This window comes from Nelumbo lutea, chromosome 1, assembly GCF_056320005.1.
Source record: "Nelumbo lutea isolate HS-2025 chromosome 1, American lotus-T2T, whole genome shotgun sequence".
Taxonomy (NCBI): Eukaryota; Viridiplantae; Streptophyta; class Magnoliopsida; order Proteales; family Nelumbonaceae; genus Nelumbo; species Nelumbo lutea.
Window position 1 is genome coordinate 168,869,934 of NC_142684.1, and position 66,349 is coordinate 168,936,282.

General features: G+C 39.8%; 3 protein-coding genes across 11 annotated transcripts in view; 2 read left to right on the forward strand and 1 right to left on the reverse strand.

Annotated features, from left to right (window-relative positions):
• The first annotated feature begins 7,724 nt into the window (after positions 1-7,724).
• On the forward strand, positions 7,725-13,037 carry LOC148879069 (uncharacterized). 7 transcript variants are annotated; one of them, XM_088960461.1, is made up of 3 exons: positions 7,725-8,269; positions 8,500-8,722; positions 12,485-13,037. In XM_088960461.1, exons 2-3 carry the CDS (start codon positions 8,531-8,533, stop codon positions 12,842-12,844), a joined length of 552 nt encoding a protein of 183 aa, XP_088816587.1. In that variant the 5' UTR covers positions 7,725-8,269; positions 8,500-8,530; the 3' UTR covers positions 12,845-13,037. The 7 variants fall into 7 exon arrangements, with proteins under 7 accessions (XP_088816587.1, XP_088816590.1, XP_088816584.1 ...); XM_088960464.1 differs by having other exon boundaries at positions 7,958-8,269; positions 12,418-13,037; XM_088960458.1 differs by having other exon boundaries at positions 7,991-8,269; positions 12,374-13,037.
• On the reverse strand, positions 12,980-19,790 carry LOC148879070 (guanine nucleotide-binding protein subunit gamma 1-like). The gene is made up of 4 exons (XM_088960465.1): positions 19,115-19,790; positions 14,078-14,130; positions 13,361-13,405; positions 12,980-13,250 (listed from the first exon to the last, which is right to left on the reverse strand). The coding sequence occupies exons 1-4, from the start codon at positions 19,247-19,249 to the stop codon at positions 13,166-13,168; spliced, it is 318 nt and encodes a 105-aa protein (XP_088816591.1). The 5' UTR covers positions 19,250-19,790; the 3' UTR covers positions 12,980-13,165.
• A 39,441-nt stretch (positions 19,791-59,231) lies between these two features.
• LOC148879071 (protein LIKE EARLY STARVATION, chloroplastic-like) overlaps positions 59,232-66,349 on the forward strand; it is a 7,485-nt gene continuing 367 nt past the window's right edge. The window contains exons 1-5 of one of the 3 annotated variants that reach the window (XM_088960468.1): positions 59,375-61,039; positions 63,625-64,277; positions 64,628-64,824; positions 65,721-65,763; positions 66,156-66,285. In XM_088960468.1, the coding sequence (XP_088816594.1) occupies positions 60,502-61,039; positions 63,625-64,277; positions 64,628-64,824; positions 65,721-65,748 (1,416 nt within the window). In that variant the 5' untranslated portion in view covers positions 59,375-60,501 and the 3' untranslated portion in view covers positions 65,749-65,763; positions 66,156-66,285. Of the gene's footprint in view, positions 61,040-63,624; positions 64,278-64,627; positions 64,825-65,720; positions 65,764-66,155 lie in introns of all 3 variants that reach the window. The other 2 variants (XM_088960467.1, XM_088960466.1) reach the window with 2 other exon arrangements.

The window sequence follows — 66,349 nt, forward strand, 5'->3', positions numbered from 1 at the left end:
GGGGTGACCCGCGAGCTGTGAGGCGGGGGTGATCTTTCTTTGCTTTCAGCCCAGGGATGAGGCCTGACTATTAGGCGAGTTCTGTGGTCGGGAAGCTTCTCCCTGGTGAGGTCGTCCACCTTGAGGGGAGGCCTTGACCGGCTTTGAAACAGGGTGTCGGGGGGGGAGCAGTGGCTGGTTCAAGGGTAACTGAGGGAACTGTTGCTGATAATGGTGTTGGGAGAGGTGGTGCAACACCTGGTGTTGCTGGAGTTGGTGCTGCTGGAATTGCTGCATTTGGTCCTGCATTGCCCACATGCATTGCATTAGATCATCTAGCCGGTTTTGGTGGGCTGCTAGTGGGACAGCAGTTGGTTCCGCGAAGTTCGTTTCAATGGGGAGTGGAAGAGGAATGTTCAACGAAGGAGTGTGCAGAGGTGCCACCGCCTGTGGCACATTCAAACTTGGGATCCCATCCACTGAAAGGGGGATGGTGAACTGCCCAATGCACACTGCTGGAACATGGAGTTGCTCCCCGGTAGTGGTTGTTTCTATTCCACGTCCGACACTGTTGAAGGAGGCCATTTTGGTGTTGGAGTGGGTGTTGGAGTTTTTGATAGAAGGGTAGGTAAGAGAGATTTAGAGGGAGGCTTTTAGAAGCATTCCCACAGACGGCGCCAATTGATGGAGTGCAATCCGGCCGATCTTAGCTGTCAACGAATTTGCCTCTGAGCTGGAGCGACGGGGAGCCTGAAACGGAAAAGATGAGGGAACTCCAGGGGGAACCCGGCGAGATAATTCCGAAGCTCAAGTTAGTAATCTCTCAAAGGCAAAGTATAAACCAGATGGCGCAAAGTTCACATACCTTGTTGGTTGGGGGTAGGGGGCCTTTTATAATCACTTTGCACACTCGTTCCGAGGCCCTCGACAGGTCGGGTATGATTACCCTTGCATCTGTCAATTCGGGCGTCGTCCTTTCTGCTGGGACAGAACCGTGATTGCCTTTTGTCGGAACCGTCTCTCTAACTGGAGATGGTAGTATCAGGAGGCGGTGGCAGGTGGCCGTTTGGAGTGCGGCCGTCAAATGTCAAATCCCAAATCAGTCAGGTGCGCCGCCCTTGGATACGGACTTCCTTGGTGTCAGGCATAGTACGGTTTATTTGGTTTTGGTGCCCTGAGGGCAATGTGGTGGAGTGGTGAGCGAGGCGAAGTCTTGAGTTCGCAGGTATGTATAGGGCAGGTCAGTTCAGTGAGGTGTATCCCGAACTGTTGCACGGCAGGCCAATTCGATGAGGTGTATCCCGAGCTGTTACAAGGCAGGCCAGTTCGGCGAGGTGTATCCCGAGCTGTTACAAGGCAGGCCAGTTTGGCGAAGTATGTCCCAAACTGTTACAAGGCAGGCCAGTTCGACGAAGTATGTCCCGAACTATTACAAGGCAGGCCAGTTCGGCTAAGTATGTCCCGAATTGTTGCATGTAGGCCAGTTCGGAATACTTTCTGGTTTGGGGCCAAGGGTGAGTTCGGGCCCCTAGTAGGGAGTTCTGACCGTTGGTTTTTCCCCTTGGTGCTCGCGCCTTAGGCTTGCTTTTGTGCCAAGCTGTTGTCTTTACCACGTGTCGCCTAACTGTGAGGTCGGGCCAAATCTTCCTTCATCAGATTTCATTTTAAATTGATTTTTATCAAATGGTTTTGCTATATTAAACAGGTATGAAAATGCTAAATCAATAAAACAATTCAGCCATTCAGGTACCAAAAGAATGATGCAATTAAGTAGGAATATGATTTTTTTTTTTTTTTTTTAAATTGGTTTATGCTGGTGGTAAGCCCGCGGTTTGGACTGCCACCTAAGAACCCCAAAGAGCTTGATAGAAAACTATAACGGCGGTCTTTTGGTATCTAAGCTGGCGGTCAAAACCGCAGCCTAATTAATGCTAAGTCGACGGCTTTGTGTGATTGCCGGTTTAGAATAATTAAAATCGCCTTCAACCGGCCCTCTAAGGCGGAGGTCCTAATCTAGGGTGACAGTTAATAAGGGGGCGGACGATTGAAGACTTGGACCGTTTTTCTTATAAAAAACCTCTGCTTTAATTTCATTTTAATAAAAACCTCCCTTAAACTTTTAGAAAATTCAACAAAAAAATCCCTTCTGACATTGATTAGATGGAAAACGTATAAAATTACAAAACTTTCCTTAATTAATTGTCAGGACATCCTACGTAACGTACGAAAAGAATTCAAGAAAAGGGAAAGGTGTTCTTTTGTCGATGATACACTTTAAACTCAGAAAGAAGAAAGAAGAACAAGAGCCAAAAAATATCAACAACCATAGACCATCAAACAAGGAAAAAAGTGGGAAATTAAAGAAAACTGATGCAATATATGCCAGTACTAAACTGATGGAATCAAACTTCATCCAATCTTTGTCTTCAAAAGAGAAATTGTAATTAATAATCCAAAGCTTGAAGTAGATGGCGATCCCCGGCCAGAAAAGCAACACCAAGCCAACAAAGATCGGGCCTTTCACATACACAGTCATTGGTTCTTTGTCTGCTTGTCTATCTGTTGTCTCTCGTTTGATCGCTAGAGGGTAACTCAGAAAGAACCGCATGGGAGTCCACCTTAGGCTTCACCCAGCCCGAAGTGAATGGGAAACTATAGATTACAGACTAGTGGTGCAATTAAAGAGACAGAGAGAGGAGCAGGAGCTTCTATTGAGGAAATGGCATGCAAACTGTAATGGGCAAGCCCTGAATTGAGAAAGAATTTTGGCCTAGTGGATACTCGATACGTGTTTTTAAAAAAGCACCTTTGTTACTTTCAAGAAGACGGACAAATGGTAATAAGGGGCATTTTTTCAACTTATCATCCAAAATGCAGTGCTGGTCGGATTCTTCCTCTTGGGCTTTTCAAGACCTCCCAACGTAAAGTCTATGAGAATAGAGAACAGATGATATATAGCAGGTAGACGTGGGGATTTTAGATAGGCTTTTTATCCTTGTATTGAAATGAAAGAGCTTCAGAGACACTGAGTGCTTCTATTTTACAGAACCAAATTCTACCAGCAGTCGAGCGATGGAGGGAGATAAAGAGAGCGGGGGAGATGATCGATACTCATTCACATCTGCCATAACCATAGTCGCAGTGATTCATTTACATGGTCTTGGTCTTGTTTGCTTTATATTGAAACACCTAACGATCTGTTTCTTCTTAATCATTTGCGTGTATGTTTTAAATTTTAGCAATTCCTAGTATTCCGAGCAATGGCACCGCTGCAAGTGTTAGTGGTGTTAAGTTGCATTATTTTCTTTTTGCTCTGAAAAAGAACGGTAACCAATTGTGGAAGTGTTGTCGCTCAAATGAGGGCAATCTGGAATTTTAAAAATTTTAAATGACGCTGTGCAGATTAGTCAGGGGCAAGGGTAATTTCATAAGTTTATACATTTCTGGTCTGTGTCAATGACGGAAGGGAGGTTTTATTCGGAGGAATTTGGATATGCTCCTCACAGAGTGCGTCTTACACCGATCTCATAGCATGTATCAACCATGCACCTGGTACTTATAAATTTTTAATTCATGAGAGATATTCCATATGCACGGCTGAAAAGTGTTTTGAGGTCGGTGTAAGGTGTGCTTTGTGAGGAGCAGATCCGGACAGTTGGACCGGAAAATATTGGCCTATCACAATTTTGTTTGACATTAACCATGGTTTTTAAAATCGGACGGTTGGACCGGAAAATCGGAAATCGGTCATTTTTCTCCAAACCCACTTTTTCCCCTAAAATCGTTGATTTTGGTCAATAAATCGCTAAACTGGCTGATTAACCGTTCAAATAATTCGAACAGTTTTGACCGTTTTTCAAAATTTTTATTTTTTTTATCAGAATGGACCAACTGTTCGAATCGAATGACCGAACCATTTGAACCGGTAACCGAACCCCTGACCAGTTCGATTTAAAAAACGATGACATTAACCATTGAATTCTTACATTTTAAAGATCAAATTTTAGAGTTTATATTTTCCAAATACCACCTACACGTTCAATCTCATACTCCATGTCATTGTCTACTCTTTCCGAATTGAGCCCAATGATTAATTCCATTTTCCTCTACCCCGCATTGGAAATTCTATTACAATTACAAAGATATCATCCCAGCTTTCAAAACTGAGCCTAAGATTATTCTTGTATTGATGAAATCCTCTCCTATCGTACGAGGGGTACTTTTCACTACTTCAACTCTCAGGTTGATAATCCTGGTGATTAGCCTTTGGAGATATCACGTGGACCATAATGAATCCTTAATTAGCGACCTTACCAACCAACCAGCTGGTTGGCACATTGGAGTCTAGGAGAAGTTTTGAGATGCGCTTACCCTTTGTTACGAATTCAGTGGAGACCATGACCATACAACCACAGCCACAGACACTCCTTGGCGGATCCTAAATTATTACATTAACGGCTAATTGCAGGGTATTAATGAACTGATCATCCCTCAACGCTCAGTTCATTACTAGGAATGGCAATGGGGCCTGATGGGGCGGGGCTCTAAAGTGACACTTACCCGGTAAGTAATTTATTTGGGTAAATACATTTACCTGCTTAACTATTTTCAATGTGACACTTATCGCTGTAAGTGCATTTATCTATATTATATTCTTTTATGTTTTCATAAATTTTTGTTACCATTTTTAGCCTTATAGAATCCCATTTAATGGGCAATTTTATTTTATCAACAAATAAAATAAGAGTTTAGATATGCTGACAACAAAACATTGAACACTGACATGAGGCACTACATTCACACATTGGGAACATCTCATGAATGACAGTATGAATTGCAAGAGATGTTTACTATGAGTGTCCTTAGGTCTAATGGCCGGCCAGCGTCACTTATTCAGCTGATCTTGACTTATCAAATAGTAAGGATGGCAATTTTCCCATTTCCCATAGGGACGGGGATGGGGATGGAGAAATTTTCATCCCTGTTGATGGGGACGAAGCAGGGACAGAGAGAATACTCCCCACCCTGTGGGGACCCTGATCCTTGTCCCATGGAGATCCCTACTAATATATATGTATATATGTATGCATATATCTATGTATGTATGTATATTAACATTTATAAAAATATGATTAAATATGTTTGAATATATTTAAATCATTTTTAATAATTATTTTGTTTTTAATTTTTAAATAAAATAAAAAACAAAATCAAAATAATTAACATTATAAAAAATCAAAATAATTAACCTTTACCCCCATGGCAGAGATAGAAGTGGCTCCCTATCCCCACCCCCCACCCCCCACCCCCCCCCCCCCCCCTTGCCATTCTTATCAAATAGGGGCCTATCGGATTAGACACATGTTCAATGAATAGAAAAAGGAATTTAGAGGATACTTTTGAATTTCAATAGTTTGCCACCACTCCTAAGATTCAGGTGTTTCAACAACTGGTTGGTTTTGTTTTTGATAATTTCTTTTAGAGGAGATGAAAGAACTAAAAGAAAGCAAATGAAATTTATTCTATTGTTTTAAGCTGCTGTTGTGGCTCTCAATTATTGAAATGGCCACTTATTTTTGGTTATATGTCTAAATCCTCTATAAGTGCCGTTTGAATAGAGTTGAACAAAACACATTGCTTGCTGGCCATATTCACCCAGATACACATTATATTTTATTTCACCGTATTCCCAATTGGATGAATGTGACAAAAAATGTGTTAGGATCAGCGGATCCGGACTCAATTGAAGCACAGTACCAACCCCTCATGCAGCATCACACACACAGGTTGAGGGGTGGGTCAGTTGTGTGTATGTTAGCTGGCTTTTTCCAGCAAACACCCATTGGTGTTGTTTCAGGTCGTTTAAAAACTAAAGGCCATGGAGCGGTTGCATTTGGAGCTGGTTTGCGTTGATCTGGATCCGAATCAATCAAATCTGAATCTTGATCCAACTCAGAAGAATTTTAAGATAATCCAATGAATCCAACCCGCCTATGATGAAGTATCAGCTAGAATTTGACAAATGCAGGTTGATCCGTCCTGTTCCTTATGGTATGCCATATTAGACTCAATGCACAACATCAAGTTCCCCTGGTTTAATCACAACCAGCTATAACCAAACTCGACCCACATCTAAATTAACCCTCGTGCAATTGGTTAGATTTGTTCCTGGCGTATCTTTTTCGTAGGTCCCACCATGTCTATAGGAGACGGGATGGAGGATGGACTTCCCACACAGCGCCTCTACATCGAATCCGGTTCTGATCTCCTCCTTACAGATCGCATCTTACATCGATCTCACAGCATGTCCTAGTCGTACGTTCAAACATCCGAGATGTTTTCTATAGGGTGGGATGTGGCTGTAAGGCCGGTGTGAGGTACGCTCCGTAAAGAGCAGTTCCCAATTCCCCCACATCCCATATTTTCTGTTATACCTAACAAAAAGTTGACTCAATCCATAAATTTGATCCAATCCAACACGAAAAAAGATTAGGGTCTCATGTTTAGCTACACAGTTTTGAGAATGACCTGACCCGATCCAACTCAGAAAACCCTGGGTTGGGTTGGGTTGGGTCATGGCTCAATCCACTGACTCGATTGTTAGGTCTAATTGAGATTATTTATGTATTCTTAGAAGCTTTCTCTCTTTCATGTTTGGAATTTTAAGGTTAACTCTTTTAATTTTTACACTTTTCATGTATTTTTTCTTTATTTTATACAATTTCTATTATTTTTAGGAATGACCTGAATTGACCCATGGTTCAACTGTAACCCAAATATTTACGGTTAGGGTCTAGGGTCTAGCATTTGCTGACCCAACCCAAACTCGACCCACCCAACCCAATTGCCAGGTCTACCTTCTATGAGTTGGGAATACATCTCCCTATGACAAGCATGGAAGATGTACGAGAAAGAGATGGGTTGTGGGGCGTAGGGATGTAAACGGATCAGATCATATTCAAATAATGGTATATCCGAATCCGATTCAACATTGTTCATGTCGAATCCGATTTAGGTGTAGGGATGCAAATGGAGCGGATTAGATTCAAATAACAGTATATCCGAATCCAATTCAACATTGTTCATGTTGGATCCGATAAGATCGGATCTAATAGGCCTCAATTTGAATTCGAATTCTATCAGTAAGTTAGATCTTTGGATATGATCCAGTCCGACTTGTTTTCTTTAAAAATTAATAATTTATTAAAAGAAAAATAAAATATACTAATTTAAATTAAAAAACAAAAATACAATTATTTTTTATTTATTTTCATCATATATATATATATATATATATATAAATAATAATATAATAAATTTATAAAAATATAATATAAATAATATATTTATAAATAAATAAATAACATATGTATATATATGTATTATATATATTTATATTTATAAGTATATAAGATATATTGGATCAGATAAGGGGTGATTAGAATCCAATATGAAGAGGGGTAATTCGAATTTGACCAAATAGGATCGAATGATCCAATCCATTAACACCCCTAGTGAGGTGCTTTGTGGGAGTCCGAATCTGCTCCTCACAGAATGCACCACCTCACATGGGTCTCACAGCCTTATCTCACCTTGTATTGGCAACATCTTCCATCTTTTGTTCTGTTATTCATGGGAGCTATTTTCAATACACGGTGGGATGATGCTGTAAAGTCCGAATGAGGTGCGTTCAGTGAGGTTAGAAGAAAAATTACATTATAGGGGAGATGTTTCAATGCACGGTGAAATGTGTCTGTGAGATCGGTGTGAGGCGCCATGAGAGTGGAACAGATCCGCTCTCCGGTGTAAGCCGTATGTTCCGTTCCCGAGTCCCATGAAGCGGTGCACGTCAGCACTCCGCAATGGCGGGAACTGTCGAGTCCAGATCTTCTATCCACAACATTACTTTACATTACACTAGTGCAACCGTACATCGAGAACATCTCATTTATCATTCATGATCTGGTATCTTTCATGCGGAGATGATCCTGACGTGTGGCTGTAGTATCTTGTGGTTACGCGTGGGGCACCAGATCCGAGCTCGGAGCTGACAGCAGACTCTGTTTTGCCATTTCTCCTTCCGTTACGGTTCTTTCACGGAGTAGGGTTTCTCCACTACCATTTTCCATCTCTTTGAAGTTTGAACCAGAGGATCAGGAAACCATCCGACTCTCTCTCTCTCTCTCTCTCTCTCTCTCTCTCTCTCTCTCTCTCTCTCTCTCTCTCTCTCTCTCCTTTCCAAATTAGACAACCAGAATCAGCTCACCCGTTATCCTGTCTCTTAACCTAGGTAAATGTTTGTTTTCCTTTTTTATTTTTGCTAAAATTGTTTTGAAGTTTTTTCCTGCAGAACTGATTCGCGTTGATGCAAAAGTTTTTAGGCAATCTGATCTTCATTTGTTGTAATTCTGGATTTTCTCCAGTTACATTTGTGTTTCATGTCGTTCGGTCGTTTTCTTTCTGCTAGTTTCTTTCGTTATATATTGATTGATCAATTTTGGTGGTTTCTTTTGTCTGTAGATCAAAGGGTTTTGCTCAATTTGAATAGAAGATGGGAGCCTTTATATCAAGATTATGGTTCATGTTGTTTCCAGCGAAGGAATATAAGATAGTGGTCGTTGGATTGGACAATGCCGGAAAGACAACCACGCTTTATAAGTTACACTTGGGAGAGGTTGTCACTACACATCCCACCGTTGGGAGCAATGTCGAAGAAATTGTATACAAGAACATTCGGTTTGAGGTAAGTTTGCCTTGATAATCTTTTTCCTTTTGCTCTCTAACGCTGTTTGGTAATGAATTCTTATCTCTTGCATTTCTTGTAACTAAGTTCCATGTCTGACGACGAATGGATTTTGTGGCTAATTTCCTCTTGCTGCAAGTGATATAAGCAAATTCCTCTTACAGGAAAAATAGATTTATCAGTATCTCGAATATTAATAAGCTACTCTGCCTCCCTAAATTGTTTGAAGAAGATAAACTTGTTTGAACACTAGATACCAGAAACTGTTGTAAAGAGGAAAAAGGTGAAAGCATTTGCAGAAATGGGGTGATCTAGGTGCAACATGGGACTACGATTTAGAATATCTTCAGGCTTGTACTTATCTACACTATAAATACAGAGGATTAAATCCGTTGATCAGGTGATTAATTAGGATAAATCTTATTGTTAATGTGCATTTGTGTGTGTGTCATGTAAAATGCTTGTGATCCAATTTCTCAATCCCTTTCAATTTCAATGCTACCTTCCATATTTTATCTTACTCAACTAACCCAATTAGCCTCAAAAGGGAAAGAAAGGGAAGATAAAAAAGAGTTACCCCTATTCACACCCCGCCTTTCCTATTTGGTCTCCTATACGAAGCTTAAACCTTTGTGGTCATGTAAAGTATTGTACGTACTCCTCCCTGGTCAATCTTTATTGGGAATGGTTTTTCTACTGGGGTTGTTTAGAAAAGAATGTGTACACATACAAGGTCTCTACCTTGCTTGCCATGTTGAGGGTCCCACAGAGAACCTCTATGTTCCCCTGTGTACGCTATATTTACTGGGTAAGTTCCAGCAGAGAGCCTCAGCCATGTGTCACAAGAAGCCAATTGAAACTCTGTTTGGTTAATATCACTTCGGGAAAGTTCTAGTACATTGTCTGGTATAGAGTAGCTTATTATTCCTTTTTATTTCCACCTTTTCTTTTAAACAAAACTATCCAGTACTAAAGATCTAAGTTTTTCCTTCTTCTACCTCCAGGTTTCTATCATGGAGGTAAAAGAAAAATATCTTTTTTACAGATATTTTCCTCTTTTATGCCCTTCCCAATAATTTTCGAGCAGTAAAATCCGAAACTTTTGGGAATGTCCAGACAACAGGGATCTAATTTATGTTCTTTGTATATTTTAGGTAACCTCTTCCCAGTTAGTTGTTTTCAATGATAGTTACACACTTAAACCGAAAATATAACTTGATCTTTTGATCACTCTCAAAACGAGACTCTCATGTCATGTAAATGTAATTATACTACCATATACTCCCTTAACAATGTAGGAAGTGGAAAAAATAAAGAATCAAAAGCTGTGTGGTCTTTCTTAGAAAAATATCCTTCTTTCTCTAAGACATGCAGACAACCAAGAAATCTATGCTCTTTTCATCCTTTTTTGATTTAGAAGAATACTGGATTAGATGGAATTAAATTCTAATTAGAAGTGGTGAAACTACCTTCTCTCAGCAGAATATTTGGTTTTCAAAATCCCAAATCCTTAAATCCTTTCAAATATTGTAAAAAGAATCCAAGTAAAACTTCAGTGAAGAAAGGGTGTTCCAAAACAAAAAGGAAAGGTGAATCATTTTCAGAGAGGTCTGGAAATAGTCCTAATCAATTGAATTCAAATTTTGACTAAGTAATATCTGAAAAATATTCCCTAGATGATTTAATAATATTATCCAATAGTGTCCATATACAAATTCCTTAAATCATTTGTGTATTGAATAGCAACTTATAAGATTTTTGACTGCATTATTTTGAGGGTGGACAAGGCATTAAACTTTAAGGTCTTTCTCCTTTCCACTCAAACTTATTGCTTTTGGACATGGTTTTCGAACCACCGTTGACGCGGACGGTTAGACCATTCGGCCTAGGAACCATCTAGGCAACCGGTTCCATTTTACCCCAAAGCTGGTCCCTGGCCAAAAAAGTTCGGTCAAGGGCGGACCCGTTCAATTTTTTTTGCCATTTTTTTATTTTTTTTTAGTTTTTGTTGTCAGAATGGGCCATCTGTTTGAACCGGACGGTTGAACCGTCGACCCGGAAACCGGTCGTTTTTTAAAACCATGCTTTTGGAGTTTAATTGTTTGGCACCAAATTTTTTTTAATGTAATTAATGCACAAAGATTCCCATTATCTGTTTATTATTTTCTTTCCTTGATATACCTTTTTTTCTTTATATCCTTCAATATCTACCCATTCTTCCAAGAACAAATCATTGTTGCTTGAAACCTTTACAACAAGGAAAAAGAAAAAGAAAAAGTTGATTAATTCATAGGTTTATGTTGGATTCGTTTCCTGTCTCTAGATATAAAGATGCTGACAAATGATGAGAATTAGAAAAGCATAGTTTTGTATACAAATGTGGCACAATTAATTGTTGTTTAGGCTAGGTATAGGTTCTTGGATGATGCTACTGGGCCATTTGCATAAGGTCATGTTTTAAGCAAGAACACACTTTTGAACCAGTTAATATAATTTGTAAAGAAGGAACAGAGGACTTTTAAATAGTTTTCCATTAAAGAGTCACCTTAGACAAAAGCAAGCTGGAGAGCACTCTTTCCTAGTTCTTTTTTTTCCCTTTTTAACCATCCACCATTAAGGGAGAGATTACACTTGTTGAAGTTGTTTGAGGGCGGTGGACCTAATGGAGACTTCTGGTCTTAATTTCTTAACAAGGTATTATAGGATATCACTGAATTAAACATGCTTTATTTGTACTCCTATTCTTTATTTTATTCATTTATTTATTGGTGGTGATGGTGGAAGGAGTCTTAATGCACATTTGGAGGATTTGGGATGTATTGTAGAAACTGATGTGTTAATCCAGTTACTGGATGGGAAACTTGATCCAAGAAATTCCAAATGTAAGTAGCAGCAACTGATACCAATTTGCATAAGAGGAAATTGTTGTGGGAAAAAATATTGCTCAATCAATAAATGGCAGATCTGTATGAAGAGTCTCCGCGATGAGGATTGAATTGGGTGAGTAGCATGACTACAGGGGTAAGGTAAAATTATAATGAATGTATTAAAGATCCATTTAAGTGTAGAAGTTGGAAGTTAGTGGTAGCCCTAGTAGGTACAGGATTAGGGAAAGTTGAATGGGATGATGAGAGCACCAACAAAAAGGGGGCAAATTGAATACCTTAAAAGGACAATGAAGAAAAGACTTGAGAAGTTGTAATACAAATTATGATATTTAATTATTTTCAAGGGTAGAGCTTCATCGTGGCAGCAGCTCTTGTTGATGGTACGTGGCAGTTGGAGGGGGTCATCATGGATAATCTAAGGTTGCTGAAAGGAGGTTTATGGACCAAGTATTTCAATGGAGGCTTGAACGTGTGCATTGAACAAATAAGCCCATAATTACAAGGAAATCCTATTACTTTTTGGGCGTAAGTAAATTAAGTTGATGTACTTTCTATATATTCTTTTCGGTTTTTTTTTTTTTTTTTTGTGTTAGTGGTGGTTGGGAGTTGGGAGGTGGGGTTTTGTTAAAACCTAAAAGTGGTAGTCATTGTCTACTTTGGGAAGTTAGAGACTCACAAGAAGTGATTTGATAAATGCTTCATTCCCCCGGTTTGTTTTGTTTTATTAACTGCTTTGGCATCTGGTGAACCATTGTTAACACAGCTGGCATGCCTTCTGATCAAGTCCCTGTTTTCCTGCTGCCGTAGATTGATCTGCCTGTCTGTCGTGACTGTAAGACGAGAATTTTATTTAATCACAAACTGCACTGTTCAGGTGTGGGATCTTGGTGGACAAGAACGACTAAGGAAATCGTGGGCAACATATTACAGCGGCACTAATGCCGTCATTGTGGTGATAGACAGCACTGACAGAGCAAGGATCAGCATTATCAAGGATGAATTATTCAGGTTGCTACAACATGAAGATCTTGAGCATGCTGTCGTACTTGTATTTGCAAACAAACAGGATCTCAAGGATGCCATGCCCCCAGCTGAGATCACAGATGTACTTTCACTCCACAGCATCAAGAATCATGATTGGCACATCCAAGCATGCTGTGCCCTCACAGGAGAAGGATTATATGACGGTTTGGGGTGGATAGGCCAGCGAGTGACTGGGAAAGCTACCAGTTAGAAGAATCGGGATGCTTTTCTGTTGGCACATTGATACTTCCATTAATGGGTTTTGTTGGAAGGGTGAGAACTGAAAAGAGAAGCTTCTCTATTTCTACCAACATGTACCATCCATATTTGGCTTTGCCAGAGTAGATTGACAAATTGTATTATCATTTTGATTTGCCTAAAAAACAAATTGTTTTTGTGCACAATCGAGCATTTCTATTTCGTCTAAGATTTTTTTAAAAATAACAGGTGTTTGTAACATTTGTAAATAAACATATCTTTAAGCCTCCGACAACAAATGACAAACAAATGCAAATCTGCAGATGGACAATGATCAGAGTATCCAGCATCTGCAACCTTTTGAATCTTGTGGACCTTCAAACCATCGATCCCAAGATGGGTTGGTGGGGCCATTTGTTCTGTCAAACCAGAATATACGAATGTTTAGACGGGGTAAATATTTGTATTTATGGAAGAAAACGCAGCTTAGAATAACATTACACAAAGGTATTGGAGAGGAAGCAATTACACTGGAAGTAGTGGATCCGGTCGAGTTTCAATATTTGTCAGCAATCTGTTGGACAATAAAGAAAAAAAAAATCAGTCCCCTAGAATGAATGAATGAATAATAATAATAATAATAATAATAATAATAAAGTGTTTTAAAAACTGACCCAGAGGCCAAACTATTTTTGCCTCCGGATCGCAGGTCACCGGTTTGACTTACTGGGTCAGACCATGCCATGTCAGTCATATGGAAATTCAATATATATAATTATGTTTTATATATAATATAAAATATTTTATATTTAATTTATTTTTTAATTCAATTTTAAAATTTGAATTTATAAAAAATATTAAAATTTGCAATTTGAGACTATAAAAGGATAAGGCACACCTTGGAATGCATAGATCTCGAAAAATTATCCAAAAAATATCACTTCAATTGGACACCAGAGTGCAAAGTTATGGCCTCGTGACACAGTATGTAACCCACGACCTAATCACCAGGTCAAATGGGTCAACAATCCAACCACCAACCATCTGGGTCAGACAGTTATGACCAAGTCAACAGTTTTTTGACCTTCTCCGATTTTACTCAAACTGGATCCAAAATCTTGACCGGTGACAGTTCAAAATGAGTTAAAAACATTGATAATAATAATAATAATAATAATAAAATTAGAAGTCGCATAACATGTGAAATCATTTTTTAACACTAGAGATCTCTATCTCTGACACATACTCCTCACATGCAGCTGACACTTTATCCGTTTTCTCAAGCTCTTCCAGTTCTTCCTGCAGGCATTTTAGGGAAACAAGTTTTCAGGAACACAACCTAGACTAATCAATTGTAAAAGGAAAAGTGAGATTATTGTAGCAGTTTCATATAATGATTCAGCAACGCCAATAACAGATTTAACCAAAGTAAACAAACTGGTTACACGCTAAAGAGGCATCAAGTATGAGTGAATATCCAATAAAAAGGCTAGTTAACCCTGGATCAAATCATCAAACCATGTAGAAGTACCGAGGCATTGACTTGGAATAACAGCCAAAACTGTCCAACTCTATTGGGCATACAGTGAAGAGTGTTGCGTGGACTCTCATAAATGGATGATGTGTTTTGGAGTCCCACACTCCATGTATTCTTGAGGACACTCATGCATAACATTTCCTTTGCATCATTATAGCTTATTTGGCATAAATAAACAGCTAATGTACAAGATGAACATTTTTCCCATCCAACATTACTTGGAATGGAGCAGAATTATTGTGCATAATGTTAGAATTAAATATAGAAAAACTATTTTAGTAGTATATGATTTTACATAGAGATAGTCACATGGCACCCCCACCAATTAGGAGGAACGGGACCAAACCGTTTGGATTCAGACTCTTGGGAACACTTCGGATTCTGACCCCCATGTCCATGCAACAGTATGGATTGGCTGAAATATTGTGATTGGCTGAGGCATCTCTGGCATTTTGGTAATCAAAATCTGCAAGTTTATCACCCAAATGGCCCCATAAATACTTCCCTTGTCCGGTCTGTTTTTCTTTTGAAGCCTCATCTAGTGTGGGACACATTTTTATTCCTTTTCATCAAAAGATACCGTCAAGGAAATAAACCTTAATGTACGGAATAGTAAACTGCTGGGCGAAATGCTTCACCTAAACAGTCTTGATGGTTTTAGCTACTATTAGGGAAGAAAACCATGGCATTAAGAGTTTTAAAATTTTGCAAGTACTTGAATGAAAGCCCACCAAGACAATTATTATAGCTTCTTTTGCGGTGCAAATGATTTCCAAAGCACATTTATTACATAATCAACTTTGTCAAGCAAAGCATGAGAATAAGAAAGTCAGGTTAACAGTCTCCTGCAAAACCAAGTATTCTGGAGGCTAAAACAAAGCAGTCAAAGGTTTCCAAGATGAAGCAGTTGATAATCCACGTAAGTTACAGCAAGGATGAAAGTTCTGTCAAAATTTAATTGATTCCAGTTTCGAGGTGACTCAAATGGTCTATGGAGAATGTTAAACTCCTCTAGTTTTGGTCCAGAAATGGAGATGAAATAAGACAGAATAAAACATAGAGAGTTAGATGAGAAAATTTAATAAAAGAGAATATCAGATTAGAGACAGAAAAAATAGGAAAGAAAAGGAGAAGAAATTGGAATATATAAAATTACAGTTTGAAGCATCAAAGTTCTCCTAGGAAGTTTGAACAGTCCCTGAAAGAAGAAGAAGAAACTCTGAAGATGATGCAAAAGCCTAAAACTTGAACAAGAGAAGTTTCAAATTTACCAAAAACTTCATTCAAACCTTTGAAAGCTTTGCTAGGGTTTGACTTGCTAAAATCATTACAGACCTGCACAGCTGCATATAACCTAGGTGGTCTTTGCTTGATTTTGAAGAATAGTCATCAACAGAATTTTGCCCTCCTTTTCCCTAATCATTCTGCACTCTCAAATGGACCAAGGGTGTCCAAATGGATTAGTATATGAGGTACTGGGTGCAAAATTCTTAATGAAGGCACACTGTGACAGGGACACAGGGGGAGAGAGGGAGAGAGAGAGACAATCAAACAAAAAAAAAATTCTTAATGAAGGCAACTTTCAGGTAGTTAGATCCTTGGTTGAAGTATTATGTGATGAAAGATAGCTTTTCCAAATCTAGAAGATCAAAAAATAATCTCAACTAGATTCTATGAATCCTTCATATAAGATCCCACTTGGGGGCGCAACAAATCTCAGAAAATTCCATTGTAAATAAGAAGCAACTAGAGTAGGGTATACACTTGATCTGCAAGTAGTTATTAAATATTACAAGAAAGCACATCAGGACAACAAGAATTAATTGAAAGATCATGAGATGTGCATCCATCTACTTGTCAGAATAGAATGTTCTATCCTCAGGATCAGGCAACAATTTCTATGTATTTATGTAAAGACAAAGTGGTCAGAATGTTGTTGAAAAAGAAAGAATCTCTTAGTAAAGCAGGATAGAAAATTATATATACAGTATCCTCGTATACTGGTTGATAAGCAGTCATGCACTATTTTTTTTTTTCATAGATAGCAGTCATGCACTATCTGGCATGTCTTATAGTTCAGGAAAAGGAATGGAGGAAAAAGTGTTCCTTCAAACTAACTCATCACTACAGGAGATCACTTACAATTATATGCCTATGAACATTCCTCTAGCCCTAGCTAAGGTAAACGTCCAGTTCATTTAAGAGAACAATGCAAGAAAAGTCTCTTGGCCCAAATCAATATGAACCCCAAAATCTGTCTAAAGGGACAAAACTTATAGTGCAGATTGGCTAATCCCATGAAAATATGGGCTTACCTGGTGGAGGTGGCAGTGGCACAAGATATCATGATTCCAAGAAAGAGAGATGACTAAAGACATCAAGAGCTAAAGAACTTCCTTATCTCAAATGGGGATAATCACATCCATCCAGAAAACTCTCACCAAAACCAGCCTATTGAAGAACCCTACCACTATCTAGAGCAGTGGTACGCATAGACCACACAATAGTCATAGCAAAAAGTTCAGAAGAGGCTCCAATAGTAAGGACGGGAAACTTTCACCTCTTTGTTGACATGTTTATACCTTCCCCTCTATGCACATGCCAAAGTAGTAAAAGGTTTTCCAAAGTCAATGATCATCTGGAAGTTCAAAAGCCATAGACTAATAATTTCTATCATATGTACAACAAACTACAAAACACTTGCATGTTATTTGGTTGAACTCAAGGTTCACAAACCTCAAATGGTCATCTGGAATTAGAGTTAACAGCACAAAAAAAAAACGCCATACCCAATGTTGGTCCCAGCTATCTGGAGTCTCGGGAGGGGGTAGACTGGGTGCAGTCGTAACCTTTGGCGTATCATGCTTGCCAGCCTGACTGTTACTTTTTGGCACAAGTAACAGCACAACTAGTTCCACAATGTTGTATGGTAAGAGGAATGGTCTTAACCAAATTAAATTCATTAGCCAGTTTTGATCAACTCACTAAACTATACCTCGTATTAAAACTTGAAACCTTGTCCAACGTGTAAGTGTGACTAAAATAAGCATCTAAACTAAAAGATAGAAGCTTCATACTCATTGAAACTTAAGATCGCTACCAAATCCACAGAATGGAAATTGCTGAATAAAATAAATGCAAGCGAAAACAAGACAGATGCTAAGCTATTTCCAGAAAGGAAAATTCTTTTCTTGTTTCACTTGCCATCAATTAGGGCATCCAAAGCTCCACCAAGTTTCAAGCTGAAAATTTTCAAGTTCAACATTGAATAAACAAATAACCAACCAAAAAAAAGTATAAATCTGAAGCAGACATTGACCTCTATCTATCTGATTCCTTTAAGATACTATGTAATAAGTAACAAGAAAGTTATAATACCAAGGTGGTGTTTGGGAGGGCTTAAACCGATAGGTTAAAGATTATCCATAAGAAGTGCTTCTGCTTGTGGATAATTTTTATTGAAAATGCATAGGCGCAAGGAGAAATTTATTGTTATAAACACCCAAAATGTAGAACCCAGAAGTCAATAAAAAGTGGCCCCTGCTTATCTGATAAAATGGCTCAAAATTATCCATAAGGAGTGAACGCCTCAACCCAACATGCCAAACAGTTACAACCTCGCTTTTAGCTTCCTAACGTGAGAAGCACGAAATTGCCAGTCCAGAGCCATGCAAACACGGCCCAAATCTTCTAGTTATGAGGATCAACTATGGAAAGGCATTTTGATTGGAAAATGGATATTTAGCCCATTTACTAGGAAAGAATTTATGTCTATTATTAGGATATATTTTTTCAGAATCAAAATTAACACATACTTGCAATCCAAATTTTGTTGGTTATGGGCAATCAAAGAGAGACAACTTGTAAACTGCCTCATCATTTTTTTCTCACTTCTCAATGGTTCAGGAAACTATGGCATGAACATACATTTAGTATGCCATAAGGAGATGATTTTTATTTTGATTAGAAAAATGTGGTTACCTGGTCCTTGCTACAGCAAAAGACGTTTTCTACTGGTCTTGTACCGTGAATCCCCACTTTGTACAGATCAAACTAGGCATAGATCACAAAGACCACTCATGACAAGGTTAAGCAGATGGTCTGAATAGGGGAGGGAAGAATTTCAGCTTAAACTGAGATATTGACAATTTGGCATTACTTTCCCTCCATAAAGTGCACAGAAATAAGGGGGTCCCCAAGCCTATGAAAGTCAAATGACCACTTCACTACAAGTTCTCATCAACCGTAGAAAGCATTTTTCTTAATCTTGTTCTACTCAAAGTCCCCAACCCCAAACAATGACTCGAAACTGGAGTTAAGAGCCCAACAACTAAATGATTCTTAACTGCTTAGAGTCGGTAATATCGTGTTCCGATGATAAACTTGCCAAACTATCCCCCTACCTGAAAGACTTTAAAACATTGACCAACTTGCAAGACTCGCACAGAGGACCATTTCTTATTATTTCAAACTTAAAAAGATGAAAATTTTATGAAATTCCGTCCTCTTTAAGACCTAAAACCACTAAAACATCAGCGGCAGGCTATTGCCAAATGATGAAAACAGGAAGCAGAACCAAGAGAACTCATAAGCTATCTCTTATTCAGTTCGACATTCATTATTAGGGCAATCAAATTTCCACTGATATATATTACAATTTAAAACAATTGAAAACCAAGATCACAAGCCAAACCCGATAAAAAAAAAAAAAAAAGGAAAACTAGAAATCTCAAGCAGAAAACTGACCTCTAAGAATCTAGTTTCCTGCTCCAGGCGCTTCAATTCTGCGAGAATCCGATGCTTGCCTCGCGTATCAGCTGTTGGTACCGCAGGAGCCTGGAGATCTATCGTCGACGCGGTTTCGGAGTCCAGCGCCTGCATCTCCGCAGGCAATCAAAACCCTCTCTTTCGAGCTCTCGCTTCGAACCTAGTAGACACAGAAGAAGATCTCTACGAAAACGACGCCATTGATGATGAAACCGATAAAAGCTCCATACTTCATCGTCTTCGAAGTAAGCGTCAGTCCATCAATGAAGCAGAAATCCAGTGAGCACAGATGGACCCGATACACCCGAGATTGCAGATCGAACAGCTCAGAATTTCTAATAGATTAGATAGATATATAGATAGATTTCCCAAAAATATATGGAAACCGTGAGAACTAAAGAGGTTTTGATTTTTGTTTTTTTGCTTTTCTCACCTTTTTAACGGGGGAAAGGAAAAAAAAATAAAAAAGGAGGCAAAATAAAAATAAAAAGAGGATTCTTTTTTGTTTTATTTTTCCCAGCAAAGTTTTCTTGCTGAAAGCTGTCTTTCTTTTTCGGTTTTTCCTCGTCTGTTTTTGGACTCTTCTCAGTCTTCGGGGATCTGTTTGGTTGGTTTTCGTTTGGTTATCTGTTTGGTCGGGTTGTTATGTTTTGTCACTCTTTTTTCTTTCATCTGAGAACTTTGAAGAGAGTGAGAGCGTCGTCATTGGATGCTGTCTTTTTCTGTTTATTTTATTTTTTTTAATTATTAACTACACGCGTAAGGCAGTCCCTGTACTATCATACTCTGGTAGTACGGTCAATATCATATTATCTCTGTTCATACCAGATACTTTTCCTCAAAGCCAATCTTAGCTGCGGGTCCCATCTTGAAGGAATATACACACAAAGAAAAGAAAGGCATAATTGGATTCAAAGGATTGCTTTTGCTTGTAAACAGCGCTTTAGGTGCAACTCCCAAAATTCCTTGCCCAACTCCAACTGTACTGACATACAAGATAGGAGGATTCATTGCTCAGAGCCAGAGGCTTATTGGATAAATTAAAGCCCACCAGATCCCAGCAGACAAGCCCGGACACATGCGACCCAGATCGGCGAGACCTTGAGCGGAGGCCTCTCTCTCTCTCTCTCTCTCTGGTCCAATCCAATGGAATCACCATCCTTTTTGTCATAAGTAAGAATATGGTTTGGTCAAGAATTAATTCCAATTCCAACTTGCCCATTGCCCAATCTAGGTCATCTCTTGGCTCTGATTGATCATCACGGATGAAATGGTTGAATGACTTATTATTTTGCCCTTTAATAGGAAATGTTATTAAATAATAAATACTTATTTATCGATAATTTGGTAATTTTCAATAATGATATGTATTGATGTAGGCGCGTTTGGCTAGTCCAACCGTAGCCTACACGTGTCCAAGGGTGCTTTAGGTTGGGACCAATCAGGGCGCACGCATGCTCAAGTTCGGCGAGCTTCACAGAACCAATGGCACGGGGTCACTTGGTGGCCTCGGATGGCCGCGATCCCTCTTATAGACTCGATCTCAACTGTCTAGGCTCTACAGCCCCCAAACGACCTCAAGCATAAATAAGAGGTGACTCTCTCCAGTTAAAGGATCTGGAACTCAAACTCTCTCATTAGACTTTGAGATCTCTTATTTCCTAAGGGCCTTGTCTAGGTGTTCGCACCTCGAACCTTGTCCACCCTACACTTTACTACTACTTTGATCGTCGGAATCCTCGCCTTGAGTTTGAACCTGAGGCCTCTGACCCTTTCCTCCTCGTAGGATCAGCTCGCAAGTGTGTAGGCGCCTTGCCCCGTGGACCTCATACCTCAGACCTAGGATTTCGGGCTTCAGACCCCTCACCCTCACCTCGGCTAGAGAGTAAACTGATTGTGTTGACTTCAGCCAATTCGAGCATCAATTGGCTCCATCTATGCGAACATCGCTAAGACTTCTCTCAACTTAACCTAAAACTAAGGGAATCAATTCCTATGCCTCAGCCAACATGCTAAGGAACACTAGGAACACCCAGAACCTAGTCACAACAGAAGAACTCCAAGAGGTCCTCGACAGGCTGGATCACCTCGCTAGATGAGTGGATGAGGCAGACCCCAAGCAGGAGGCCGCCCCCAAGGCGGCCACCTCGCCGAGAGCTCGGGTCACCAAGGTGAGTGTTAGTCCACGGACCTACTAGCCCTTGGCCCCACCAACCTCCTGCGGGCCAACCCTTATGAATCCAACAACAGCCGATGTGCTAGCCAGCCACAAAGAACCTCAAGACCCCCCATCCGAAGGGGGGAAGAATCAGCACAATCTCGCAACGACAGTCGAGACTCCGATTAGCATCATCATCGCCAAAGAGAGAACCCCCGGGAGGTAGGCGGGCACTTGGGCCACCACAACCCCCTTTCGAGGGCCGAGGGCCAAGGGCCGACGCTGCGCCTCTCCCTCATGGGTTTCAGAACTCCTAAACAACCATCGGGCCAAAAGGAATGAGCGTGGCCCCGTATCTGAGTACTCTAGGATTCAGGTGGACCCCCACCGAGTCTGTAAGGACCAGAACAAGGCACAAGCCCCCCTCGACTCACGGATCGTGGACCTACAAGCACAGCTCAGAGTCGTCAAGGATGAGCTCCACCAAGTTAGAGAGAGCCAAGCTGAAGCCTCAACCAACCAGAGCCACCCTTTTGGAAGGATGGACGCATTCACCTCGAACATCATCTCCGAGCCCTTACCCCCGCATTTCAAAGCCCCAGCCTTGGAGATGTACGATGGGGCGACCGACTCAGATGATCACCTAGAAAGTTTCAAGGTGTTCATCCTCCTTTATGGGTACATCGACGCCCTGACGTGCCGGACTTTCCTAGCGACCTTCAAGGAGGCAGCTCGGCAATGGTTCTCTAGTCTCCCACCTTGCTCCATTAGCTCATGGGAGTAGTTCGCTAGCCTATTCCTCGCCTACTTCATTAGTAGTAGGTGGTGCCAGAAGAGTGTCATCTCCCTGATGTCTGTCAAGCAGAAGCGCAATGAGAGTCTACAGTCCTACATCGACCGCTTTAAGAAGGAAGAACTCAAGGTCCAAGACTTCGACCACATGGTCTCCATGCACGCCGCCATCAACAGCCTAAAAGGTTCAAAATTTTGTCACGTATCGGCCGATACGTATCGCTCTGGCAATTTTTCGGTATGGTACATGTTACCAAATTGAATGTGTCGTATCTATTTGTTGTATCGATGTCGTATCGTGCCCGTATCATTGAGTATTGATGCATTTCGGCACCGTATCAGTCGATATGCTACCGATACAATACAATTTTACTATGGCGGAATCACAAATAAAACTCCCTTCGAAAGAGGGCTTCTAAACCCACTTCAGAAGTCCTCTTTCTTTCCCAAACCCTTCAAAAAGCTTTTTAACCTTTCTGAAGACTCAAATCTTATAAAAATTTGCCAAAACATCTGTAAATTTGCAAGATTCAATAAGTTTTCAAGGTCGTGAAAAAAGGAGCGAAAATAAATATGTTTTTTCAAATGTCTTTTATATTTTCAGCCAATATTAGAAAAGATAAGGGGAAAGAAAGTGGTTTGCCCCCTGCCCCTTCGACCTCCGATTCGATAAGACCCCCCTTTTAACAACTGTTATGCATTTTTGTTGTTCTTATTATAAAATATTTTTATTAAAGATAAAGAAAAAAAATATTTTTATTAACGATCGTCGTAGCGGACTTCATGGTGAAGAGGATACTGGTTGACAGTGGCTCTTCGGCCGACATCGTCTTCTATGAGGTGTTCAATAAGATGAATAACCCTACCTGTTATAGTAGGGACAGAGCCTCGGCAGGTGATGAAGATGAATGATTTCCTATTCATGAGGATTAGAGCCCCCTACAATGCCATCATTGGGAGGCCGACCCTCCATGCACTCAGGGCGGCCATATCCTCCTACCACCTCGCCTTCAAATTCCCCACTGAGCACAGCGTTAGAGTCATTCGAGGGGACCAACAAGTAGCCTTCTAGTGCTATGTGGCACCACTGAAGGGCAAGGACAAAGAAGCCTGTCCATTTGAGGAGCTCGACCTCAGGGAGGAGCTGGCGAGATGAGGCTAATCGGCCGAGGACCTCATCTCGGTCCCCTTAGACGAGGTCGAGCCCGAGAAGATAGTCCGCGTCGGGTCCAATCTTCCCTCGGAGAGCCTATTCGAGTTGGTAAGTTTCCTTAGAACCAATGCTAACGTCTTTGTTTGGTCTACCGCTGACATGCCCATAATTAACCTTTCAGTAATTACTCACAGGCTGAGCGTGGACCTGAGCTCTAGGCCAGTTTGACAAAGAAAAATGTACTTTGCACCAAAGCGTTGAAAGGCCATAGGAGAGGAAGTTGACAAGATACTCAACATTGGCTTCATCTAAGAGGTACACTACCCTAACTGGTTGTCAAATGTGGTTATGATAAAAAAAGCTAATGGGAAGTGGTGGATTTGTATTGACTTCATAGACCGAGCTTGCCCCAAAGACAATTTTCCTTTGCCAAGGATAGACCATCTTGTTGACAGCACCATAGGGTATGAGCTACTCAGCTTCATGGATTCATTCTCTCGATACAACCAAATCAAGATGCACCCCAAGGACAAGGAGAAGACCTCGTTCATTATCGAGCATGATACCTACTGCTACCAGGTCATGCCCTTTGAACTCAAGAATGCTGGGGCCACTTACTAGTGCCTCATCAACAACATCTTCAAGAACTAGATGGGGAGGAACATCGAAGCCTATATAGATGACATGGTGCCGAAGAGCCTGAGGGCTAACCAGCACACCTCGGACTTGGCTGAGACCTTTGACACCTTACAGAGGTTCAACATGAAGCTCAACCCTAGCAAGTGTGCCTTCGGTATCACGTCAGGCAAATTCTTAGGCTTCATCGTCACCCAGTGAGGCATAGAGGCCAAACCAGAGAAGATCCAAACCATCTTGGACATGACACCACCTTAGTCAGTTAAGGAAACTCAGAGGTTGACCGGCCGAGTGGCTACCCTCCACCGCTTCATGCTGAAGTCGGCCGACCATTGCCTTCCTTTCTTCTGAGCCATCAAGAAGTTGAAAGACTTTGAGTGGACCAAAAAATTCCAGCTCGCCTTTGAAGAACTAAAGCAGTACCTCACCTCGCCTTCCCTCCTCATTCGGCCCCTACCAGGGGACATATTGTGCCTGTACTTATCAGTTGGGGACGAGGTCATCAACTCGGTACTTATCAGAGAAGACAAAGTGCAAAGGCCAATCTGCTGCATTACCAAGGCCTTCGCCTTGGTGGTCTCAGCCAAGAAGCTTAGGTCGTATTTTCAAGCCCATACAATCACGGTCCTAACCAACCAACCCCTCAAAGCCATCCTAACTAAGCTTGAGACCTCAGGATGACTAAATAAGTGGGTTGTCGAGCTATCTAAGTTTGACCTCAAGTACCAACCTCGGCTTACGATCAAAGCTCAGGCCCTGGCAGACTTCGTTGCAGAGTGCACCTTCCACCGACCCCTCGGTCGAGCCCTAAAAGAAGGACTAGAAGAGAATGGCGAGTACAAAAGCTTGACCCACATGGAAACTTTTTGTTGACGGATCATCTAACTCTAGAGGAAATGGAGCTGGCCTCATTCTCCTCACCTCGAACGACACTAAAGTGGAATACGTGTTGAAGTTTGACTTCTCGGCATCCAACAACGAAGCCAAGTATGAAGCCCTTCTCATTGGACTGCATCCCACGAAAGACCTCAATTCGCAGCACATCGAGGTCTTTAGTGACTCCCAGCTGGTGGTGAACCAAGTGAATGGTGAGTACAAGGCCAGAGGGTAGAGCATGGCCAAGTACCTCGCCAAAGTGCAAGAACTAGCCCACCACTTCCAGCACTTCTCCCTACAGCAAGTCCCCTGGTCTGAGAACATGAGAGCTAACGCCCAATCCAAGTTGGCAACCACCTCAGGCTCGACCCTTAGCTGCACAGTTCACATAGAGAAGTTAGCTCAACCATCCATCGAGGAAGCCCAATTCCTTCTAGTGCAGGCCGAGACATCATGGATGGATCCCATCATCACCTTCCTTGTGACAAAGCAACTACCTGATGACAAAAACAAAGGCAAACAAGTTTGACGACAAGCCACACAGTACAACTTGTTTGAAGGGAAGATGTACCAAAGGTCATTCACCTTACCATGCCTCCGATGCTTCCGCTAGGAGGAGGGCGAGTATGTGTTCCAAGAAATCCACAAAGGCATCTGCGGCAGCCACCTCAGAACCAGAACCTTGGCCAAAAAAGCACTCAAGCAAGGGTACTTTTGGTCGATAGTTCAAAAAGACGCAACCGAGCTGGTGTGAAAATGTGACAAGTGCCAAAGACATTCAAACATATCCCATCAGGCCGGCCACAACCTTATCAGCCCTTGGCCCTTCGTGAAGTGGGGCATGGACCTCCTCGGCCCCTTCTCTCAAGCAACAGAAAACAAAAAGTACGTCGCCATCGACTACTTCACTAAGTGGATCGAACCTGAGCCCCTGGCCACTATCATAGCCCGATGATCCAAAATTTCTTTTAGAAGAATATCATCTATCGCTTTGGCCTCCCCCACATGCTGACCATAGACAATGGAAAATAGTTTGACAACGTGAGGTTCCGAGAATGGTGTGCCTCCCTCGGCATCAAATAGTAGTACACTTTGGTAGGCTACCCTTAGACGAATGGCCTAGTCAAGGTCACCAACCGAACTATCCTAGAATGACTGAAGACTAGACTCGACAAAGCTAAAGGCCTAGGGGCCAACAAAATAAACGTCATGTGGGCATCCAGACAACACCTCGGATGGCTACGGGAGAAACCCCGTTCAACCCAACATATGGCACTGATGTCGTCATTCCAGTAGAAATCGGCCAGTCGACACTCCGAATTGAAGCGTACAATGATGTTGAGAACAACAAAGAGCTTAGAACAAACTTGGACTCATTGGAAGAAGTCCAAGAGCAGGCACATATAAGAGTAGCAGCCTACTAACAGAGGGTAGCTCGTTACTACAACTCAAAGGTGAAAGAAAGATACTACCAAGAAGGAGACCTCGTCCTCAGAAAGGTCATGGTGCTTGAGCCCGGTGTAAGCAAGCTCAGCCCTAATTGGGAGGGTCCCTACAAAATTAAACAAGTTTTCGGCCCTAGTACCTTTCGGTTCGAACACCTCGGCGGAAGACCTGTCCCTTAGACATGGAACACAGAGAATCTCCGAATGTACTACCAATGAATGTAACTCCTATTTGTTGAACAGTGAATACTAGTGCTAAGTTTCTGACCTCGGCTCAATCTTTTGGTGTAAAAGTTAAGTGGCCATGACCCCTCGGCCGCACAACCCGGCCGACGTGCACAGCCTCCTCCGAGGCCCCACGCTTGGACCAAACTATGGTCGGGGCAAGGTTCTTCGGCTACAAACACCGGCCAGCATCCTCAGCCCATAACAAATAAACACTAGGAAGGGCATAGCGTCCTCAGCTAAGCACGCCTCGATAATGTTGGCTAGCGCCCACGTCTACCCTTCACCCCGAGCACCTCGGTGGCATCATGTGCTCTTGGCTCTTCGCCTCGAGTGCCTCAATGGTATCGGGCTAGTTCGGACCTTCACCCTGAACACCTCAACGGCTCCATGACACTTAGCATAGTAAGGGCACCCCTATAAAAGCCAGCTAGGCCAGCCAACGTCTACCCTACACCCTGAATGCCTTGGTAGTGTTAGGCCATTTCGGCCCTTCGCCCCAAGCCCCTTGGTGGCTATCAGACACCTCAGCTCCACAACACTTAGCCCGGTAAGCCAGGAGTGTGATGACCACCTCGGCGGTTCACCTCGGCCTTGCCTAGTCGATCCTTGAAGGATCAAAGCTAGGAGAGCTGATGGCAACCCTCCTCCCCAATGAGGAGAGGGGCCCAGACCAGCTCGGCCTCAGCCAACCCTTCTAACTTCCTAGAGCGAGCAACTAAGTAACGAGCCACCTCGAACTACAACTTTTGCAACTTGTGACCTCTGGTAAAAAAAAGGATACATGAAGGCACAAGGTATGCAAAAAGTATATTTCATTAAGTGTTCAATGGTTTGGTAGTTACAAAAAGTCTTGACCTTTGATGGGGAGGCCAAGCCCCCTTTACAAAAAGCATGAACAAAGAAAAAAAAAACAAAAAAAAACAAAAACAAAAGCACTTAAGGAGCTCAAGCGTCTTGAGCATCACCCTCGACCAGAGGGGCAACTGGGTCCTTGGTGGCAACAACATCAGTAGGGTCCTTAGGAACGCCCTCAAGAGGAAGTGTGTCGGGGAGCACCACCAAATCATCCACTTGGAATTCTGGGACCAACTTCACCAATGCCTTCTTGGTATCCTTGATCCCCTCTAGGTAGGCCTTGGCGCGTAGTTAGCTAGACACTTCTTGTACTCTGGCGTCCGCTTCCAAGTAAGGATGGAATCTTGAAAATTGGCCTCTACTTCTATTGCTTGAGCCTCTTCCTCCCAGTCTCCTTTGGCCGACCTCCATCCATCGGCCTTTTCCCTCTGTCACCCCCTCCACTAATGGGGGCCTGTGGCTGAGACGTCCTCTCGGCAGGCGCAACACCTCTCTCCACATGAGTAGGCACCTCTCCGGCCAGACTCTTCGGCATCTGCCTTGACAGCCTCTCTCCTAAAGCCTTTTTCTTCGCTAGAGCACTCTCCAACAGCATACACTTAGCATCCAACAACATCTCTGCAAGAAGGAACAAAGGATCAGTACCAAATAAAGTGAAAGTCAACGTGTCAAATAGCCGACACAAAGACTTCTCCTATCGAGGGGAGCTGAGCTGAGCCCCGCAAAAACCGACTAAGAACTTGGCCTGAAGTGTTCCCAACACAAGAAGATGGGTTATCGTGGTGACTTCATCATCCCGAAACGTCAGCTTAGGTTTCTCGGCAGACAAGTAGATCTCCCCCCAGCCTGACTTGAAAGAACAACCCTCAGGACAAGAGACAAAAAAGAATTTGCCCTTCCAGTTGTGGATGGATGATAGGTTGTCTATAGGACAACCTCTCTGAGGATGGAAGTAATACATGCTGCCCTCGGTAGTGTGTGCCCTTGGCACAAAAAGGGCTCAGAACACCTTCGGCATCAGGTCCACGTCTTGAAGCTGAGCCACCACCAGCATGGCTATAATGGTCCTATGGGAATTTGGGGCTAACTGGCTAAGAGTGATCTCATACCACTTCAGCAGCTTGGAGATCAAGGGATGAAGGGGGAACCTGAGGCTGAACTCAAGGAAGTGCTGGTAAACACATATCTTCCCCTCCTCCGGCATTGACGGCCGGTCACCAATATCAGTGACCCTCAACTTATAGGATTGAGGGATGTAGTACCTCTTGGCTAGGGACTTCACCTGGTCAATGCTATATGTGCACACCTTGGGCGGCATAGTTGGCCACTATCCTCGGGCTTGGCTTGGGAACCGGTTCCCCTTGGACCATTAGGGGGATTCCTCACCTTCCCTAGGCGTCACAGATCTGGCACTCTCATGAGGAGAGTCTTTGCCCCTTCAGTCGCACTCGGCATCATCGAGGGCAATCCTCTCCCTTAGCACCTCGACCTCGTAACGCAGGGCGAGGATCTCGGCAACCGATAGGTCTCAATTAGAGCTGATAGGCAAAGGGGTTCGAAATGAGCTCACCCCTGAGGATTCTGGGAGTTCATAGCATTCTGGGCCGGAATTAGAGTAAGACATGGTGAGGCATTTACCTAGGATGAGGACGAGAATGAAGAGTTCTAAAGAGAAGAGCTAAAGTCGAGGGCTTTGGGAAGCAAGGGTCTTGAAGGCGAAAGCACTCAAGAGCAAATGTGGGGGAAAATGGTGACTAAGACCCCTATTTATAGAAGAATGGACGACCTAGATCATGCCCATCCAACAACCACACAACGACCGCCTCCACGGCCCCGTCTGCGCATCGACATGCATCTCTCGCCTCGGGAAGATGAAACAATGCCAAGCAAACCGGCTAGCCGACTCACTGTGACCCGTTGGCTAGACCGATCAAACCGGTCAAGTGACCACGCAACCTAGTTTGCCTAGAACCCGTCTCCTCCATGACCGCTTGATGAAGACGAGCTTCACTCGCAAGCGGCCAAGTCATTAGCTTGGGCACCAAAGCGCCCAACTGAAGGTCCCTGCGGCTGAGGTCGAGGTAACAATGGATTTGCTTCCACTTTAGCACTAGAACAAGGTAGGGGGCAAGGCCTCTCCCTCACCCACCTACAAGGACAACCTCAAAGCTGAGGCCGAAGCCTCCCAATAGGAGAGGGCCCCCATGGCTCACCCGAAAAGAAAGGGGGACAAAGGCAGCGATGCCACCGCAGGCCATGTCACTTTTGGAAATCTGACAGCATCGCCCAACACCAATGGCACACTCCCTACAACTGAAGCTGAGGCCCTCACCCTGAACCTCCACCACGGCCTTGGGAGTGGGGGGAAAATGATGTAGGCGTGTTTGGCTCGTTCTAGCGCAACCCTGCACATGTCCAAGGGCGCGCTTCAGGTCGGGACCAATCAAGGTGCATGCATGCCCAAGTTCGGTGAGCTTCGCAGAACCAATGGTGCGGGGTCACCTGGCAGCCTCGGATGGCCGTGCTCCCCGCATACGGACTCCATCTCGACCGTTTAGGCTCTGTAACCCCTAGGTGAGCTCAAATATAAATAAGAGGTGACTCCCTCCAAATAAAGGATCTAGAACTCAAACTCTCTCACTAGTCTTTGAGATCTCATATTTCCCTATGCCTCGTCTGGGTGCTTGTATTTCGGACCTCATCCACCCTTTCCTCCTTGCAGGATCAGCTCGCAAGTCTGTAGGCACCTCGCCCCATGGACCTTAGACCTCAGACCTCGGATTTCGGGCTTCGGACCCCTCACCCTCACCTCGACTAGAGAGTAAGCTGACTGTGTTTACCTCGGCCAATCCGAGCATCAACATGTATCAATCCAACTTCAGCTTCGACCATTAAGTCATTAAATAAAACACAAAGCAAATAAGTCATCCGGTCACGGTCTATTGCTTTTACGCTTTAGACGGTTCAACTTGAATCGTGGTTGGCAGTTGGCACATCAGAATCAGAGAGACTCAGATTCACAAAGTAACCGGTCCAAGACGTTTTGGTCAATAGTCTTCAAAAGGTTGGTGTTTGGTTGGTACTCTTCAACCAGACTTCATTCAGGATTCAGCTGAGTGAAATGATTCAAGAATCAAGAGACCCTTTGAATTAATATATATGTATATACATTTGCTCCGGAATGTATGATGAGATTCCATGACTTTTTCAGAGGTCAAAGAGACCAGCAGGACCCATCAAAGCTTCTTTAGTCACTGCCAACTCTAACTTCTTAGCTGTTTCCTACTTGTTTCTGCGTAGGAATTCGTTTAAATTCATATCCTGATTTTTTGAGTGCAAATTCCCCCAACCGATTTGTCTTTTCAACTTTCTCTTGCCCGCCCATATTGGTTGGCCTATGCATCTTCGGAGGGCTTAAGGAGTTGAGACATGAGACCATGACAATCACTCCCTCTCGCCATGGAGTTGGTGGGATCTGCTTCAACTAAAAAAACGCTTCCAACATAACATGATCACACTGCATGTCTCACACATGATCCGAGGAGAAGATCCGGTTTACTCGCCATGTAGTAACAAGTTGCAAACGGAAAGAGATTATGATTTTCATTTTCTATCAAACCTAACACGTCGTAGGGCTGTGTTTGGTTTGATAGAAAACAAGAGAAACAGAATTGTATAATAATAATAATAATAATAATAATAATAATAATAATTGATGAGGGCAAGTTGGGCCCTCCACTGACATCATAACACATGGCATATCAGAACAGTTGGACTACATCCCAACATCACCTAGACGACTTGCCTTAGCCAAAATGGGGTTCCAGTTGACGACCTGCCTCTGTCGTCGACCTGGTTACCTACTTCTACCACCGATCTGGCCACCTACCTCTGTCGCCGACTTGGCGACTTGCCTCTGCCGTCAACTTGGCGACCTACCTCTCTAGAAGCTTGTCAGTTGTCTTCGAACCTTTCGGGATCATGTCGCATAACCGTAGGCCTTATCCTCATCCCGCCCGAATTGGAGGGAAACGGTAAGCCTTAATAAGTGGCACATTATCCTCCTTCCAAAGCGGAATAGACCCCTATGTCATGGACAGGGGATTTCAGGAGCGTTTCGCAAGACCCACAACAGCCTAGCTATATAAGGGCATCAACCCCTGAGACCCAAGTAGATGTGCAATTTAGTTCTTGCAACTCTCCATCTCTCTCACATTTAGCTATCTTAAAAATCTTTGACTTGTTGACTTAAGCATCGGAGTGCCCACCCTGGGCAAAGCAACCTAAGCACTCTGACATTGTTTCCTTGTAGGTCACATCAGAGCCACATCTCCAACTCGTCACCACTTAGTTAGGCATCGGAGCCATCTCTCCAGTTCATCACCACTCAGTTAGGCATCAGAGCTACCTCTCCAGCTCGTCGCCACTCAATTAGGCGTCAGAGCCACCTCTCCAGCTTGTCACCACTCAGTTAGCACCTCTCCAGCTCATCACCACTTAGCTAGATATCAGAGCCACCTCTCTAGCTCATCACCACTCAGTTAGGCGTCAGACTCACTTTGCCAACTTGTCACCACTCAGTTAGGCATTAAAGACACATCTCCAGCTTGTCACCATTCAACTAGACATCAGAGCCACCTCTCCAGCTTGTCACCATTAAATTAGGCATCATAGTCACCTCTCTAGCTTGTCACCATTCAACTAGGCATTAGATCCACCTCTTCAGCTCGTCACCATTCAGCTAGGCATTCATGCCACTTTCTAGGTAGGAACCATTCAACTAGGCATCAAAGCCACATTCCAGGTAGGGATTATTCAGCTAGGCATCCGAGTCACCTGCTAGCCGGGAGATGCCAAAATACGCATCACCAATAATAATAATAATAATAATAATAATAATAATAATAATAATAATGATGATGATGATGATGATGATGATGATGATGATGATGATGATGATGATGATGATAATAATAATAATAATAATAATAATAATAATAATAAGAAGAAGAAGAAGAAGAAGAGAAACACAAAGGTCAAAAGAAAGTTCTGAACAAATTTTATGAAATTTCTTACCAACTTCCTCTCAATTTCATGTTTCTCTCTTGTTTCTTTCAAACCAAACCAAATGTACGTAGCCTAAGACTGTGTTTGTTTTGATAGAAAATAAGAGAAAACATAACCTAATGGTAGGCTTAGACACATGGCAGTCAATTATTGGATTGAAACTTATTATCACTTGGTGAGATGGCAATAGGCCTTACACTTTAAGCCCATTTGGGGTAATTTGGGCAAGAAGATCCATAGTCAAATATGTGAAATTCTTTAAGAAATTTTTTATGAAAGGTGTTGTTATGAAACAAGTTACTTGTTGAGAACTTTCCCCCCAATTTTCTATTTCTATCTTATTTTCTGTCAAGCCAAACGTAGACCTAGTAACTGTAAAACTCATCTTAAGGACTCAAATGACAAGAAAACATCCTAATCGTTTTTTATATTAATTTCTCTTCTTTGAAAGATCTAGAGTCTAGTTATCGGACCACTTGGATGGTCAAGGCCTTCCAATTAATCGCTTGAATGATAGGACCCAAACCTAAAATTGACGCACTGGATTGTTTGTATAGTAGGGCCCAAACTCTGGTCTCAGGTCGCTTGACGCAGTGGACTTATAAGTAGGGCCCAAACCTGAGGAGAATGATTTCATTTTAATGAACAAGGGAGTTCAACGCATATCCAACTTGAGGGCTGTAATTAGTTGGACCAAAATAGCAAATTTTGAATTCGATCCGATTATTGAAATTTTGTATCCGAAATCCATTCGGATTTAAACACTTCGGATTTGAATTTGAATCTTGATCGATTCAGATTGGAGTTGTATTTAATCGGATTCTGCTTTAATTTTTTAAATTATAAAAAAAAAATTAAGTTACTTACTTTTAATCGATCCAATTATTGAAAAATTGCATCCAAGTCCGAAATCTTATTGGATCTGAAGACCTCATAATCGAATTTGAATCCTAACGGGCTCAGATTAGATTTGGATTTAATCTGACCCTATCTTAATTTTTAAAATAAAAAAATATAAAGTTATTACTTTTCAATTTTTATGTATAATAAATTAATGGAAATATAACATACTGTATTTATTATATATATATATATATATATATATATATATATATATATTATAATCTTAAATATAATTATATAAATTTTATAGATTACAATTAATAAATATTACAATATAATTGGATTCGGATTTTAATTGGATTGGATGAAATCAAATGTGAATCCAATCCAATTATTAATCAAACGCGGATTGAAGAATTTGATCCAATTCAATTACATAAACACATCTGAAAGAATGGTAGGATCCATCTAATGGACGCCATAAAGGTTGCGGAATGGGTGGGCGAATTTCAAAAATTTCCTACCTTCTCTCAACTGGGAATCATATTCCCTAAATTTAGAATACAATATTCAAGGATCCTACTTGAACCATAATCAAACCAGATCTGTACCAAAAGATAAATGGGAGGAATATACCTGATCCGGAGAAGCACTATCTCCCAAAGTTGGTGTTCACGCCCAAAGAATGCTCCAAGATCCGTTCCTGCTGAAGATGACACAGCTGTGAATGGAACAGAACCAGCAGGGTGCATCCTACACACTGGATCCTTCACAAGAATCCTCTGGAAGTACTAAACATTGAATCCTTCTCAGTCTTTCTTGCAAGACTGATGTCAAGAACAGATTTCTTGACTTTCTTTTCTGCAAAGATCTAATCTTGCAATGGCAGATGGCGGCGGCAGGAGGAGATCTCCAAAAATGAAAAAGGTTGAACTGCTTTTTCTGTTTTTCTGGAGAATATTAATCAGATCTCATCTGAATTCGCAGGAGATATCCTATACCTCTTCAAAGTGGTTCGAAATCTCCTCCTTTCTTCTTGATTAAGAAACCTCCTTTTTAGGAGTTATCCCAATCCAAATCAGTATTTGGATAGGGGATAATCTTAATCCTTTTCTGCAGATAGAGTTAGCTTACTCCTGATCTTATCAGGAGGTTACCAGATTCAAATCTAATTTGAATTTGGTCTCTAAGAGTGAATAAGGCTAAAGGCCCAATCCTTTTACTAACTTTAATCTCAAATTCGCCCCAAGGATGGGTGATCATATCAGCCCACCTCGAAATGGGCTTCTGGCCCATTAAGTGTTCAGTGTCTAATTACTTTCCAATCTGCTGCCCAGTTGGGCTTCTTTGTATGGCGTGGGACCCAAGTATTGATCTACACACCAGCCACATGGGTTCGGCCCAGCCTTTAATACAAGGCCCAGCCGAATTCACTGAAAAACTCAATGAACCCCTTGAGTCCATCATATGGACCCTATGGGCCCAACACTTACATTAAGTGGTCCCTGGGCCAAGCCATCTCATAAAAACCCAGGGACTGTGGGCAGGTGCAAGATTAGCCCATCAGGTATTATCCTCAATGGTCTTACACTTAACCTCTCAGCCCTTAATGATCAAGCACTGCCCGACAAGAGAGGACCTCTCCCTCGGCTGCAAGGAACAGTGCCGCACTCTCCACTCACATGGATCCCGGGAATTAAAACCATTTGCAAACAATTCAAAACCGTACATATATATATATATATATATATATATATATATATATATATATATATATATATATAAATATATTAATTTTGCAAAACAAAATTCCAACGATTGAAATCAACTGCCGGCAGTTTGGTTTCCATCAGAGAGAGTGCATTCCCGATCATTACCCTTTGTCCGACAAAGTGGCTGATTCTGTCACTATGATCACCCACTCAGATGAATTCTCAAACTGCCCCAACATACCCAGGTTTTGATCCCCGCTAAGGATCTCACTGAATGACATATCAAAGGCAGCCTGATCCAACACCTAGTGAAATGTCATAATCGAGTCTAGGGGTCAGGTGTAACTTTCCAGTTTTGCCCATCTATCTCCAAGGTCCAGGGCAATACTGGAAATCTAGTCCGGTTCAAGGATTCAAGTAATCCCATACTGCATGTGCCTCGGGTCTTACCCTGGTGGCTGAGACAGGCCATGCCAACACTTGGTGGCACACCAGTATCAGCCTTAGTAGGATAAATCTCCCCAGACTTATCCAACGGCTGTGAACATTTAAAACTAACATGAGTCTCTATAAATGTCCAGTTTTAGGGTTTTACACAGAATTAAACCAAACAACATGAATCAAATATGCACTTTATTTATTTCCACTAAATAACAAAAGTACATCAAATCAGATTGAAGCTAAGGGCATACAAAACTGTCTAACAACATCATCTTAATCCAAGATATCTGGATTGGATGTCAGATTATGACTCATATTTTTGGATATCATTGACAGGCCTGCTTATAAGTAGGGATGAGCAATCAAATTATTCAGTTAAAAACTAAACCGAATAAACTGAACTTTGAAATGGAAAATTGAACCAAAACCGAAAATAAACGAAACTAAAATTTTTGGTTTGGAAAATTATATTATATATACTATAATATGTAATATAATATATTATATTATAATGCATTATAGATATTCTATATAATTTATAACACACACACACACATATATATATATATATATATATATAATTGAACTTTATAACCTGAACCAAAAAACCGATACTGAAATTTTTTATTCAATTTTTCAGTTTTAATCGAACAATGCTCACCCCTAATTATAGATCCCACTCAACTCAACTTTTCGTGCGGCTAATGACTGTTTGCAAGGGTTTTATGCAGCAGCTTATGGCTTTATAAGGTGGGTTCCATACAAAAGGCCTAGAAGCTATGTTTGGTGAAAAGCATGTAAAGTCTGAATACACTTTAATTCAACTGTTAAATGGATTTTCTGGTGAAATTAGTTTTAGTAGCTTCTTCAAAACGGCTTAATCAATGCATCTCAATCAAAGTTGAAGCCCTCAGCCCTCCCAAATGGGCTCCTAGTTCAAAATGTCCCAATTGAATGCATATAAGAGTGCACTATTGAGGTGAAAATTTCCCTCTTCTTTTAGCTACAAGATAAGGAAATTTGTAATTGTACCATACAGCATTCCTAAATTGAGAAAAGGTTAGGTCCCATTTCGTTAGGGTATGACTTTTGAAAGCCATAAAACCAAAAAAAAAAAAAAAGAGATCTTTTCGGTCTGACAATGCAATCTTTGAAAATCGTGGCTTAATAGAAGCTGAAGTAGTGAAGTTGTTCTGGTCACACCATCCGGCTGCGCACTGCGGCGCAGTCATAGGCAGCAGCACGCACCGGTTGGCACCGCAAGGCAGCAGCACCATGGTGCGCAACACGCACCATCAGGCAGCAGCGCACACCGCACACACTGCACGGCAGCACGCACCATGCACACGCCCGGCACCACACGGCAACGACACCATGAGGCATGCGCACGCACTGCGTGCACGCACCGCACGATAGCGGCATCATGAGCCGCGTGCACGCACCCGGTAGCAGTAGCAGAGAAGGGCCCACACGACAGCTCATAGGGGTGGGCCCACCCTTATCTGGACACATCAAGCCAACTCGCCACCAGCTTACCTTATCCTTATCTTATCCCTTATCCCTTATCTTTATCTAATCTTATCTTTATCTTATCTTAAGTAAGAGTGAGTTACCATTAAGAGTAGGTAATTAGGAGTTTGAGTTCAAGTTGGAGTTTGAGTTTAATTAGGAATTTCCTTCTGTAACCTCTTATTTAAGGAGCTATGAATTGAAATTAAACATTCAGTTTTCCAGCCAAGAAAAGAGTGAGGAGAATTCGGATGGTCTCTTGGACAAATCACCCCAAGGGAGAGTTCGGGTGGTCTCTTGGACAAATCACCCATTCAGTTTCCGAAATAGGGTCTACACGCAAGGAAAGGCGCAAGGGGAAGCAGGGCTTTCGCACAGTGGACTAACTCGTGATGGGATCCTATGCGCGGGACCATAACAGAAGCCCGATAAATTAGAAGACAAAATGGCTCAATTGAAGCTTTTGTTTTTCAATTTCTAGTTTTAAGCCACCAATTTAAAACCCGAAATAATCTTTCTAGTTATTATTTATATGACAACAATGAGACACTTTTAGTCATTTTCCATTGTTGTGAGACCAAAGTTGAGGCTGATGGTCTGGAAAGCAACATGCTTTTTAAGCATCATCTTCATGTTTTGAAACCTGAAACGCACCCAACAAAACCCTACCAAAAATAATGATAAACTGATAGGTATGTGACAAGGCTCACCCTCACCCACTAGCAATGCAAAAGCGGTCTTTTGTCCTATGGGGGGATGATATCAATATAGGACCAAGGTAAAAGGACCTTTTTTTTTTGTTATTTTTTGGTTAAAGGTAAAAGAATTTGATTTATAACCAATTTTTATATATGATTTATAATTGTATACTTCTCTCTTTTTTTTTCTTTTTATTTGATGATATTCCCATATCCTCCATAGGGGCCGTTTGAATAGTGCAGCACACTTGTAACTCCCTCCCAAAATTTGATAATTTGGTGGATGATAGTAACGGGATTCAAATTCCCATCTCTGTTAGAATGAATCAGCTAAACATACCAACTGAACCACTGGGCTGCCAAACTAATCAAGATTTGTGAAAAATGGAGGGGTGGGGGAGCGATGCAACAGTTAACAAGGAGATAGTCCATTAATATGACCAGTTATTAGAAGGGTTTATCATATGAATTGGACAAACATTATTAGAAGGGTTTATTAATGGTATTTGGAACAACTTGCCTTTGCTAAGTTGATGGTGTCCCACCAGGCGTGGCCTGGCACTAGCGCGACCTGGTGGCCTGGCCCTGGCGCGGCCTGGCCTTAGCGCGACCTGGCCCTGGCACGAGCTGGCCTTAGCGCGACCTGGCCCTGGCACGAGCTAGCATCCTAGCCCTGGCACGAGCTGGCATCCTAGCCCTGGCACGAGCTGGCAGCTTGGTCCAGGCACCGACTCGGTGACCTGACACAGGCGCCAACTTGACAACCCTGAGGAGTTCACCACCATACTCTGCATTTTACAGGATTGTGACTTGTAACGGCTATATTAGCTTACCCACTCCCCGAGTCAGGCGAAAATGGGAAACCTTACCAGTTGGTGGCTTTATCCCCACCTAACACTAAAGCAGGTCCCTTCACAGCGGAAATCTAGAAACTGCTCCACCTAACCCACGAGGACTCTAGTATATAAAGACCTCACCCCTAGGGATGAAAGGATGATGGCTAACCTCTTCTCTCTAGCTCTCTCATTCTCTGATATCATTCTCAGCTCTCCACTAAGTGCTAACTTAGGCATCGGAGTGACCTCACCGAGTTAGCCACCCCAGGTCCTTTGACATTTGGTTCCTTGCAGACCTCTAAAAGAGCAACAAAACTCATCAAAGTAGCTCGCCACCATGCAGCTCATCAAGGTAGCTCACCACCAGGCAGCTCGGCACGGCAGTTCGCCACTAGGTAGCTCGCCACCAAAGAGCTCCACTTCAGCCTCTGAGTCACAGGCCACTTGGGAGCATACGAGATGATGAGGTACTTAGCCCGAAAAATTATACGTGACCGGAATCAATTACATCATTTGGCGTCATCTGTGGGAAAACACTACAAAAAGCTAAGTTCTCATTCTACAAAAAATTGAGTTCTCATCATACAAAAAGCTAAGTCCTATTCTCTCAGAAAGCTAAGTCTTCAATCTTTAGAAACTAAAGCTCTTGCTTTATAGTTTCCATTTTTTATGAACTCAAAGACTATGCAGGGAGCAAACAGACTAAGTAGCTCTAAGGTGCCCACCCGGGGGCCTGGGCACAGCCTGCACGCGGCCTGGCAGCCTAGCGCACGTGCCCACCCGGTGGGACTTAGCACGGGCGCCAACCTGGCAGCTTGACCCAGGCACGAACTAACGAACTGATAAAAGACTTCCTCATCACTTAAGACCCATTCGCCTCTTCGGCATGGGCAAAGTTCAGGAGTGGACTACGAGTCGCTCCCCGAAGCCTAAGGGCCACAATACTAGATAAGACCCATTCGCCTCTTCGGCATGGGTAAAGTTCAAGAGTGGACTACGAGTCACTCCCCAAAGCCTAAAGGCTACAATACTACTGCATAAGACCCATTTGCCTCTTCGGCAAGGGCAAAGTTCAAGAGTGGACTGTGAGTCACTCCCCAAAGCCTAAAGGCTACAATAGTGCTGCATAAGACCCATTCGCCTCTTCGACATGGGAAAAGTTCAAGAGTGAACTATGAGTCACTCCCCAAAGCTTATATGCTACAATACTGTTGCATAAGACCCATTCGCCTTTTCAGCATGGGCAAAGTCCAGGAGAGTGGACTATAAGTCGCTCCTAGAGCCTAAGGGCTAAAGTACCGAACTGGCAGAGAGCTTGGCACCTGGTCAGCTCGACACCTCACAGGCAGCTCCGCACCTGGTTAGCCCGGCACATCACAGGCAGCTCGACACCTGGTTAGCTCAACACCTCACAGGCAGCTCGACACCTCATAGGCAGCTCGGCACCTGGTCAGCCCGGCACCTCACAGGCAGCTCGGCACCTAGTTAGCTTGACACCTCACAGGCAGCTCGACACCTGGTCAGCCTGGCACCTCACAGGAAGCTCAGCACTTCACAAGTCCCAGTCGCCTCCTCGACATGGGCACTTAAGACTTAGTCGCCTCTTCGGCATGGGAAAAGTTCAAGAGTGGACTGCGAGTCACTCCCAAAACCTAAGGAACTGAATTAGTGCTTACGAGCTCATCGAATTACGGGCCAAAAGGAGAAATCTACTCCCTTCACCAAGTTATCTTTAGCTTGGGAGTGGGGGGCAAATGATGAAGGCGGATTTGGCCCTCCAATGACATTATGACACCTGGCACCTCAGAGCAACTAGGTGACACCCGGGACCACTTTGGCAACAACTTGCCTTTGCTAAGTTGATGGTGTCCCACCATGCGTGGCCTGGCATAGGCGCAGTCTGGCACAGGTGCGACCTGGTGGCTTGGCCCTGGTGCGACCTGTGAAAGAATTGTAGGATCCATCTAATGGACGCCATAAAGGTTGCGGAATGGGTGGACGAATTTCAAAAATTTTCCTACATTCTCCCAACTGGGAATCATATTCCCTAAATTTAGAATACGATATTCAAGAATCCTACTTGAACCATAATCAAACCAGATCTGTACCAAAAGACAAATGGGAGGAATATACCTGATCCGGAGAAGCACTATCTCCCAAAGTTGGTGTTCACGCCCAACCAATGCTCCAAGATCCGTTCCTACTGAAGATGACACAGCTGTGGATGGAACAGAACCAGCAGGGTGTGTCCTACACACTGGATCCTTCGCAAGTATCCTCTGGAAGCACTAAACACTGAATCTATTTCAGTCTTTCTTGCAAAACTGATATCAAGAACAGATTTCTTGACTTTCTTTTCTGCAAAGATCTAATCTTGCAAAGGAGATGGCGGCGGCAGGAGGAGAACTCTAAAGGCGAAAAGGCTGAACTGCCCTTTTTTTTTTTCTTTTTCTGGAGTATGAGATCTGATCTCAATTCTTAGGAACCTTTCTTGCGATTTTTCTTGATTCAAAATCTGTTGTATTTCTCTCCTTCTTGGTTAGGGTTTCTCCTCCTTTCTTCTTGATTAAGAAACCTCCTAATTAGGAGTTATCCCAATCCAAATCAGTATTTGGATAGGGGATAATCTTAATCCTATCTGCAGATAAAGTTAGCTTACTCCTGATCTTATCAGGAGGTTACCAGATTCAAATCTAATTTGAATTTGGTCTCCAAGAGTGGATAAGGCTAAAGGCCCAATCCTTTTACTAACATTAATCTCAGATTCGCCCCAAGGATGGGTGATCATATCAGCCCACCTCGAAATGGGCTTCTGGCCCATTAAGTGTTCAGTGTCTAATTACTTTCCAATCTGCTGCCCAGTTGGGCTTCTTTGTATGGCGTGGGACCCAAGCATTGATCTACACACCAGCCACATGGGTTCGGCCCAGCCTTTAATACAAGGCCCAGCCGAATTCACTGAAAAACTCAATGAACCCCTTGAGTCCATCATATGGACCCTATGGGCCCAACACTTACATTAAGTGGTCCCTGGGCCAAGCCATCTTATAAAAACCCAGGGACTGTGGGCAGGTGCAAGATTAGCCCATCAGGTATTATCCTCAATGGTCTTACACTTAACCTCTCAGCCCTTAATGATCAAGCACTGCCCGACAAGAGAGGACCTCTCCCTCGGCTGCAAGGAACAGTGCCGCACTCTCCTCTCACATGGATCCCGGGAATTAAAACCATTTGCAAACAATTTGAAACCGTTATATATATATATATATATATATATATATATATATATATATATATATTAATTTTGCAAAACAAAATTCCAACGATTGAAAGCAACTGCCGGCAATTTGGTTTCCATCAGAGAGAGTGCATTCCCGATCATTACCCTTTGTCCGACAAAGTGGCTGATTCTGTCACTATGATCACCCACTCAGATGAATTATCAAACTGCCCCAACATACCCAGGTTTTGATCCCCGCTAAGGATCTCACTGATTGGCATATCAAAGGCAGCCTGATCCAACACCTAGTGAAGTGTCATAATCGAGTCTAGGGGTCAGGTGTAACTTTCCAGTTTTGCCCATCTATCTCCAAGGTCCAGGGCAAGACTGGAAATCTGGTCCGGTTCAAGGATTCAAGTAATCCCATACTGCATGTGCCTCGGGTCTTACCCTGGTGGCTGAGACAAGCCATCCCAACACTTGGTGGCACACCAGTATCAGCGTTGGCAAGATAAATCTCCCCAGACTTAACCAACGGCTGTGAACATTTAAAACTAACACGAGTCTCTATAAATGTCCAGTTTTAGGGTTTTACACAGAATTAAACCAAACAACATGAATCAAACATGCACTTTATTTATTTCCACTAAATAACAAAAGTACATCAAATCAGATTGAAGCTAAGGGCATACAAAAATTGTCTAACAACCTGGCCCTGGCACGAGTTGGCAGCCTGGCCCTGGCACGAGATGGAAGCCTAGCCCAAGCACCAACCTAGCGGCTTGACACAGGCGCCAACCTGACAAACCCAAGGAGCTCACCACGGTACCCCGCATTTTACGGGATTGTGATTTGTAACGGCTATATTAGCTCACCCACTCCCCGAGTCAGGCGGAAATGGGCAACCTTACCAGTTGGTGGCTTTATCCCCACCTAACACGAAAGCAGGTCCCTCTACAGCAGGAATCCAAGAACTGCTCCACCTAACCCACGAGGACTCCAGTATATAAAGACCTCACCCCCTAAGGGCGAAAGGATGATGGGTAACCTCTTCTCTCTAGCTCTCTTATTCTCTGATATCATTCTCAACTCTCCACTAAGTGCTAACTTAGGCATCGGATTGACCTCGCTGGGTTAGCCACCCCGAGTCCTCTGACATTTGGTTCCTTGCAGGCCTCTAAAAGTGCAACAAAGCTCATCAAGGTAGCTCACCACCAGGCAGCTCATCATGGTAGCTCACCACTAGGCATCTCATCAAGGTAGCTCACCACTAGGCAACTCATCAAGGTAGCTCACCTCCAAGCAACACATCTAGGTAGTTCACCACCAGGTAGCTCGGCACTAGGTAGTTCGCCACTAGGTAGCTCACCACCAGGCAACTCGCCACCAAGGAGCTCCACTTCAGCCTCTGAGTCACAGGCCACTTGGGAGCAGACGAGATGACGAGGTACTTAGCCCGAAAAATGATACGTGACCGGAATCGGTTACATCAATTGGTATTTGGAAAACAAGTCCAAAATAAGTGCTTATTTTTTAAGCCCAAATTTCCAGTTCTTTTTAAGTGCTTATACAATAAGCACTTCTTCAAATTATTCCTAGTTGAATTTTAAAATACTACTTATAAAATTATCCTTAGTTGTTGAATTTTATAATAGTACTTTTATGAAAACACTTTTAAGAAAATACTTTTATGAAAACACTTTTATAAAAGCACTTGAAAGCACTTTTACGAAAGTACTTTTATGAAAGCACTTTACAAAAATCCTTTTATGAAAGCATTTTTATGGAAGTACTTTTATGAAAGCACTTTTATGAAAGAGCTTTTACAAAAGTACTTTTATAGTACTTTCACGTTAGCACTTTTACAAAAGTACTTTTACGAAAGCACTTTTATGAAAGTACTTTTATGAAAACACTTTTATGAAAGCATTTTTATGAAAGTGCTTTTGTAAAATGCTTTCATAAAAATACTTTCTAAAAAGTGCTTTCAATGGGTATATTTTGAAAATTTAAAAGAAAATGGAAGGCAAAATAGTCACAAATGTTAATTTAATTGCTTATTAGAAAAAAAGACTACAAAACGCCAAATATAAAATAAATGCTTATTTTAAAAAATAAGCACTTGAAAAGGTTGGGTGTCAAATAGAAATAAGTTCTTATTTAAGTAAGCACTTATTTTTAACTTAAGCACTCCCAAACATGGCCTTAATTGAATTTCATATTACTATCTAGGAGATGTTCGTTTTTTGGATTTTGAGAGGGGGGTTAATGAGATTTTGGTTCTCATTGACCAAGAAAACCATTTTGCTTTTTTTTTTAATTTATGTGGGGACCAAGGAAATTTTATTTTCCTCGTAAGTGATACCCATCTCGTGGGTAAATAAATTTCCCCTAAGTTGCCAACACTTGAATGGGACAAAAATGCTCCTTTTAATAATTGATTTTATGAGTAAAATGGTCATTGTCTTATTTACCTGATAAACAAAAGAATTCATCCATGTTATTATGAGTTGTATTCTTCACATGTGCCATTAAGGATTTTGGATTTTGGCATAAGAAATGATATTATTAATCTATAGTTAGATCGATCCAAGTTGTCTTTCCTTGAGTTACAATTACTTGTATGTGATGTTTGGTATCGTTTTAATTTACTCAAACAATGATCATCTCTTATAATTTGGTAAAGTATCTTCATCTTTTATGTATATTTTTATATTGTTATTTATGTTGGAGGGAGATTCGAAATTTCAAGAATCTCTCCTCCCTCCCTTGTGCTCCTTTAGTTTTGTCTTTTCCTCTTCCCTCCTTTGAATGCATGGGAATACTTTTTGTCCCACAATTTTTGGGAGAGGAGTTGAGTTGGAGTATATCTATAGATTTGCTCTCTCTATGGATAGGGACCCATAGGAGGATAGCACTATAAATATTCCCATGCATGTGAGGGAGGGTTGGGGGTGTTTTTCACATGTGCGTGTCAAGCCAAGTCAGGGCGAGGGCACATGTACGTGTACATGTATACGCGCACTACACCAAATCGTTTTGGTTTTGATTGGATTAAACAATTTGACTTTTAAATTTCAAAATTTATTTTTAAACGTTTTCTTTTCTATTTTGTGTTTCTTCATCTTTGTATTTCTTTGAATAGGTGCACTATTTTGAAGAGGCCTCTGTCTGAAAGGGCACTTCTGTGTCCATTCGGGTGACTGATAACACTTTATAAAAGGAGTGCTGGTTGACCAAAAAACATACACCAATGCACAATCTTCTCTATCAATCATTCTTTTCTAAGCATCATTCTTTGTGGTTCGCGGAAGTATGGTAAATGAGTGCATGCCTATTAGTGGCCTGTGGGCTGTTTTATCTTGGCAATTGACTTGCAATCACCCAACTGCACGATAGGGGGCAAATGCAGTTTTTAGGAGAGTGACCAAGTGGCACGACTCAACCCTCCTCTCTACAAGTTCTTAGATTCACAGTTCTATAACACTATAGTTTCACAAGTTCTCGATTTAGAAAGCGATTACCAATAAATTCCATTATGCTTTTTTTACTACTTTCCAACAATTTATAAACCACAGAAATTAAAAAGGTGAAAATGTTGTTTCTATTATAATTTTATAAGAAATATCAAAATGTTTTCTTCAAAAGTCATTCTTATGGAATTTAGTGTTGATCAAAACATTTTAAAAACACTCAATCAAACAAGAAAAAAGGAAAAACAAAACAAAATTACTACATAACACTGACATGATAGAAATTGAAACGTTTCCGATACCAAACGCCACAGCCATAATCGCTTGGCAGCACTATGAATTATTTTGGTGGTGTCAAATTGTTGGCCAAGGACCGAGGTTGTGGTTAGGGTTTCACTTGATGCCTTGATGGGTATTCATGTGTTATTTGTTCGGAATTATGTCAAATTCTAAAAATGTCTATCAGTTTGAATCTTCAATATTATATGATTAGATGATCAACCATCTATGGCCTAGATTAGGAGTGGGAATCTTTTACAAGTCCAACCAATCAAATCCAGATTTCCTAATTAAAAAATACAAATATTAGAGATGTTGTTAATGTGCGGCTGCAACCCGCACTGAGGGCGGGTGTGAGGAGGATTCTAAGAAGGAAATCTGAACTCCTAACCACCTTCCTTATTTCTGGTTTTGGGTGGCCTAATCGCCCAATTTGTTTAAAATCTGGATCACGACTCGGCTTCATGTTTCCAACTCTACGCAATTGATCATTCACAAACCTGGCCCAACATAACATTTTAACCTATTATTAATTTCGTTTAAATTACTATCTGGTTCGGTTCAGAGAAACAACACCCCTGTTATGGAGCTGTCGATGGATAGAATATTAATTGGTTTTATAAAATAAATTCAGAATTAAACCAATTATTAGTTGGGATAATCAAGTCTGACTCGGTTAGACCTGGTTATCTTAACATCCATAATTACCTATGTTATAACAATTTGGAATTTCACTTTTGATAATATAGCCCTAATAAAAATGACAATAAACCGTTTGTACATTGATATAACATTGTTTTTAATCAATTAATCTTATATACTGCATATGAAATCTTATATACTGTACATTGATATTACAAGAAGAGGAGACTTCATATTATTAGTTATATAATTGGCTCGGGACTTAATCAGTTGAACAAAAAAACTGATCCTGACCCAATTATAAACGGGACACAAAATCAAAATCATAATGAATGTAATCAGTTCAGTCCATTCAGTTCTATCTGGTAGCCCCAATCTATTGATATCTCTATCCTAATAAGGGTCCATGTAGGAGGGCCAAACTGATGATTCAGTTAAACTAGTTCAGACTTCAGCTATTTTGAAGTACTCCACATAAGCTATTCAAATAAGAGGTTGAAGTGGACAGACCTTATAATTGTCTAGCAATTGATTTGGGCCCTCTTTAATCAAATACAAGTTTTAGTCTATCCATGTGAGGCCCACCTCAGAAAGTTAGAAGTTATGCACTTCCCCTCAGCCTCCCAAATGGGACAGTAGGGGTGCTCAACAAAAGCCAAAAACTAAACCGAACTGACCGGTATCTCTCTCTCTTTATAATAAATTATATATTATTATTAATATATAATAATAATAATTACTCGATCATTTTATTTTATTTTGCATTATTTAAGGGTGAAAATCCATTCAAATATATTTCTTTTTGGAAACATTACTCGATCCACATATCAAGAAAAAAAAAAGAAAGAACATGCTTTGGTACTTTTCAGCTCACACTAAGGCAGTTGATATTTGATCCAATTGAACCTAGGAGTCTCGAGTGGATTGATATTATCTTTAAACTGAAGGCCTAAGAAAACATAAAATTGATAACTTTTTAACCTATACACATAATAAATTTATATAAATATGAAATACTGAATTCATTAATTATAAAATCTGAGTTTAGAATCGGAATCAGATAGGATACGCTTGAATCTTCCACGGTCCAACCAAAGGGAACCAAATTTAAATAATCGGAGCAGTTCTCAAACTCTCAGATCGGGTGTCTGGAAAATTTGGATTCCATTGACAGCCCCAACTAGGGGTGCAACTCAAGGGGGGGGGGGGGGGGTGAGTTGATTTGGGACTAGGCTTAGTCTAATTTGAGGCCAGGCCCAATTCAAGTTTAATCCATTGGGCCATGGGCTAGGGTTGGTTGGGACGGGTTTAGACGAGTTGGATGGGTTTGAAAGAATTTATGAATACATATTTTATATGATTATATGTTATTGGGCTTTATGGTCCAATTTAAAAATAAAATTAATTAAAAATATCTACAAAATTCATTTACAAATGCAGACATACATATTTTATGTATGTACATATAATTAAAAAACTAGCGGGGAATTGCACGGGATTTCTTAAGCAATAGAAATGGTCATTTACTAAAATACCCCTTTATAGTTTTATGGATTTACTAAAATCTATCATATAGTTAGCATTTTGCTAAAACACCACTTATAATTTGCAATGGAGTTAATCAATCTTCCATCAGAAGTGTTGATCCTAATGTTCATTTAAATAAATTTAATCAAAATAAAATAAAAATAAAAATATCATTTTTGCCCTTTATAAGACACAACAACCACTCTATTGGCTCTATATTTAGTCAATTTTGTTTTCTATACAAAAAAAAAAGTGTTAAGGGTTGTGAGCATTAGAAAAATCGAGCCCATTTGCCACTTAGACTGGAAATGGAGTCACCACCCTTCAGTTTAGGAATTAGAGGTGATGAGACCTCTGAGAATAGTATGGAAATTGTTTTGGTTCAATAGTGACTCCGATAACCCAAGGCACTGATTAAACCAGCTTGAATAGGTCTCAGATGGAGAAGGAAGGGGTTACGCGCCCCACTCCCGAATCCAATAGGTGGGACCCACATGGGAATTCAGTTCAAACATGAACACAGAAATACTACTTCAATTAACTAAAAATACACTAGCAAGTGAGAAAAAACAAAAATGAACTTAATATAAGAGAATAAAACACCACTTATTTATTAGTTTCATGTTAATAATCTTCTCCTGCCCTTGTTTCAGTGAAGCCGAGAAGGAGCATAACTAGTTACAGACTAACAAACACATTACTCCTCTATCTATCCTTAGAACTGCAACATGAATCTAAAAAGACATTTGAGGCAGAAGAAACAACAATTAAAGGAGACCTATGCAATTAACAAAGATAAAAATCAAAGACAAAAATGCTCAGATTGATTCTTTATATGGGAAAAGAAAGAAACCCATACAATGACAATAACAGAAAAATAGCTCCGGTGAGATTGGAGGTGATACTACGAGCTTCTTGGAGCTGGTTCAATAGAACCGATTACCAGCCCCGCCGATCCTTTCTCCCCCCAAACTCCAGATTCGAAGAAACCATTCAAGTAACTTAAAACACATAAAATTGGGCACATAAAAAAACGAGAACAACCTCACATTATTTAAATTTGGCCTGAAACCGAGATGAATTGCTGCAACTGGGCGAGTTGGAAAGAAGAAATACCCGCTGTGACTCAAGAGATTGTGATAAAGGTGCTGGTGCTGCTATCTCTGCGCATCAAATCTGTTAGATTGGGATAGACTTCTAATGACGTCTGCTACGGTTGTATCTGTTCGTCCAGCGAACGCAATAAAGAGATAGAGATAGAAGGCAGCCGCCACCCTGCGAAGATGATGAACAGTGGATTTCGAAAGATTCATGTTTTTCCCGCTGAGAAGGAAATGTGGATGACGGTGCGAAATCGCTGAAGATCTAACGACAAATGAGCCGGATTTCGCCGCTGTTCTGGAGCCGCGAGGTCAGAGAAGATGAACAGTACCGCCGCTGGTTCCGTTCGAACAGGGAGAGAAGAGGAACAGTGTTCGCCGCCAGTATTCTGGATTGGGTTCGAAGGAAGGGGATGAGCTACAGTCCTTGAAGACTTCTCCCCCGTGGGATTACGAAAAGAAGAGTGGGGTGTGAAGTAACTGCCGCCCCGCCGATCGGCCGCTGCTCTGTTTCGGTCCAGAGGAGGAAGAAGAGTCCAGATCTGCCGCTGCTACAACCTGCAGCGACCAGAGGTGAACCGAGAGAAAATGGAGTGAGAAGAAGGAGAAGAAAAAGGAGGAGAAGGAGAAGAATGTAAGAGAAAGGGATCGGTGGAGAGAGATTTCCACCGGGCATCCTGATTCAATGATGGGTGGGTGAGATTTTGGGTTAAAGATGGACGGCTGAGATAGGTGTAACTTCAGAGGGGGTTGGTGTCAATAGGCTAGCGAGATTGGTCGGAATGGAATCGTTTTAGATGAAGAGGTAAATGATGGTATTTTTGCATGAAATTTCGTATTGGGTTTTGAGGAATTTTGATTTGATTGATAGGTGGCCCAAATGGGTTCCGATTGGGCAGATCTGAAAAGTGTTCGATTCGATTGATCCCGGGGCATGAAACGGAATCTTTGTGTGATTAAAGGTAAATGGAGGTTTTTTAAGCTGAAATTTCATAGGTGGGTATTTGGGGGTGTGTGGGATGTGACCATGAGATCAGTATTAGAGAGTCAAGATCATAGTAATTTGGGTTAATGGGATATTTTAGAGTGGAATCTTGGTATGATGGAGTGACAAATGAGAGAATTTAGGGTTAAAACTTCATGGGTAGGTGTTTTAGTGTGTCTGAAGCTTAAATGTGTGGTTCAATCGGTTCGAATGTGCCAAGATCAAGGTAATCTGGGTTCTGAGTGTTTAGGCTAATGAGAAAGGTCGAAATAGAATCTTTATTTGATGAGGGGGTAAACAGGGGAATCTTGAGTTGAAATTTTATGGGTAGGTGTTTTTAGAGATCCTGGGCCTGATGGTTGTGTCATATTTAGTGGTTGAGGTGTAAGTAGGGGTCGATTTGGGTCATTGGATAGGTATCGGACAGGTTTAATGGTGGATCTAAGGGCTCTTGGGGTGAAACTTAGGTTTTCTGGGTTTTTAAGTGTTTTGGAGAGATCGAAAGGGTTTGATTGGATGTTTGGGGTGAATTGGAGGCTTAAGCGGCGGACCGAGCAAAAATCGAGTGTTGACAAGGGTAATTTTGGAATAAAAAATCATGGGCCTAATGGCAAAACAAACACTCCTTAATGAAAATTTGATTAAATAAATAAGTTGTAAAATATATGGGATGTTTTAATAAAATGAAAACTATAAGTTAGGTTTAAGTAAATATGTAAAACTATAAGGTGTGTTCTAATAAATGACCCTAATAGAAACACATAAGAGTATACAATTGTTTTATATTTTCAACATTTTAAATAATTAATAATTATTTATATTGTATATACCACTTTTAATAAATTTTTTATTATACAAAAAATAACAATAATTAATTTTAGTTAGGTTTATTCATCAATCTGATGAAACCGACCAACCCGATCAACTCGATAGAAGTTGGTTAGTTTTTTGGTATTTTAGGTTAGATTTGGTTCAAAACTTTCCCAATTCGACCAAGTTGGATTAGTTTCACTTTGGCCATTTGTAAACTGACCAAAATCAAATGACCTAACCATGGATATATATTAATATATTTTTAATATAGAAAAGTGAGAAATTTCCTATATTTCTTAGTCTAAAATGTTTTATATCATAAATCTAATTTTTAATTTTATTTTTAATAATTGTATTATAATTTTTAAAAATAAAATTTATTCTTAAGTTTAAATCTTTTGAACTGACTAACAAAACAAAAAAAAATGACCCAAATTGATACAACTTGAGTGGATCGGTTTTCACAAAAGGTCACTTTGTCTCAACTGACCAACTCCCCAACCTGACTAAGTCAATTTGGTTGGCCAAATAGCCTACCACTGAATTGAACCAACTCATGAAGACTCAATAATTTCAGCTAGATTAGTAGTCTCATCTTTGATAAATAATAATAGTTTAATCTCCAATAACTATTGAAAATTTATAGTGACAATACACAATTATTGAAAATATATTGATAATGAAAATAATACAATAATTACAAAAATACAAAAAGTACTAAAATTCTATTAGTCAATGAATAGTATAATTTCAAATAATAGTTTAATCTCTAATAAATATTAATCAATAAGTTATAACAAAAATACAATAAATACCATGGTTTTCAAAACCAGACTGAACCAGACGGTTGGACCAAAAAAATTGGGAACCGATCAGTTGGTCGGTTTCGTTTTTCCCTAAAACCGGATATTTGCAAAAAAAAATGTTGATTTGGTCAGCAAATCGTTGACTTGGGCGGTTGAACCATTAGAACCGTTCAATGGTTTTGACCATTTTTTTTCATAATGAGCCGACCGTTTGACCCGGGAACTGGATCCTTGGCCGGTTCATTCTCTGGGCCAGTTTTAAAAACCTTGATAAATACAATAAGTACAATAAATTAAATTTAAAAATTTCAATAATAGTAGTTTAATCTCCAATAATTATTGAGAGCTTTTTGTTAAATAACAAAACAAAATATATTTATACATAATCATTGAAAATAAATTTATGACAAAAACAAAAAGATTACTGAAATACAATAAATATTAATTTTAGTATATAATTATGTAATAAATACAGATTAAGAGCTTAAAATTATTATTAATAAATATTTTTTTTGATAGTCATTTTCTCAAATTATTACTTGATATAAGTGAAATTAGTTATTTACAATATTATGTAAAAATACTAAATTATTATTAATTTCAATATTATCTTATAATTATTTTTTTCACTTTTCAGATTTTTTAAAATTTATTACATAATTTCTTTATTTTAACTATTTAAAATCTAGTTATGTTAAGTATTTTTATTTCAATTATTTAGTTATTTAAATACTTAAATTATATGTAAACTATTTAAACTTTAAAATATTAATTATTTATTGAATTTAATTATCCATTAAATCATAATTGATACTATTATTACGTAATTTCATTATTAATTTTCTAATATATTAAATTATTATTAATTTCAATATTATGTTATAATTATTTTTACTTTGAAGAAATTTTTTAAATTTATTACATAATTTCGTTATTTTAACTATTTAAAATCTTGTTATGATAAATATTTAGTTATTTTAATATTTAAATGATCTATAAAATATTAATTTTTTTTTTTATATTTGAATGTTATTTATTGAAAGCTATTACATATTATTAAATATTTGAAAAACATTTAAATTGATAATCCGGAAAAACATAATTTAAAAATATATTTTATAAAAATATAAAATTATATTTTATATTTTTAATAAATATGTTAAAGTTATTGTATATATATTTTTATAATATTTAAATAATTCTTAAACTTTTGAAATAGGAATTAGAGATAGTTTAGGAGAGAAACTCTCTGCTAAATTAGAGATAATTTTGGGGATAAGTAGGAATTAGAGATAATTTATAAGATAAATAGGAATTAGAGATAATTTTGGAGAAAGTGGGGGAGGTAGTTTAAAAGAAATTATAGGAGAAGAGATTATTTAGGTTTTTGGAAAATGCATCTCATTGGTTGTTTCAAAAATGACATTGAATAAAAAAAAGAAAAAAAATCAGAAAAATGAGAAATTTATTGACTGCTTTATTTTAATATATATATGACATATGCATGCATGTATGTATTTGCTTGTGTGACTTGGGTTGAGTTGGGCCAGAGTAAGGATGAGTTTGGACTACATGAGACCTCAACCCAAGCCCAACTCAAAATTAGGCTTGGCATGAGTTTTTTTTTTTTTTTTTTTTTTTTTTTTGTTTATTTTGGCTCAGGTCCAACCTGCAACCCAAAAATGCAGGTCCAATTCGTACAAAAACTTAGGTCGGGTCAATTTGGGCTCAGGTTAGGCCTGCCCAAATTGCACCCCTATTCACAATTCAGATACTAAGGCTGAGTTTGGAAGGAGTACAAATGCAAATATGTAGAGTGCAAAACCTTATATTTTGTATGTATTTATGTTGTATATATTTGCATTTGTACTCTTTCCAAACTAAGCCTAAGGGTTTTCTACTCAACAATAGAAAAATTCAACAAAATTAATTAAGTTGAAGTGTGAAACAATTCTGATGACACTTATAACTTGTTAAGGCAAATTGCAGGCCGATGACATTAAAATCATGGAGAACATGTGCGGGGTAGATAACAGAATCCATTCATCCAACGGCTCCTTTCACCTGTACACTCACGCTTTTCCTTGAATAAGACAGCCCATCAACGAGAAAGAGGTAGAGGCGTGGAGCTGGCAATTTTGACTCCAACCCTTTTAACCCTTTCACCTGAAAACCCATCCATTTGAATAGTGGGTCAATATGGGTCATGGGGTGTAAATGGATTAGATTTGAATAGAATCAAGCAATATTTGATTTGATATCCGCAATGGATATTGAAAAATAATATTTGAATTCGAATTTGAATTCAACTAAGTGTTCTAATATTTGATTAGATTTGAATTTGACCAATTAATTATTTTAGGTATTTAATGAATATATAAATAAATATTTTATTTATATAAATTATATAAAACATTTATATAATTTAATTATTATATATATAAATTATAGAAAAAATTCCAGATTAATACCTTATATTTTGAGCCTAATAAAACTTTGGTCCCCAAACTTTAAATTACGATAATTTAATACTGAAACTTTCAAAATGTACCAATCTAATATTTATTCTTGATGTCAGTCTCTCGCCACTATCAGTCTCACCGCCGTTGTTTTCCACCGCCACTATTTTTCGGTGTTCATGCCTTCATCACCACTGCCACAAAATATTGTCAATGTCGCTTAAAATGGAATAGAGGCTCCGATTTGTCAATTGTCATGGAACAACTATTGCACGACCACTGATCGTGGGTTTACAACAAATGATAACAACGATAACAATATGTTTCGGAAGAAGTGATCTACAACAAATGATCTCTTCGTGGGTCAGAAAATTAATTTTCTGCAGCGGAACAATGCAGCAAGCAACAATTTGAACCTTGAGTTGCAGAACAGTCCATTTAGTGGCTTGTTCTGTAAGTTTTGTGGAAATCATTGGATCTCTATGGATTTTTTTGGGATTTGATATGAAATTCAAAAATTTTGGAATTAGTGGCGGACGATTGATTTCTAATAGCCACTTAAAATTTTTGAATCGCCCAGCTTATATCGCAATTATCATTTTGGATTTTTTTCATTTTTTCTGTTTTTCTAAAATTTCTCATTTTTAATTCAAGCTAGAAATATATATACTTTTTTTTGCAAATTTTATCAATTTATTTATTCTCTGCAATTTTATTTTTGGTTATTTTTTTATCATTTTCTTTGTTTTTCTTCAATTTTTTACTTTAAGTGAAAGTATAGAATTTTTAAAATTTGTATCATTTTCTATAGTTTTTCTGCAATTATTGTTTTTTATTTTCTATAGTTATAGATCTATACTTTTCATTTTTTGTTATTTATTTTCAATTTCTGTGTTTTTTATATAATTTTCAGTTTTTTAATTTTTGTTGTTTTTCTACAATTTCTATTTTCTGAATTTTTTTTTGCAATTTCTACAATTTTCTTTACTTTTACAATTTCTGTTCTTTGTCTGAATTGTATATTTTCATTTAAATTTTTTATTGTTATATATATATATATATATATATATATATATATATATTGCAATTTCTGATGTTTTACTGAAATATATAACTTTATCATTTTTTGTGTTTTATGTATTTTATATTTGAAATTGTTTTCAAACTTTTTTTTATCCTTTTTCCTGTCTTTTTAGTTGAAGTGTATGTTTTACATTTCCTGTATTTTTTTTTGCAAAATTTTTCATTTTTCTAAAATTTTCCTATATTGTTTTACAATTTATAATGCTTTACATGAAATATATATTTTTTACCATTTTTTGTGTTTTTATGCATTTTTTATTTAAAAAAATGAAACTTTTATGTTTTTTAGTTGAAATATATACTTTATGTTTTTAATGCAATTAGAATTAGAGAAAAAAAAGTCTAATTTGAATTAGAGGATGACCCACTCAACCCACTAAAATGGGGTGGCAAATGGGTGGTGACCCACTCAACCCACACTCAACCCAACCCAACCCAATTCACCCATTTGCCACCCCTAAAAAGAGGGATTATATATTGCCAATAAGAAATCAATAGCCCTGCGGTTGATTGATTCACGTTTCGATGTAGTGCGTATGATGTGAGGTGATGGTCATATTGATATTGCCACGTGGCACCATTGTATTAGTGCTTTTTTTTTTCTCGAATCAAGGTGGATTGTGGTTTATGTACTATCTAGGTTGTAGGCACTTCTGTATGTCATATCCATAAGCATGGGGCTAAGGTATATAGAGTTAGCCATCACATCCTTGCCAATAGAGAGGGCAATTTTCCCTATCTCCACTAAGTACCCATCGTCCCTAACCTGATTGGGTTGAGGATTGAGATTGCATTGGTAGAGTTCAGTTTTAGTCCGGGCACCCTCAGTGAAGGCACCTATTCTCCGATTCGTGTAAATGGTTGAAGCATGCGAGGATGCTCCATACCGTTAGTTAAGCAAAACCCATTTTTTTGGAGTATTCTCCTCTCCTCTCCTCTCCCTTAACAGTGGCAGTGAATCAGTAGTAGATTCTCTCCTATTTCAGACCTCCACCTCTAGCCTCTCATCCTCTCTCTCTCTTCTTCCCCTCCCTTTTCCTCTTCTTCTATTCTCTGTTTCATCACTGCTGAGATCTGGAACACTCCCCTATTAAAGATGAAGCACAGCAGCGACAGACCCGCAACAACACATTGATCGGCTTTTAACCCTCCATCAAGAGGCGGCGGCGACAAATAGTGAACCCAGGCCGATATACGATCGGGACCAGCGGGAGTTACCCCTAGATCTTCCTTGCCTAAAACAAAGTTTATTTCATTATTTGTCAGCATGTGATCAGCCAATTACCTTCTCTTATAACCTCCTCTACATCCTTAAGTGTCAGAGAATTCCTGCTCTCACCAGAATCTTTCGTCATGGGTCACCACAACTAGGCGAGCTCACTTCATGCTCGACGGGTTCCGACATACCTGCAAGCGAGAGCAGAGCATGGAGTGTCAAAATATCATGAGTCTTCACATTTTTTAATTAGAAGATAGGGAAGGAGACGCCGTTCCCTTTGGATGGCATGCTTTAGTTGGGTCACACGAAGTTAAAGACGCGTGGCATGTCTTTCTTATGTGTGAACGCAACGTATAGAGTGTGCCCCGACTGAAGCCGAACTCGCATTGGTAGGGGCGGGGTGGGGATGGGGATTAATAGGGATCCCTAAACTCTAATCGGAATGGGACAGTGGTGGGGAGTGAAGTCCCTGTTCAGCCTTAACCCTGATTATATGTATTAGATATTATTTATATTAAATATATTATATTGTTTATATTATATATATATATAATATTTTAAATATCATTTATATTTTAAAATTTCTCTTTATTTTAATTAAATCTATTTTCTAAAAATACTCTTAATTATAAAATTTTGAAGATTTGGATTCTCGTGGGGGATCTGTCTCTATTGAAGATCGGAGACATAGGGTAATTTTTATCCCTAGCAGAAATTGGGGATGGGATGAGGATTTGTTTCAAAATCAGGGTCAAGGATAGACAACATGATCCTTGCCCCAAACCCACCCCATTACCATTCGTACTTGCAAAGTTCAATGGACACTTAAAAACCTGAGGGCAGTAAACAAACAAAATCACAAACTTCTGCCAGAACTCCTTCATGGTCTCACCTCACTCTGTGGGCACCATTGTGGCCTAGCCTCACAACCTCTCTCTGCCAACATCTTTGTGGCCTGGCCTTGTTCTATGGGCACCTTTGCAGCCTTACCTCATAGTCTTGCTTTGCCGATACCTTTTGTGGCCTCTCCTTGCCCCACAAGCACTTCCACAACCTTGCATAGACGACTTCGCAGTCTTGCCCCACTCTATGGGCACCTTCATGGCTCTGCAATCGCCTCTATGACCTTACCCTGCATTTTCTTGCGCCCTTGCCCATATCCAACTCCAAGGCCTCACCTCACAATATCACCATCTCCTATTGTGACCTCCTCACTTGCATTGCAACCCTGCTACGTGGTCTCCTTGTAGCCTTGCTTCACACATAACCTTGCGATTTAATTTGCTCTAGTTTCACCTTGCAATCTTGTTTCACCTTGCTCTCAACCTCTCATTGCTCTTTTCTTCTGAAGACCTAAGAAGGTTTGTGGCTACCCCATGTCTTTGCATGCACACAATGGGAGCCAAAGTACCAAAATAATTATCTAGACATGTGGCAACATCCCGACAAACCCAAGTGGTGCAAATCCTTTGACTACATATTCAAGAAAAACCGGGCCCAAAAGCTTATAAATAGAGGTCTCCTAAAGAAAACCACAGTGTTGTCTAGCCATCTCTCTCTCTTGTCGAAATTCCAAAACTGACAAACTATAGTGGCCTCATCCCTCATCGGAGGGTATGTAGATAGCCCCTTTGAGGGTTTGGCCAACTCCTTTTCTTTCCTCCTCCGGTTTAGATTGCTGTTAAAATGGGATCTTTGGAGCTAGATCACCTTAGTACTGAATCCTATATATTTATACCTATCATTTTGATGTCTCATTTTCCAATAAAGGGCTTGCCTTGCATAGTAGGGCCTCCCCATTAATACTTTTATCAAGGGAAAATTCCCAATTAGTACCCTCTACTTTGGGCCTAGTGCCACATTGGTCCCCAAACTTTAAAATACGACAATTTAGTACTCAAACCTTCAAAGCATGCCAATTTAGTACATATCGTTAATGAGCCGTTTAAGTGGCATTTGAAAAGATACAAATGCCCTTCGAATGTCATCTAATTTTCTTTATCAACCATTTAAACGTTGACAAAAAATAAACAGTCCCAAATCCTTGCCTCTTCAATTTAAGAAAGTTGGGGTCACTAGAATGCCCAGTGAGACGTGACCCCAACTTTCTTGAATAGAAGAGAAAAGGATTTGGGACTGTTCATTTTTTGTCAACGTTTGGATGGTTAATAAATAAAATTAGATGACACTCAAAGGGTATTTGTATCTTTTCAAATGCTACTTAACGATTGGTTAACAATAGGTACTAGATTGACATGTTCTAAAACTTCAGGTACTAAATTGTTGCATTTTAAAGTTCGGGGATCAAAGTGACACTAGGCCCAATTTACATGGTACTAATCAAGATTTTTCCCTTTTATTAATCACAAACATATGAGCAATACAATAAGGGAACAATCATATCCTATTTATGGCAGAGGAATCCAATTTAGACAAAACAAACCCTTTTCATTATTCACGTGAAAAAGATGACCAAAACATGTCATTCTTTCATTAAAATGAATAAATACACTAAAAATATATAATAATATAATATTAAGACTTAAAAATATATTATAATAATTAAAGTTAATTATATAATTATTAATTATTATAAATAAAAAGTATAATCTGAAACCATTTATGAATTAGGTTTATCAAGATTTTATAATTAATTACTAAAAGGGTTACAATTTTAAAATTAAATTTTGTTAAACTTAATTGATATAAATAATTACATTCATATTAGGACTATTAACAATAAAAATTATGTAATAAAAGTAATAATTAATAGACATATGTAGAAATTTAAGGAAAATCTATTATTTTTAATTTTATTTTTCTTCACTTATATCCATTTAGAGAAATAAAAATTATTAAATTAATAAGATTCACTTTTAATATAATAAATAAAACTGATTATACTAATAAAATTAATAAAGCCTTTCTAACTGAAAAATAATGCTTGAATTGAACTTAGACTAGTTTGACCCAATTGGGGATGCTTATTCTACGAAAAAGGGAATGTGGGATTCTTTCCTTCAATTTTGCTTGACAAAGCTCAACTCCCATGCATTGTACAGGTCTTGACTAGTTTACTCTTAAATCTCTTTGACTCTCTGAACCCCTTTTATCTCTATCTAATAAAGTATGGATATTAAATTGATAGATTGGATTAGGTTAATGTCCAAACCAAGCCCAACCCTAAAATGGAGCCTATCTAGGACTTTAAGTGATATCAAAAACAAAATCCAATTTTTCCAACCCAAACTAGAGTACAACTTGGAAACCTATCATGTTTGCTTGCTCGTGATCATCTGGGTTGAGTTCTTCACACTAAAGCTTATAAGCTTGGCTTATGCACTATTAATCAAGCATAAGCTTGGGCTACTTGAAGCCCATATCATGGTTTTGAATTTCAGCAATTAACCAATCGTTATTGAGGGGGATTCGAAGCTGATCATGTCATGTCTCAAGCACAAGATGAGGACTCATTGGAAGCTAAGGAACATGATTTCAAGCTGCATGCGGATTCGAGATTTGTTCAAGTGGGGGCTGGCGGACCATCATGTATTCAGAGAGGCAAACCAGACAGCTGATTGGCTTGCTCATGAGGCTCAATTTTCTTCTTTCACTATCTTAGCTTTAAATTCTTTTGTCTCTTCCTCCTTCCCTCCCTATCTGCTTTGCTGAATTTTGGGGACGCACTACTCCCCGTTTAATGTAGTGCTATTCTGCTTTATATAAAAGAAAAAAGCTTTGCATTTGCTTTTTTTAGAGATCATTGTAACTGTGAGGGTGTAGTATGACTTGTTACTTCAACTATTGCGGAATTGGGATTTGGGGTGCAACGAATATAATTCTAGTTCTGCTCATTCGATCCGAAAATATTTGCGGTGAGGGGTTAGAGATTTGGGGTGCAACAAATTCACTTCAACCAATTCCGTCACTATTTGCGGTGAGGGGTCAGAGATTTGGACGAGTGACAATTCCAGTTCCTCTCAATTCAAATTCCATCAGCAAGCCCAGTCACAACCTAAAGATGATTTCATTTTCGTAGGGGAATTAATGGAAACCTCAAGCTCAAATGTTCTGTCGCTCGGCCTCAGACTGAGACCACACTGTACACAGTACGCCTCTCCGGCTTTAAAACTGGGAAAGGCCGGATTTTGCCACTTGTGATCTCTCCTGAAATCCAATCTGGACGCCAGCTGTCAAAGAGTTAAGTTGTCTACGTGGATAGAAAAACAGGTAAAATCCGTTAGAACTGGAATTCTGAAACCTTCGCCCGCGATCTACCTTTCTTTCCATGAGCATCGCAACCTTTCTTCCATTCCAAGATATTATCATCTCTTCTCTTTTGCTTTATGCTTTCTCCAAAGGATTAAGCAACAGCCCTTAGAAGTTTCATTTCAAATCCCTTTACCACTATCATCAGGCCATCACCAACCAATTACTACATACTTCATCCTTCACCTTGTTCCTCTCAATCTTCTGGCCTCTGCAGAGGGAAAAATCCACCCCCTCACAGCATGGCGGTAGCTCATTTTAGTGCTACCCCACAAGCTAACTTGCGCACTTCTCTCCTTCCTTCCTCACTTCACAAGAAAAACCTCCTCTTTTTTCTCACAATAGCACCACCAGAACGACAAGCGAGAGGCACTCAAAGAAGAAGTCGAAGACAAGGCTCGGAAATTAGGGTTTCTAATGGAGGAGATTCGAACCTCGGTATGTGGAAGGGGTCCGTGGATCTTGAAAGGGATGCACTTGAGTTTCAGAAGATGGTCGAGAATTCTTCTCCTGTTTTCAGAAAGGACGCTGAAGATGATGACAGCCCAGAAGCACTGGAGCGGAAGAGTAAACAGTTCAAGAAGATCCTGGAGGTTCCCAAGGAAGAGAGAGACCGTGCTCAAAGAATGCAGGTAATTGATCGTGCTGCCGCGGCACTTGCGGCTGCTCAAGCTCTTCTTAAGGAAGGCCCTCCTCTGAAAAAGGAAAGCTTTTCGGCTTATTCGAGCTTTTCTGGATCTGATGGGAGTAATGGAGAAGTGAAGAAGAGTCCACATGGAGGTAACCTATTCATGATTGTGTGAATTGTGATTTTTTTTTTCAAAATCTCTGAAGGAGAAATTTGAGTATTCATATAATCTGTGGATGTTGAAGGAGAAATTTGTTATTTAAGTTAAGCTGTTTAAAATGAGATTTTGTGGATTATCCTGAGAAATTATGGTTTTGTACGATCTGAGAGATTTTAAAAATGAAAAAGAAATGTATCAATTAACAATGAAATATTTGAGTGTCAAGCGTTAGAACTCGAGTTCAAGTTTGAGAGTTGCCTAGGTCATAGGAAATTAGCCACCCTGTCTAGGGGAACAACTTGGATTGTGAGTGACCAGACATAACCTAAAAATAATGATTGAGTTGAACTTAGATCAACTTGGCTCAATTAGGAATATCATAGGGATTCTTTTGCTTCATTTTCGTGTTAAAAGGAATTCTTGGTACCTTTATTAATTAAGGAAAAAAACTAGAGTCATTTCTGCTCATATAACCTTCTACAATGTTCCAAAGTAGAGTTAAATGCTTGGAAATAGTATATAGAAGAGATGAGTGTTTGGTATTACAGTTTTGTGTATCTTTAAATGCCAAAGTTCTTTTGTGTAGTATTAATTCTTTGTCTATGTAAATTCAGAGTGGATTTTTTTTTTTTTTTTTTTGGTTTTTTTGCCTCCTGCCTCTGCATCTTCTCATGTGCACCCCCTTTTTGCTTTGAATGAAATGAATAGTTACCTCTTCTCAAAAGAGAGAAAAAAAAAGAAAGTTCTTTTGAAGACATTTTGGGTAAATTTCAAAAACGAAAATAGAACTTGAGCATAAGTGTGAGAGTTGAAGGTCATGCAAAGTTGCAAACCTTAAATTGCTTAGTTGGAAAAGGATCTCATCCCACTATGCTATTACCCCCAAATTTGGAGTTTGGGGTTATGGTTAGTATGTTCGGTTTTCTATATCTAGATATCTAAAAGTTCCCATAGTCAGGAAACTCTATGTTTACTATAATAAAAATCTACATTCTTACTGGGTTATGTTAATGTGTTTGCTTTTCTATATCTAGCAGTTCCTATAGTTCGAAATTCTACTTTAATCAACACCAACATTCTCATTCCATGATTTCCACAATATCATTTCAATTTGTTGCCCAGCATCCTCTAGTCGCAACTATTACAGCTTTTCATTTTTGGAATGACTCAGCTACTTTTTTGATCATATGTCTCATCTAGAGAGCATTTTGAGAAAAGGATTAACTTTCAGATGAAAATTTTAAAAAGAGAAATCAATTTTGAATAAAATTAAAAGAAAATGGTTTTAGAAACAGGGAATCTACACACCTCAAGAGACAACACCCGACTACAAATGAATTGTTAGGCAGAGCTGTTCAACAATTTTGCCACCTCTCAGCATGATATGCACTGAAGCATTGATTTTGGCAGAACAACTAGCAAAATTGTTTGGGTGAAAGTTACATGTTTAATGATCATATCTACTAGCTCTCAGAGGTGCAAGTCCAACTTTGTGTGTGGTAGGATTTCTCTGGCAACTATTATGTAGTATACACATCTTTCTTTAAGGACTCTAGAAGGACAAATGAATTGAATTGATACAACTCATGAGGTTTGAAAAGGCAGACAACACATGGTTTTAGGAGTTTCAATTAACTAATTTGATTAAAATTGATTTTGATGTGAGGTCGAAGAAATATTTAATGTTGATGTATGAAAAGGTGATTAGATGTGTATTTTGATTGGCATTAAGTGAACCCTTTTTTTTTTGTATGGGGCTGCACAACAGGGGGTAGGCAGTCCATCTCCCATACCCATAATCCCCCAACCCTGGTGGCAGAAGGATTTGATCCCAAGTCTCCACTATAATGAACCAGAGATCCTACCAACTGAGCATCGTTTGGTGGCATAAAGTGGACCTATGAACGGAAGGTTGGTGGATGCAACGTGGTTGGTAAAAGCACCATCTTGTTTCTCAATTCTCTCCAATACAATCAATTTGAGGGTCAGTGTTGAGTATAACAAATGGAGATTGAAAATAATACTGACTAATGAAAATGGAGCTTCTTTCATTATAAATTTCTCATTTTCACTTGTTAGTTTTTCTCTCTGTTATACAAGAAACCATTTATTCTGTTTATGCTCAAAACAAGTTTTAATAGTCTGAAACATAACTGATATTTCCTCCCACATTTGGATTGATTTGTTTCTTGACTTGATGGATTTTATTATCTGAATTTATGTGTCTAGAAGCTGTTAGTTCTGTTAAGTTGATTGTATCTGTTGTTGAAACTGGAATTGAGGTTTGGCTGTTGATATTTGAGTTGGTCAAAGTGATCTTTCCATAGCATTAGTTGTTCTAATATGGCATTTCTTGTTTCAAATGCAATTTCCAGTCAGTCAGTAATTTAAACCAGAACAATGCTGTGTGCATGTGGCTTATAATTTGCATGATCCTTTCCTAAATATATTTCTAAACTATGATGTCAAAGTAGGTTGAAATTTCAACTTTATGTAACAATTATCTCTTTGTCTGTAATTATACATCCAGATTTTTTTTTTCTGCTGATTATACTTGTTTTGGATATTTGACTTTAGTAGATGCCCAGGATGGAAATTTATTTGTACCTCAGTCAGGAACCTCATTTGGAACACCTGGTCCAGATTTTTGGTCTTGGACACCTCCCCAGGATGGTAATAAAAGTTCAGAAGATGTAGGTAACTCACAAAGGGAAAGAAAGCCGGTTTCAGATTCAAATTCAATCAACTTAGTGGTGGAGAAAGAACAGCCTGTAGATTTTCTTTCAATTCCATTTGAGAGTACCTTTTCTGAAAAAAGCCATAATCCACCTCTCCCACCCTTTCAGTCACTCGTTGAGGTTGAAAAAGTGGATGTTTCTGATTCCATTTCAGACCTGCCTTCCTTAGAAAAAGAAAGGGAATTACAATTTTCAACATATGCAACAGAAGCAGCAGATGCTCTTGACAAGGTCAGTGAAACATCATCCAATGGAGTCAATCTGGATGGTTCAAGGTGGTGGAAGGAGACAGGTACAGAACAACGACCTGATGGGGTAGTTTGCAAGTGGACACTGACAAGGGGAGTTAATGCTGATGGAGATGTTGAGTGGGAGGAGAAGTTTTGGGAAGCTGCCGACCAGTTTGACTATAAAGAGCTTGGTTCAGAGAAATCAGGACGTGATAGAGCAGGAAATGTATGGCGTGAATACTGGAGAGAATCCATGTGGCAGGTTGGTGGAAGTTACATAGATAACTTGTTTTAGTGCTCATTCTTCTTTATACAGCTACATAAATAAGAACATTCCGGTTAAATGGGCACTTCGGTTTGAGGGGTCATTGTGGTGTGTTGAGCTGACTTGACTGGATAAAACATATGTTCATCTTTCAATTTCTGTGAATTTTGTAAATCCAGATAAGTTATATAACCTGACTGTGTTGCAATTCCTCCTGTTGTTTTAGATGCTAACTATTTTGGATAAAGAGATCAATATCTAAAGGTTTTGCATCATGCTTCATAGTATTTGCATATGGCTCAGTACATAATAACAAGTTGAACTGTGTTTTTTTCTTTTTCCTGCAGGATCTTACAAGTGGGCTTGTAAACATAGAGAAGGCTGCGGATAAGTGGGGGAAGAATGGAAAGGGGGAGGAGTGGCAAGAAAAATGGTGGGAACATTTTGATGCCTCTGGTCAAGCTGAAAAGTGGTCCCACAAGTGGTGCTGCATTGATCCCAACACACCCTTAGAGGCCGGCCATGCTCATATATGGCACGAGAGGTACTCAAATTAGCACCAAACCCCGTGAGAAATAGGAAACTTTCATTCAAAATGAGGGGAAGGAATTAATCAATTTTACAAAAAGGGCAGAATATAAATTACAATTTACAAATATTTCCTAGTTATTTTTTGGGATGAGGCCGAGTATTAAAATTTTGTCACAGTTTCCAAAAGTCTGATTTTTCTTTCCAATCCTGGAGAACACAATGAAAATATATAGAGCATATAATCTCCCTCTAATTTTGGTTATTGGTCCTTAATGAAGATTAATAGAATATGTTCTAGGAAATTAGATTAGGTAGACTTGAGGAAGGGATAATATTAACATGAAACAGAAATAATAGGGAAGAAACGAAAATATAGGAATATATAAGAATTTCCATTTCAGATATTGATTTTTTCTTTTAAATTCAAACCAACTTTGAAATTATACTAAAATTTTGAAGAATGTTTTGTTTTCAATCCAGATCAAAACCCAGTTCAAAACAAAGATTTAAAACCTTGGATGAGCATAGTGCTACAAAACAAACTTGAATGCCTGGATCACTTCATAACAGATATGGTTCCTTCTCCTGATGTCAAAAAATAAGGAGAGGAATCCTCTCCATCTTTTTTACACTCTCCGAAAAACATTTGCAGTTTAGCAAGTATCTGCACTTGTTTTTGCTTAACCATGGATAAATGCAAATGCTCAATTTATATAACCATATTTTTTGGGGAGGTCCTTTGACGCAGACAAATAAAAACTCAGTCCATATAGGAGCTTTACCTCTTAATCCTGATTTCCCTTTTCAAACAATGGCTGGAAAAGTTAGCCAACTTCACTTCTGATCTTAAGAATATTGCTTGCTAAGATCTTAACTGTTTAATTAGCTAAACGCATGGCACACTTGCAGGGTTCCAGGGACTGTTATGGGTTCCTGATTCCATCTGTAGGAGGTAAACTTGGAAACAATTGATCTTTACTGTTAAATTTAGATTTTTCTTCTGTAAGGAAAGTAGCAGTAAACAATCTAGATCGGAAGCCTTCTGTTGACATATCACAATATGTAGGAAACAGTAAATGGAGACTCTGATCATATCCATGTGCATGATGTTTATGGAAATTTGAATATGGCTTCATCCAGTCCCCTATCCTGGGACAGTGATACAGTTCCACTGGATCAGCATTATACAACCACAAGTCTAAAAGAATGAACTGAACATAGTGTTTCCTTTGGTTCAAAATGCATTTCATAGGTTTTTCTTTGTTGGATGAGATCTATGACCTCAGTTTTGAATATCTTGTTTTTCATACTTTTTTTTTCTCTCTGCATCGTATACCTCGACAGGTGGGGTGAGAAATTTGATGGACAGGGTGCCAGTATGAAGTACACTGACAAATGGGCTGAGCGCTCCGAGGGGGATGGGTGGACAAAATGGGGTGATAAATGGGATGAGAACTTTGATAAGAATGGGCATGGTATCAAGCAGGGAGAAACATGGTGGGAAGGCAAGCATGGAGAGCGGTGGAACCGCACATGGG

Bases quoted from the DNA above. Each gene is read 5' to 3' on its own strand.
- LOC148879069 (XM_088960458.1), top strand. From the start codon at position 8,531: ATGGGAGCCTTTATATCAAGATTATGGTTCATGTTGTTTCCAGCGAAG. The intron at 8,723-12,373 runs GTAAGTTTGCCT...TTGTTAACACAG, and splicing joins ACAAGAACATTCGGTTTGAG to CTGGCATGCCTTCTGATCAA.
- LOC148879070 (XM_088960465.1), bottom strand. From the start codon at position 19,249: ATGCAGGCGCTGGACTCCGAAACCGCGTCGACGATAGATCTCCAGGCT. The intron at 13,406-14,077 runs GTATGTGTCAGA...ATTGTCCAACAG, and splicing joins GTGTCAGCTGCATGTGAGGA to ATTGCTGACAAATATTGAAA. The intron at 13,251-13,360 runs GTAATTGCTTCC...CTGGTTTGACAG, and splicing joins CCGGATCCACTACTTCCAGT to AACAAATGGCCCCACCAACC.